Raw genomic sequence first — 72,089 nt, forward strand, 5'->3', positions numbered from 1 at the left:
CTTCATTATAGGTGAGGTCTCCCTTTTCATCTCTAATACTGTCAATTTGGTTTTCTTCTTTCCTTTTTCTTATTAGATTGACTAGTACTTTATCTATTTTATCTGTTTTTTCAAAATACCAGCTTCTAGTCTTATTTATTAATTCAATAGTTCTTTTACTTTCGATTTTATTAATTTCTCCCTTTATTTTTAGTATTTCTAATTTAGTTTTCATCTGGGGGTTTTTTATTTGCTCACTTTCTAATTTTTTGAGTTGCATGCCCAATTCATTAATCTCTGCCCTCCTTAATTTGTTAATATATGCACTCAAGGATATAAATTTCCCCCTGAGTACTGCTTTGGCTGCATCCCACAGAGTTTGGTGGGATGTCTCATCATTGTCATTCTCTTCAATGAAATTGTTGATTGTTTCTATGATTTCTTCTTTGACAATTTGGTTTTGGAGAATCATATTGTTTAATTTCCAAGTGGTTTTTGATTTGCCTGTCCAGGTGCCCTTACTGATTATTATTTTTATCGCATTATGATCCGAGAAGGTTACATTTATTATATCTGCTCTTTTGCATTTGTTTGCCATGATTCTATGCCCTATTACATGGTCAATCTTTGTAAATGTACCATGTGCAGCTGAAAAGAAGGTGTATTCCTTTTTGTCCCTCTTTATTTTTCTCTACATATCAATTAAATCTAATTTTTCTAGGACTTCATTCATCTCTCTTACCTCTTTCTTATTTATTTTTGGTTTGATTTATCTAGATCTGAAAGAGGAATATTTAGATCTCCCACTATTATGGTTTTACTATCTATTTCCTTCTTGAGCTCTGCCAGTTTCTCCTTTATGAATTTGGATGCTATACCACTTGGTGCATATATATTGAGCAGTGTTATTTCCTCATTGTTTATACTGCCTTTAATCAGGATGTAATGGCCTTCCCTGTCTTTTTTAATCATATCTATTTTTACTTTGGCTTTGTCAGAGATCATGATAGCCACTCCTGCCTTCTTTTTCTCATTTGATGCCCAAAAGATTTTGCTCATACCCTTAACCTTGAACTTGTGTGTGTCTACCCACCTCATATGTGTTTCTTGTAGACAACCTATGGTAGGATTTTGGTTTCTGATCCACTCTGCTATTTGCTTCCGTTTTATGAGCGAGTTCATCCCATTCACATTCAGAGTTACAATTGTTAGTTGTGTATTCACTGACATTTTTGTATCCTCCCCTAGACCCACTCCTTCTTATTGCACTATTTTCTTTTACACCAGTGGTTTGCTTTGAGCCGGTATCCCTTATCCCCTCCCTTGATTAGCACTCTATCTTCTGTACCACCTAATTGCCCCTCATTTTGACCAGGTGGTTTCCAAACTATTCCTAAACAGTATTACTTCTGTTTCTACCTCTATTAGTCTTCCTTATTTCTTCTCCTCTCCCAGGTTCCTGTATTTACCTTCATGAATATACAGTCAGCTAGATGGTACAGTGTTTAGAATACTGAACCTTGAGTCAGGAAGACCTCAGTTCAGATCCTGCCTCAGGCATTTACTAGCTATGTGACTCTAGCTAGTTATCATTAATATATAATCTTATTTTTACTGATGACATTTTTTACATCACATTCATTTATAAATATATTCCTTCTTTCCCTTCCCCAACAAACCATCCTTTGTGATAAAGTAGAAAGGAAGGAAGGAAGGAAGGAAGGAAGGAAGGAAGGAAGGAAGGAAGGAAGGAAGGAAGGAAGGAAGGAAGGAAGGAAGGAAGGAAGGAAGGAAAAAAGTGAGAAATTCTGCAGTTCAGCAAAATTAATACATCAACTATAAGTACAAGAAGTGCATCAAGCAGCATCCAATTTCCTTTTTTGTTATTTATACTTAAATTGTTTTAGTTATTGTGTATGTTGTTTTCATGGTCCTACATACTTTGCCCTTTATCAGTTCATATAATTTTCTCATACTTCTCTGAACTTTTCATATTCAGAATTTCTTATGGCACAGTTCTGTTCCAGTATATTCACATACCACAATTGGCCTCTGGGCAACGGACATTGAGTTTTGTTCCTAGGTCATTATTGCTATAAAAAGTGCCACCAAAAATATTTTGATGTATAAAAGAGCCTTGAACTCTTTTGTGGTAGATGCCTAGCAGTGGGTTTTCTGGATCAAAGTGTATGGAGACTTCAGTCACCTAAATTTGTGTGTGTGTGTGTGCGCGCGCACATGTGAGTGTGTGTGTATGTATTCTTGATATACGATGCCACTCCATCCATTTATATGTTCTATTCCTTTTAATAGCGAATGCCTTAAATATAGAATCTTTTTAAAAACATTTACTTTTTAATTAAGTTTAACTTTTTCAATTACATGTAGGAACAGTTTCTAACAATTGTTTTCTGACATTCTGCAATCCCAGTTCTCCCTGTTTCTCCCTTCTCTCCTCCCCAAGATGGTAAATAATCTGATAGAGGTTATATCAGTGTTGTCATGCAGTACATATTTCCCTATTCCCCATACCATGAAAGATGACATATATCACACATACAAGAAAAAACTCATGAAGGAAATAAAGTTAAAAATGGAATGCTCCCATCTGCATTCAGACTCTGACTTCTATGGCTGTGGATGGCATTTTTCATCATGAGTCCTTATGTATAGCATCTTAAAGTTTATGAAGTTCTGTACATGTAACTCTCATGATCTGTGATCATTATTCTGATTTTATAGCTGAGGAAACTTAGGCTAAAAGATTGATTTGTTTAGGGTCAGACAGTACTTGAGGCAGGATTTGAACTCACGTCTTCTTGACTCTCAAACTCAGGGCTTTTACCACTTAATTGCTTCCTATTCCTTTTTAATTAGTTCTCCCTTTTCTGAGCCAAATTTGAGTTATTAGTTTCTTCCTGCCAAGTCTCAGTGATACTTCTAAGGTCAGTTTTTTTTCTTGTATTAGAATCTTTGGTTCATCCTATTCCTTGCCAATACCTGGTACCATTTGAATATAGATATCTGAGTTCCTGGGTTTTAGAGGCGTTTCTGTCCTTGGATATAGAATGAATTTCAGTAATAATAATTATAATTTTAACTACCTTATGGCAGTGAGGTAGCGTAGATGAGCACTAGGCTTGGAATCAGGAGGGCGCATCTGCAGGGGTTCAGATCTGGCTTCAGATCAGCTGTGTGACCCTAGGCAAGTCACTTAACCCAGTTTGCCTCAGTTTCCTCATTTGTAAGATCAACTAGAGAAGGAAATGGCAAACCATTCTGTTATCTTTGCCAAGAAAACCCCAAAATGGGGTGATGAAGAATTGAACACGACTGAACAACAAGAGCTATTGGCTGTCCTGGCACAGTAGTCAGTTAGGGGATTCTCCATCATCTCTTACTGCAAGTGCCTGAGCCATGCATGACTCAGTGAGATGGGCTCAGCCTGAGCTTTCACCAAAATGGTCACCAGGAGAGGTGACTGCCCTTACTCTAAAGTAAAGGATCTCATTATATAAGAAAGGACTCCTACCACAATCCCATAGATAATCAGGAAACTACTCTACAGTGGCTTTAGAAGGGATTCATCTAAATTCACAGACAACCAAGAAAACTATTTCCTTCTGGTACATAGCCAGTTCTTCTGGGTTATACTATTTAATGTAGCCCAGAAAAAACATGTTTTTTTTTGGCTTGGTCTTTTCTTTTTCTAGTGAGTTCTACACCACTTCCTCATCTGCTTTTGGTCACCTCTCTTCTTCCTTGATTCTTTTTAGAATTCTCAGGTCTAGGTCTTCTAGGCTTAGAAACTTCTAGTAGAGAAATTTTCTATTTCCTAGATCATTGGCCCCATAATCTTAGAGGTGGAAAACTGCTTTTTGTGGTAGCAAAAAACTGGAAAACGAGGATATGCCCTTCAATTGGGGACTGGCTAAGCAAATTGTGGCATATGCTGGTGATGGAATACTACTGTGTTCAAAGGAATAATAAACTGGAGGAATTCCATGTGAACTGGAATGACCTCCAGGAATTGATGCAGAGTGAAAGGAGCAGAACCAGAAGAACATTGTACACAGAGACTGATACACTGTGGTAAAATTGAATGTAATGGACTTCTATACTAGCAGCAATGAAATGACCCAGGCCAATTCTGAGGGATTTATGGAAAAGAACCCTACCCACATTCAGAGAAAGAACTACAGAAGTGGAAACACAGAAGAAAAACAACTGCTTGAACACATTGGTTGATGCGGACATGGTTAGGGATGTAGACTCCAAACGACTACACCAATGTAACTATCAATAATATGTAAATAAGTCTTGATTGATGACATATGTTAAAACCAGTGGAAATGTGTGTTGGCTATGGGGGGAGGTGTTTGAGGAGTTGAAGGGGAAAGTAAGAACATGAATCATGTAAAAATGGAAAATTTTTCTAAAAAACAACATAGCCAGTTCTTCTGGGTTGTACTATTTAGTGTAGCCCAGGGGGAAAAATGGTTTTTTTGGCTCCGTCTTTTCTTTTTCCAGTGAGTTCTACACCACTTCCTCATCTCCTTTTAGCCACCTTCTCTCTTCTTCCTTGATTCTTTTTAGAACTCTCAGGTCTAGGTCTTCTAGGCTTAGAAGCTTCCAGTAGAGAAATTTTCTATTTCCTAGATCATTGGCCCCATGACCTTAGAGGTGGAAAACCAATTAGACTCACTGAAACACAATTTCTATCCCTTCCTCCAAAATATCTGAGCCACACTGGTCCCTAAGACACCATTGCTCCAGAGCTCTCTGAAATGCTCTCTGCTAGGGAATGAAGCCCTAGTGAGAAGAAGGTGTCACAATGAGCCAAGTCTTCAGAGAAGTTTCATGCAAGAACATCGTGAACTTCTCCCTTCTGCAGTGTTCTGAAGAACCCCTCCCAAAGCTACACAATCCAGATGATTCACCATATGAGAGAAGGGCAAGAACCTGGTTTGGTCTTCCATGTTGTAGCCCTCTCCACCATTGTTTCTTGGTCCCAATCCTTCCTCAGACCCTTAGTTCTGAGATTCTGATTTGCACCAATAGTTCTGTCCGCACATACCTCTTCAGTGTCCCATTTGGGCACAGTGGCTTCTTTCTGGGGTGGGGATAGGGGTGATGCCTGGATGCGATGATATTCAGTGCGAGCCCCACTCCAGAACACTGTGGAGCAAAGAGTTCCAATATGGTGCCCGGTCTTTCCCTTCACAGGCCACTGCAGGCCTTTCCCCGGATCTTTTTGCTGCTTAATGTCTCTCTTTCAAGACTACTCCCACCTGAGGCTTAGTGCTTCCAGGCCTAGGTGGTATCTCTTCTCTGTAGCCAAGATTGCTCCTCTTCTAAGGAAATTGCTCCCCTTCTGTACATGCTCCCTGGGAATTCCTGATCTAATGAAATTATGTATGTAAAATGCTTTGCAAACTTAAAAGAACTCCTCGAATGCCAGCTATTATTATACCATAGTGCCTTTCTCTAGCGAGAACTGTGCAAGCCAAGGAGACCAGTGGTGCTTGCTCTTTCCAAATGCAGTACTCACTTCTGCTTCCATCCCTTTGCTCAGACTGTTTCCTTAGCCTGGAAAGGCTCATCTTCTTCTTTCTACCTCTTCAAACTCTGCTCATCCTCTAGGATTCAAGTCCTGCCTCAAAGAATCATGGAACCCCTGGGTTGGAAGGATCCTTTGAGGTCATCTAGTCCAGACTTCACCTAAAGCACACTGGAATCTCTCCGACATTGTCCTTGACAAAGTACTTGAACACTTCCAGAAAAGGGGAGCTCGTTATCTTGTGAAGAAGTCCACTTCCCCACTGCTTAGCTTTAACTGTTAAAGTATTTCCTTACATCAAACCAAAATTCAATTCCTTATAATAAAATCCATCTCCTGGTTCTGGTTTTCCCACTGGAGCCATGTTAGGCAGTGCATTGGACAGAATGTTGAACTTGGAGTCAGGAAGACCTGGGATCAAATCTGGTCTTTGACACACTTATTTAGGGATGTGACCCTGAGGAAGTCATTTAATCTCGCTTGCCTCAGTCTCCTCCTCTATTAAATGGGCATAACAAGAGCACCTCTCAGGGTTGCTAGGAGGACATAATGAAAGATAATATTTGGAAAGTTCTTTGCAGACTTTACAGTGTTATGAATTCTAGCAATTAATAATACTAATAGCCCACATTTACATGGTGTGTTAAGGTTTATGAAGCAAATTCTTCACAATCCTATGACTGTAGGTAGAAAAATCTGTTCTCTCTTACACCTGACCATCATCCAAATTCTTGAAAATAATGACTGTTTCCCCTAAGTCTTTTCTCTGAGCCAAACAATTCTAGTTTCTTTAACTGTTTACCATATGACCTTTTAGCCTAGTCTCCCATCTTCCTTCCTGGTCCTCTGCCTTGGGACATGCCCCAATTTATCAACATTCCTTACAAAATGTGGTACTCAGAACTCATTTCACAATACTCCAGATGTGGTCCAGTCAAGACAGAGGACAGTGGCACTGACTAACCTGCTTAATTTTGGATGTCCTGTTTCCCTGAATATAGCTGAGCATGGCATCACAAAGCTGATAGGGTTTTAGCCTTGGAGCCAAGAAGTCCTTGGTTCAAGTCCTGCCCCAGACACATACTGGCTCTTTGACCCCTGGACAAATCCCTTAACCCCTCAGTGCTCAGGGAAACACATCAGATTACAGAGAATTGTAGAGAAGGGAGCCTGCTTGCCTTGGCCGAGGGAGCTTCTGCATCGGAGAATTCTCTATTCCAGTGAAATCACTGTTCCTTTTCCTAATCCCCTAAGATCATGCTTAGCATTTTTGGTTGCCATAGTGCATTATTGGCTTTGGAATCCATTTAAATCTCCAAGTCTTTTAAAATTTAACTGGCTATTCCACCAGGTTTTTCACATGAAACTCTCCTGTTATTGTAGCTTCTTCTCTGAATTTCTAGTTTTTCTATACAGTATTAGAATTGGATCTGATTAAAAAAAAAATCTTTGGGGCAGCTGGGTGTCTCAGTGGATTGAGAATCAGACCTAGAGATGGGATGTCCTAGGTTAAAATCTGGCCTTAGACACTTCCTCACTGTGTGACCCTGGGCAAGTCACTTAACTCCCATTGCCTAGCCCTTACCACTCTTCTGCCTTGGAACCAAGTACTGATTCCAAGATAGAAGGTAAGGGTTTAAAAAAAATCTTTCTTTCTTAGTATCAGTTCTTTTTTTTTTTAAACTGTTTACTTCTGTCTTAGAATTGATACTATTGGTTGCAAGGCAGAAGAATGATAAGGGGGTAGGCAACTGAGGTTAAGTGACTTGCCCAGGGCCACACAGCTAAGATGCATCTGAGGTCAAATTTGAATCCAGAACGTCTCATTTATAGGCTTGGCTCACTATTCACTGAGCTACCTTGTGGTCCCTCTTAGTATTTGTTTTAAGATGAAAGAGCAGGCTATCAATAATTACATGAAAAAATGTTCAAAATTCCTCTTGATAAGAAAAATGTAAATTAAAATAATGCTAAGGTACCACCTCACATCTATCAAATGCTAAGGTACCACCTCACATCTATCAAATGGGTCAATATGATGGTAAAAGAAAATGGTAAATGTTAGAGGGGATGTGGCAAAATTGGGACACTAATACATTGTTGGTGGAGTTGTGAACTGATCCAACCATTCTGGAAGCCCAAAGGGCTACAAATTTTGATCCAGTAGTACCACTATTAGGTCTGCATTCCAAAGAGATTTTTAAAAAAGGGGGTGGGGAAGAACCTACTTATACAAAAATATTTATAGCTGCTCTTTTTATGGTGTCAAAGAATTGGAAATTGAGGGGATGTCCTTTAATTGGGGAATAGCTGACTAAAGAGTGGTTACATGAAGGTGATGGAACACTATTGTGCTGTAAGGAATGATGAACAGGATGATGTGAGAAAGAGCTGGAAGGACTTTCATGAACTGATGCAGAGTGAAATGAGTAGAACCAGGACAGCAACTGTACCCAGGAACAGCAATGTTGGCGATCGAAAGTGACAGACTTTGCTACTCTCAGCAATGCAATGATCCAGGACAATTCTGAGGGACTGAGGACAAAGAATGCTATCCAGCTCCAGAGAAAGAACTGTGGGAGTCAGAATGCAGATCAAAGCCTATGATTTTCCACTTTAGTTTATTTTAGTTTTTATTTTGAGGTTTGGGTTTTATATAATTATCCTCTTACAAAAATGAACAATATGGAAATGTGTTTTGCATGATAACACTGTGTATAACAGAGATGGAATTGCTTGTTAGCTCCAGGAGGTGGGAGGGAAAGGAGGAAGATGGACGTTTGGATCGTATAACTTCAGAAAATGTATATTGAAATTTATTACGTGTAATTGGTAAAGTAAAATATCTTTATTTTTAAAAAAAGGCAGAAGAGCAGCAAGGGGTAGGTAATTGGGGCTAAGCGACTTGCCCAAGGCCACCCAGCGAGGCATCCACCCCAACCTCCTTAGGGGGTCTGAAGCTGCGGAGGACTCTTGGGATGCACCGAATCCCTTTTCCAAGGGGGAGGCTGGATGATCTCCATTCAGGAATCACTTAAGGGCCTGGTGTTCCAAAGCCTGGAGCCTGCTGCGTTCAGAACAGGCTGGCCAAGGAGGCCTCTAAACAGGGCAGACCCGGGGGTGGGGGAAGGCAGATACAGAAGGATGGAAAATGAAGGGGCACCAAGGGAGCACTAGAGGCTCGTGGGACTTGTTGGGGAGCGAAGGGAACTTCCAGGGCAGACCAAGCTAAAGGGGCTTAGTGGCTGCCCCAGGGGAGACACGTGGGCAGAGAGTAAGCCTGAGGCACCCTGGGAACTAAGGGGTGAAAGGCCCCTGCAGAGCCCGAAAGCTCTGGGAGTGCCGCCCGGCCTCAGTGTCCCCAGGGATTTCCTGCCTCTTCACGGGGGAAGTGGGTGCCGCCAGGTGTCAGGAGGAGAGGAGGGAGGCAGGGCCGCAGAAGTCCAGGTGGCCCTGGAAGCCGGGGCCGGGGGAGGGGGGAAGTCGGGGCGCGTGGTTGTGCCTGGGTCCTCGGGAGGGGAGCAGACAGGGCCTGATATGTTATGGCAGGTCCCCCGCTGCCTGGAGCCAGCCCGGAGCGAACACTGCTGATGGCTTTAATTGCTTTCAGATTCGATAGCCCAGCCCGTGACAGGCTCCGCGGTGCCACCCGCTGAGCAGCTGCAGAGGAGCCCACTGGCCTTCAGCCCCCTCCCTTCCTCACCTGCACCCTGAACCCCCTCTCCTGCCAGAGCCCCGAGCCCACTTCCCGTCCCCTCCCGGCCCAGGCACCTTCCTTCTGCCTTTCCCCTCGCTCTCTGCCCGGCTCCCCCTACACAGCTCGCTTCTTCCTTAAGAGTCCAGGCCCCCTGCCTCCCCTCGCCCAGCAAGCATGGCCCAAGCCCGGCATCGACGCGCCCCTCTCCCCGTCTCCGGGGACCCAGGCCCCTGCCCAGGCCCTCTCAGCACCCACCTGGGAGCTCTCATCACTCATCCTTCTTCAGGTTGTTCAGCCCTTGCTGACAGGCTGGGAGCCGAAGGCACCTCAGGATCATGGGGAGCTATGGCAGAAGTCTCCCAGTTCTATGGATGATGGCAGGAGTTGGGGGGTGGAAGAAGGGGGAGCTGCCCTGGCACTGGCTCTCCCCATCCCAAGCCTGAAGTCCCCACCTCCATGGAGAGGAGGTCCAAGTTTGCCTTTGAGACTCGGGGAAGGAAGCTCAGACCAATGGAATGACTTGCGGAGAATTGGGGAGTGCGGTGGGTATCCCGGATCTGGGCCCTGCTCAGAGCCTAGGGTTACAGGGGAGGCCCCAGAACCATGCAGATGCAGGGGAGGGCCAAAGAGGAAAGGCACCAGGAGGGGAGGATCCTGCGGGGGCAGCCCACTGGATGGAGACATCCCGGCCCCCAACAGAAGGAGGCCGTGACCCCAAATGGGAGGCTCTCTGGTTAAGTCTCCCACCTCTAATAAATGGGGAGAGGGGGAAGAAGGGGGAGGTTGGGTAGATTCTTCTGTTGCCATGTTTCTTCCACTAGAGAAGTAATATTGAATTCCCAAAGAAAACAGGGCTGGAGGGAGTGGGGGAACAGGGGTGGAGAGAAAGAGGAAAACTTTTCTCCACCCCCGCCGCCCCCCCAACCCCTCCATCTGTTCCTTCCTGGGTGACTCTGATAGGTTTAGACAAGGCCTCCTGAATGCAAAGATGTTTTGCCTGGAAAAATCTATTACAAGTTGCTATGAGAAAGACAGAAATGTTCTCCTTCTGTCTCCTTGCGCTGGTCTCTTGAGGTTCCTGCCCCAGGCCAGTGAAGGGGCAGGCCAAGGCCAGCCCCTCTGATGCCCCCCCCCCCCAATTCCTGCATTCTTCTGCCAGTCTGCTGGGTCACTGAAGCCAGCATGGCCTGGGCAGGCTTTGTTCTGCCCCCACCCCCCCACCCCGCCTGCCACGGAATGGGCAGAATTCTCTCGTGCTGCCACGGGACACGGAGGTGGCCCCCTTTTCCTCGCCTTCGCTCCCAGCTGGGAAGAACAGTCCCCTGAGGCCTGCCAGGGGTCCCCTTGGTGTTGGCTGCTGGTTCCCTGCCTCCACAGCACAGCTTCTAGGAAGGAAGGGTGAGCGGCTTCCCACAGGATACCTGGGCTAATCCCCAAATGGCCCGGCCACTTCTCAGCCGTGCCCGGATGTCCGGCCTCCCTAGGCAAAGGCTGGGGCTCTGGCTCCAGCAGCCCCAAAGGTCTTGGCCCCTGGGACCCTTAACACCTCGGGTCTCCCCTTCCTTCTCCCCAATTCCCTCCCCAGAGCCCCTCTGCCCTCGGGCACAATGGCAGCTCCTGTCCCATCCAAGCATGAGTATTAGTACGAATGGGCGAGTAGTTTAGAGAGGGGGAAACTAAGGCTGGGGGGGGCACACATGGCCCCTACAACTCGGGAATCAGAGGATCACAGATTTGGAGCCGGAAGGGCTCTTGGCCTGGCCCAGGCCCCTCATTTTACAGATGAGGAAACTGAGGCCCACAGACACGAGGTGTGAAAGTCGGCTTGTGTCAGGCCCGGGGCTTCCCACAGGACCCTGATGCTGCTTCTTTGACCTGGCCGATCCCGCAGAAAGGGGGAGAGGCGTTCCCGGGTACAGAAAGCACCCCGAGCTTAGCTTGGGGCTGCTCGCTGCAGGGTCACTCCTCCCAGCTGGAGCTTCCGCCAGGCCAGGCTGGTGATATTAATCGCTGCTGACATTTATGGAGTGCTCCAAGGAGCCTCGCAGTAAGCCTGGGAAGTGCCCCTGGTGAGAAAATGGAGATGGAGAAAGGCGGTGACTTGCCCAGGGTCCTACGGCCAGCCGGCTGGTGTCCCAGGTGGGATTCCAATCCAGGCTTCCTGACACCAAGCTGAGGCGGCTAGAAGGCCTGGAGGCCCCTTTCCAGATTCAAGGTTCTCAGACCCAGTCTCTGGATCAGGATGACTGCCTCGGGGAGCTTTGTCGGAGGGGCTGGGGATGTCCTGGGCAGAAATGGGCTCCCAGAGAGCGCTACAGGAACCTGGGAGAGCCTAGCGAGCCGTTCCTGCCTTCTGAACCACCCTACGGGCTGTCTGCCCAGAGCGAGTCAGGGGACGGAGCCTTGAGTTGGGCCGGAGAGAGGAAGAGAAGAACAGACTCTAGAAGTTCATTAAAAAACAAAACTTTTTATTTGGTCCATTGGAGCCTGAGTCTGAAAACCACCCATGGAGAATTCGTATCATACAGGGATTACAGTTCTGATTTACAATTGATAAAATAGCCTATGTTTCATAAGAGCTGGACAGTATTTACAGGGTTAAAAATATTCACAGCTCAAAGAGAATAAAAGGAAATAAAAAGAAGGGAAGATTATAGTGTTTTAGGTATTTTTTGACAGATTTTTTTTTTAAAAAAAGGGAACCACAGAAACAAAGGGCTGGATGAGCTTGGCTCCCCGCTGCCAGGGGAGGGGGGGCAGCAGGTCTGATGAGGCAGTGCAGAGGTGGGGTCCTGCAGGAGGGCCAAGGACTGGGGAGCCTCCTTCCCATTCCTCCCTCCTGCAGGGAGCCCGGGCTCAGACATTCACAAAACAGACACCAAAGAATTAAACATCCCCCGGCCGCCCCCACTCTGGTGGTGGGGGCATGGGGAATGCTGGGGGAAAGGGGTACATCAGTGGGGGGCAGGGATAGGGAAGGTGGTGGGGAAAGCAATCGCTGGGGCTCTACCAGCCACTTGGGCCCCAAGGCTGAGACTATCCCCACTCCCACCCCGGAGGCTGGATTTTTCACCCTGGGCTTCCGAAAAAAGAGCTGGGGCTTGGGAATATGAGAGGGGATTTGGTAACTTAATGATAGCAAAAGGCCCTCTGCAAAAGGGATGCTGGGGACAAGACTAACGTGTACTAGGCGAACTGCCTGGCACTGGGGGTGGCTGCTGGGAGCTGCTGGGTCTGGAGGATGTCATTTGACCTGGGGGATATCCAAATGCGAGTTGTGAGCTACGCTACACTGTGACATGCTTCTATTGAGTACTTTTCTGAAACCTGAATTATTATTCCGAAGTCTTTGCTGAGCCAGGCTGCCCAAATGGACGGCAAGCTGGCTGGTCTCAGCTGGAGCCAGAGCCAAGTGGGAACAATGACTCCAACTGGCCCTCCCCTTCCCCCTGCTGCTGGGGGTACGACTCGCAGAGAGGGCCCTGGGTTTAAAAACGTAGCACCTAAGGAGTCACGGAGGGGAGGAATCCTGGGTTTCCTAAGTGCCTGTTTTACTTAGTACAAAACTTCAAACCTTGGGGCACCTGGGGGGGGGGGGGGGAACACCCTACCTGGTTTTGTGGTTCCAAAAGGGAGACAGGTTCTAGGGCCCTCCACACCTTCCAGGAGCCCGAGTGAGGGTTGGGGCTAAGATGGCCGATAGTCTGGGGTGGCAGGTTGTTCTGAGCTGGAGACAAGCCTAGCCCAAGTGGCTGTAGCCTTGGGCAGCGGGGGAGAGCCTGGGAGGGGTTGGAACTTAACTGGGAACAGATATCTGTCACATCAAGAGCCTCTGCGGCCAGAGAAGTGAGCCTACTGGCCCCCTCCCCAGGTGAGGCAGACCTCCTACTCTATCCCACCCCTTTCGCCAGGGGTTCAGAACAACCTGGTCAACCCTGACACCCTGGCCTCACAGGCAGAAGGGTTCGTCTAAAGGTTTGAGAAGGAATTCCATGAAAAATGAAGATTCCCGTTTGGCAACACGGCCACTTGGGGATCTTACGGATATTTTCCCTCCCACCCCTATCCTAGGCCTAGCTGGACATAGAATAAATGACCACGAAGGGGCCTAAGTGAAATTCCCTGCCACGGCAGCCTCTTCCCACCCCAGGGCAGCCCTGGGTTCGATCTCTGTCTCTCCATCCTCAGGGTCATGGCTTCTATCCTAGCACTGCTCTCTCCAGGAGTTGCATAGTATCATTAGTGGGGGTGGGAAGGGAAGGGCTCATGAGGAGAGGCAAGAAAGGACCTTCTGTTTGAATCCAGGCCTTTGGACTCCCCACTTTTATTTCCATCTCCTTTAGACATCACTTCATTCTGTTTTACAACATCCTTCTGGGCCTCACCTGTCTTCCTGCTCAGCTGCTGACAAACCCTCCCCACAGAGCAGGTAAAAAGCCAGGGGGTACCCAGCTGCCTTCAGGACTTTAGTCCCTTCAACTGGGGTAGTAGGTCCCCATTACCCGGGGGGTGAGGTTAGGAAATGGGGAGAGAGAGATGGCTGCTGTATCCCTGAAAGGAGATGAATCAGGGAAGGGGAAGGAAGAGATGAGCTTAGACCTGAAAGCTCTGAGCCAGGGACCTCTGATGGAAGCCTTCCTTCCAAAAACACTGAAATACTTCCAATCCTGCCCCCAGGAGTATTTTGGTTTTGTGGTTGAGATCCTGGCTAAAATTTTCCAGGGGAAGGCCCCCAAATTCCCGTGACAGAAGAAACCAGAAAAGGGGCTCAGAGGGATATCTCCTCCAACCCACCCTTGAACCCCAGCCCTCATAGCCTTTTTTCTCCACTCAGCTAGATCTCTAGCAGCTTCCCAGGGGACTGGCCACAGTGGAGACAACCAGTGTCTTCTTTAGAGGTATTTAGTTTTGCAAGAAGCGGATGCCATGGCTGGGTCCTGGACCATGCGGGCTCACCACCATGTCCCACCTCTGGGCAGCCACCATTCAGCTCTCCACTCGGTAAAAAGGAGGATGTCATAATCAGGAGGTTGGTAATGCCCACTTCAGGCTACAGGTCTGTGTCCCTTGGGTGGGGATCCTGAGATTTCTAAGGTTCAAGCATTGTTAAGTCCCTGCCCCCTACATCCTCCAAGTCTCCCTTATAAAGTGCATGCAACTAGGGGGAGGGGAAGTGATAGCAATCCCAAACCTGGTCTGATCTCTCTCGATCAGCCCTAGGGCAGACCCAAGACAGACAGCCAGGGCCTGGGCCTTCTCTTCACTTCAGGTGTGCTGGCTCCAAGGCAGAGACTCCAGAAGAACCCTTAGAGTAATCAAGAAGAAGGTGTGACTGTGGGTGAGGGAATGGGAGCCGACAGAGGTCGGGAGATCAATGGGTTCTGCTGCAGTGAGGAGCAGAAGGGGCTGGGAACCCAAACAGAAGGCATGAAGCAAGGAGATGGGCGGGGGGAGTGGGGTGCCCTGGAAGGGCAGAACGTGGGTCATAGGGGCCGGGGTCCATGGAGCCCAGCCACCTCAGCTGTGAGATGAGGATTGTGGGTCCCTTTGGTGGACATCCAATCGTTGAGGAAGGCCTGGGCAGCCTTTCGATGAGCCAGGCGGTGTGTGATGGAGAAGCCCGCATTTCCCTCCAGCTGAGATAGGATCACCAGCACCTGCCTGAAGGAGAAGGACCAGGGCGGTGATGGACCATTCAGAGGAAAGAGAGCCCTGCCTCGTCCACGCCGCATTGGCACCGGGGGCTGGCACTGCCCACGGCTTGCTTTGAAGACAAGGAGGGTCCTAGGACGTGCCTGGCTGGGGCCCTCTGTGGTCCCTCTAACCTTTGCCCCGTGAGGTCTCCTGTTGGGGGAAGGGGTTGGGGTTTAAGCCTGGGATGGGGAGCGCGCAGGGCCTCACCTGTGCAGGGGGGGCACGCTGTCCTGGGTCTTGAGGCTGCCTCGAGTAGAGACTACATTGAAGCTGTCGGTACAGTCACACTGCACGTGCAGATAGGACTTGGGATGCCGGTTCTCTACGACCACGATCAGGCCTGCCCAGCCGTGTGTCAGGTAGTAGCAGGTCATGCCCTCCCGGCCCTAGGGCAAAGGTGCGTGGCATGGCTCCGCAGGGCCATTCCTCCTCTCCTCCTGCACCCCGTGCCCGCCCCCGTGCCCGCCCCCCGACAGAGCTTATTAAGTGCTTTTCTGAAGGGGAGGCAGGGGCGGCCACCGTTCCTCGTATTCCCAGGGGGAGCGCGAGGAGCGTGGGGGCCGTGAAAGCCCGTGCCTGGGCAGCTCTGGCTCAGCAAGGAGCACCCGAAGTCCTCAGCTGCTCGCCCAGTGCCCTCTGCTGGCCTTCTGGAGAGCCGCATGCAGGGAGAGCAGAGGCGGAGAGGAAGGACCAGGAAAGGATGGAGCCGCTGGCCCGGCCCAAGAAAGGGAGGGAGGTGCCACCGGTGACCCAGCGTAGAGGGAGCAGAGCCTGGATCTGAAGCCAGCTCCCTCCTCTCCCCAGTGCAGGCCCAGACCTACCTCATGCCTCTCACCCTTGTTCTCGGTCAGGAGGATGATGGCGTCGGCCAGAGTGGTGGGCTGGGCTTCGATCTGTTCCACCATGACCAGTCTCGAGCTGTAGATAGCCAATATGTGCCCAGGAGGCTCTGGGGCAGAGCGCCCTACTCCTCCTGTGGGGCTGGAAACTGGGCAGGGCAAAGGAGCGACGGGAAAGGCCTGAGTGAGGGGGGCATTGCAGCCTCCCCAGAGCCTGCGCACCCTCCCATCTCCTGCTGCGCACGGAGCCGGTTCTCTCGGTCGAGGGCTCCGTGGCTGCGTTCCCCTGCACTATGGGGGACAATGTCCCCTGCTCTGCTGCAGAAAAGGGGAAGCTAAGGGGCTGGCATCTCTGCGAGGAGAGCAGGGTCTCTCCCAAAGGACTTCTTCCCACCTCAGCCCATCTCAGAAGGGACTGTGAGCCTAGTCCTTCCTACACAGCAGGAGTCACCTCACTTCCCTTTCCCTGAAACGTCTCGGGCATCCTGGATAACCCCTTACAAACTAGAAGCACAGGTTAAGACCTAGAAAGGAGCCCTGAAGCCACCTGCATTTCCTCAAGGAAGACTGTCCATGTGGAGGCCCTACCCCGGGTCCTCGGCTTTGATCGCTCTAGCCGCTTCTAAGCACATATATACAAGGATGGCTGGCAATGTGGCAGGTTCCAAATGCTGTTATTTGGGCCACTGGACGTCCCACATCCAACATCCCATGATGGTCTGAGCAGGTTCCTGCTGCAGGGTGAGATGGGCCTCCACCATCCTCCCACAGCATAGCCACAGGGCCCCCCCCCCCCCCAGGAGATGCTCATTACATCGTCACGGCTTCAGCTCACCCTTACAGAGCATTTTATGGTTTGCAGATCGAGAGAGGTAGTAAAGGTGTTTATAGTCCTGTTTTACAGACTCAGGAGGATGTGACTTGCCCAAGGGCATAAAGCTGATGAGAAGCATAGATAGATTCAAACCCGGGGGACTGACTCAAAAATCACAGAATTTTCAAACAGAAAGGACCATAAGAGATCAACTAGCCTAACTATTTTATTTCTGAAGAGAGGAAACAGAGTCCCAATGAATGAAATAATTTGACCAAGGTCACTCAGTCCCTCTCTCCAGCTGCCTGACCTCTGAGCTTGCTCAGGTCACTGCAGAAAATGCTGCCCTTGATGGCCAGTCCTTACCCTGAGCTGTTGTGGTGGGGCTCCAGTGGTTGAAGGCACAGCACACGACTGCATACTCCCCCGGCTCCAGCATCACGTCGCAGTTCACAAACTTCTTCACCGCTCGCTTACTGTGGGCCAGGAGTCGGCCCAGGCTCAGCTTATTCCCACTGCTGAAGGTCGCTCGGAACACCATGATGCAAAGGTCCAGGAGATGGCTGTCAACGGTGTCTGACCGTCTGGAGTGGGGTAGGGAGGGTCAGGATCCCTGGCCAGGATCCCAAACCCCATCTGCCCTGGGGAGAATGCCATTCTAGAGGGTTTAGGGAGAGGCAAACCGAGGCTGACTAAATGGTTATAACGTAAGGATGGGTGCAGGGATGCCACCCACACTGAGGAAGAAATCTTGCAGGCAAATCCACCCAGAGTGTCTCACCAAGCAGGGATTGTGCCTCAGAGGCATGTTCCAGGAGCCCAGAGCAGAGCTCTTTCTTCTTTCCACTGGCTACTCTCAATACTCTCGCCTATCCTGAAGTCTTCTGAGTTACCCTAAGTCTTATCAAATCAAAGGTGCCCAAGGCGTGGAGTCTTTCTACTTTCCTATATTCTTACTCTACTCTTAAGCCCTTAGTCTCAGGAGCATAATACCATCCCTAGGGAGGGATAGGTAGAGTGAACAGAAGCAGGAGTACAGAATACTCCAGAGCAGTTCTGTGGGGACCCTCCAACTCCCCCTACATGGCTTGGCACCTACCTGCTCCCCTCCTGGAAGAGAGCAAACTCCAGGGTGGCTCGTTCTAGCACAGTCAGGGAGGTCACCATGATGGGCCCGCTTGCCTTATTGGGGAAGGCACCCTGCACCCGCACTTCATGCCAGTCTGAGTGGATTTTGCAAATATCAACAGAATCAAAGTACCTGCAGAAGGGAGGGCGAGAACAGGGAAAGACAAAAACCTCCTGGAAGTTAATCTGTTGACTATACAACTCACACTGTACAAGCCTTGAGACTAAAACCACAAAGATCCTTGACCCTTCCTCCATAAGGGATGCCTTCAGTTCACTTCTCTGGGTTCCATGCTCCCCATCTCAGCTCAGGCTCTTGACAGTGCCATCCACAGAGATCCCTTATTCCTGGGAAGCAGGAGCCCCGATTCTACTTAGATCTGCTCTTTCTTTTCTATTCCGGCTGCTCTATCTAATCCATGCCTTTATCACTTCACACCAGGATAACAACAACCTCATAGCTAGTGAACAGGCCTACGCTCAATCCTCTGTACATTGCCAATTTAATTTCTTATATGTAGCTTCAGTTCCTGCACCCCCTGGGTCCCCCTTCTAGTTCTGTAAGGAATCAAATCAATACTGCTCTTGCTACTAGAAAGGGTATGTCAATCTACTCCCCAAAGGCACTGCTCACCATTTTGGTGACTTTCCAAATGAAAAAACCCTCATAGGATAGCACTTTCATATAGTGTTGTCTCTTCCTATCAGAAATGAAGGATCTTGAGGGCTGAGCTGCCTTGTTTTTATATTTATATACCTGGTACTTAGTCCATGGTAAACACATACTAAATGCTTCTTCATTCATTCACTCACTTGTTCATTTAACTCAAGCCTTCACGACTTTCCTAGAGCAAACTCCTCAGCCTAGCTTCAAGACCCTTTGTGACTTAGCCCTACCTACCTGTCCTAGCTCATGTTTCTATAGGTTTACAAAGCACTTTCCCCTCTATAACCCTATGAATTAAGTAGTATAACCTGCGGATGAAGAAACTGAGGCACAAGGAAGTTAAATGATTACTAGTTAAAGAATAAGAATTTTTCCCTCTAGAATTTCAAAGTTGGCAGGAACCTTCTCTCTGCCCACCCCCATCTCTCATTTCCTGCCCTCTTTTTTTTAAAACCTCTTACTTTTTGTCTTAGTAACAACTCTAAGACAGATGGGTAAGGCTAGGCAAATGGGATTAAGTGATTTGCCTGTAGTCACAAAGCCAGGAAGTGTCTGAAACCAAATTTGAAGCAAACGCTTCCAACTTCAGGCCTGGTACTCTATCCACTGTACCACCTATCCACTCCCTATCCAGCATCTTAAATATGCCAGGCTAATTTCTGTTCAGTGCTTTTGCTCCCACTCCCCAAATAGGTTTCTCAGCTTTCTCATGGCACCCCTTTCCTCCTTCCTGTCTTCCCCAAAGCACCTAATCCTGAAGCTAGTCCTAGAACTCTCGTTCTCAACCCAATTTAATAAGTATGGACTCTCCACACAAAAAGGGAAACCAGCCCTTGGCCTTGAGGAGCTTACACACATTATAATGGGGCCTCTCACCCACACACAGAGAAGTACAAGAAAGTCATGGGGAGGAGGGCAATTACACTGACAACTGGGAGGCTAGGCTGGCAAGGTGTTAGGATGTCTCAAGAGCTGATCCTTGAATGGAATCCAGAGATCCCAAGAGGTGGAGAAAGGAGAACTTCCCTGGCACGGGGGCTACAAGATGCAATGTTAAGCAAGCAGACCACTGTGGCTGGGACCTGGATTATGTGGACAAGAATCACATGAAGTAAGTGTGGAAAGAATGAGAGCATGCATGAACTACCACGTGAGGAGTTTGTGCCTCCCCCCAGACCACGAACTGGGCTAGGCCAAACTGATAACTCCCCTCCTCCTCTGTCTGCCCACCATTGTCAGGCCCAGGCTCCTGGACAGAACCCATGCGGCCCAATCAATCTGGGTCATTGCTCTTGCCTCTTGCAGAGGCCGCCACTCACCACCAGGGGGCACAAAGCCCCCATGTATGAGCCTCCTGTGGGCTCAGGGCACGGGGCACCCCCCCATTCTTTCTCTCCATGTGCCCATCCAGTGGCCTGCAGCTCCGAGGCCCGCATTTGCCTACTCTAGGGGAAACAGAGCTTCTCCCCAACAGACTGACCACTTTCCTTCCCCTCACCCTGGGGGTGTGGAGCTTCCACATTCTACACTGCCGAGGTTGCCTGAGTCTCAGAGTTCCCTCAAGCTGGAATCCAGGGTCTCAGCCCCCCTTAACACTCCAGCTGTGTGGGTGTGACAGGTCCAACTCAATCCTCTGAACTTTGGCCAGAGAACCACTTCCACATGGTTGTGAGGCCTTGAACCCTCTCCTACCACACAGTGCCCATGCTCTCTCCTTTGTGCCAGACCCTAAAAGCTGGGGCTTCCCCCTCTAGACAGAGGCTCGTGCCCATGACAAAGAGGGGTGGTACTCAGGCCTTCCTAGTTCTCTTGGAGGAAGGCCTCCCTCTGAGCAACTCAACATTCATATTTGCACTAGAATGCTGGGCAAGGATAAACTCTCAGAGGCAATGGCTTGGCCGGCAGAATTCACAGAACTCCCCCCAAACCTTGGACCTCTGGCTAGGCCCTGCTGCTCTGACTGCGAGATGCTCCTTGAAGAAAAACAAGATCCCCCAGTTTCCAGTCCTAATCCACCTAAGGGCAATCCATTTTCAGCTCAGCTTTGGAAAAGGGCACATCCATTCCCCAGTATCCTACAGCACAGACAACCCTGCACAAAGGGTTCTGTATTCTCCAGGCCTCCACTCCTAGAAGAATGAGCCTAACAAGATTGGCAGAAGGGAAAAGGCAGAATTTGGGCAAAGGGGAAGTCTGATAGCCAGAGCCATCCAGAACCTCAATGTGATGCTACATAAGAGCTCACCTGCTGCTGCTGACTGTTCAGGCCCATTTCAAATTCAAGGCAGTCTTTTGGGGCCATGTAGGCCCTTACTCCTAACCTGCTCCAAAGAACTGGACAACTAGGCTTCCCTAGGGTTTTGTTTCAATTTGGCCAACCTGATGAAAAATGTATTATTATTTTTGAACCGTTACCTTCCATTTTAGAATCAATACTGTGTATTGGTTCCAAGACATTAGAGAAGTAAAGACTAGGAACTGGGGGGTGGTATTTGTCCAGAATCACACAGCTAGGAAGTGTCTAAGGTCAAATTTGAACCCAGGACCTCCTGTCTCTAGGCCTGGCTCTCAATCCACTGAGCCACCCCGCTGTCCCTAATAAAAATACTTACTATTAAGCACCAATTATTCAGTCAACACTAATCCCCTGCCCCCAAATCGTAGGTGATGCACAAGTAAGGGAGATTTGCTTGGCTACTGTCTAGTATCAATTCCCAAGCTCTATAACACCCCCAGTGCCATCTAAGCTCAGTTCCTCCATCCCAGAAACTCACTTACCTCATGAAGTCATTGTACTCCATCCAGAAGACCCCCTCACTGCTGCCATGGGGCATCAGTTCATGGCGCAAGTGCCCAGGCCAGTGAGGCCACTCATCTGACCAGTTGCCATTCCAGGAGAATCGTCCCCAAGGGTTCCGAAGTCGGAGGAGCCTATAGCAGTCAGTGTGACAGATGAGTACTGCTGGGTTGTTTGTTACCCACCCGAGAAACTTGGCCCCTGGCAGCAGGCCTTGAAAAGCTATCGTCAGTTATTCAAGTCCTGGCCTCTAGAGACAGGCTATTTCCAAGAAAGCATTTGTACCCTCTGGTCTTCAGGACAGTTGGATTGTGAGCTCCCCTCTCACTCCCTGCTCCTTTGAGGCATAATTTGGGATGCCTTCAGTACCCCAAAAGCTCTAGCCCCTTCAGGCACTCTCTGGAGCCTTAAGCTCCAAGGTTTTGTCATGTTTCCTCATGAGGCAGAGTAAGGGTCCCCTTATGTGCTCACCTGAAGCCCTGGACATCCCGGACATCCAGAATGGAGTAGGCATGGCGGGGACGTAGGCCCATGCTCTCGTAGGCTGCGTCGTCCACCTTCATGTTGCCTCCTCCGCAAGAAGCACCCATAAGGAACCTATAAGCAGGGACATAGCACAGCCCATGCTGACGGGGCAGTGCCAGGTTCAGCCAGGGCAGGGCAGCTGAGAGTGCTGAGTCCCCTGCCTCACAGCTACCTTTCGGGGAATAGATGGAACTATAGAGCCTTGGACCAAGTGCTCTCTTGTCCCCTAAGTGGGAATTGCTCCACCTTTCCTGAACCCTCACAAGGCACCAAAATGGCTTTCTGATGCTGTACCGCTTCACAAGACGTATCCATTTGCACAGTAATCTCAAGACTGAGAAAGTATTCTGCGGTCTATGGGTGGCATTTAGGGCACAAGTTCCAAAAAATGCAATCTAGATATTTGATACACACTCCTCTATTCTATGAGACAAACAGGCCATGGGAATAGCTGGCATTTTCCCATCCTTCTTAGATGATTTTCCAAGTTTCACTGTTAACCTCCAAAGAGTTTCCAGATTAGAGCCTGCTAGCCCCCTGACTCACGGGTAGAAGAATTCTCAGGAATCCTTTCATCCAGCCTCCAACTAGTGGACCACCACAGGTGTTCCCCAAAGATTCCCAGAGAGGCATCATTGCTCAGCTCCCTTATTCTCAATCCAGAAGAAAGCACTGGTTATATTGTAGCTATAAAGCTAGTTGTGTGCCTAGGACATTCCCCAAGGGTAGACAATTCCAAGTTCAAGCCTGGTTAGGAAGGGCATAAAGTAAGAAAGAAAAGAAATAAAGGGCAGGAGTGGTGGTACTTAAGCAGAAGACGTCCTACCAGACGTCCCTCTCTGACTCTATGTGGACTGGTCCAAATGCCCGTCCCTGAAAGCCTTCAATACTTCAACAAAGGCTAGTTATTTCCTTCTCATTTTACAGCCAAAGAAAGGAAAATGCTGAAGAAACTATGTAATTTGTTTTAGATCACACAGCAAACATTACAGGGAGGATTAGAAATCCAGTTTTCAATTCTTTTCTAGGCAGCAGGAAGGGCTGTATTCTCCCAGGACTTCTCTAGCAAGATGGCAGAGATTACTCCCCTCAACATGTTGCAGATGGCAGAACTGAGGCGTTGAGGGATAGGAGAACTAGTCCCCTACCTATCACTGGGAGGAAAGGGAACTAAATCTAACTCAAGTGTCTCAACTCCCTGACAAATTAGGCAGCGACCTCCACCGGGTACCTACTAAAATAGGTGGATGCCTGCCCAAAGGCAGTCTCTCTTGTTATGGGAATGTACGATTCTGTTCTTCCCTTTCTGCTTTCTGCAAACTCATCATGTGGGAGCTTTCTGCATTTTATCTTGAGATTTCACAGCCTGGAGTGGATATAAAGACGATAAAATCTTCACTATTCCTTGGAAGAGAAGCTGCTTGGAGGAGGGGAGAAATCCTATTACTTCCTGTTGATACTATCATATGACAGGCATCAGCCTATGTCCTGGCAAAATCCTGGGCCCGTAGTCCCCAGTGAGACATCTGACTTCTGTCTATTGGGGGGGGGGGGGAAGACACACACACCATTGATGGTTTTAAAGCAGTGCCAGTTTCCCTGCCTCCCACCCCAACTCTAGGGGTTTGACCCAGCTCACACTCAGGTGGGAGGAGGATCCTCTAGTTGGGGAAGCCCTCATTTTGACTCCTGGGTCTGGACTGCTGGTTCTTTATAAAACCTCCCCTTGATCTGTTTCTTCACTATAGTTAGAAATGTATTCTTAATGTGGCAAGAGCACAAATCAAGCAAAGTAACTAAAAAAAACCATTTGGTCCAAGGGGTATCTTGCCAAGGCTCCTAAAATGCCCTCCAAGTCTGGATTTCCTGGTCCGGGAAGTGGTCACTCTCACTTCTCTTGTCCCATCTGAGTAGGGAGGGCCCACTATCCTCGTGTCCCCTTTCCTCTCCTCCCCACTTTTCTGACTGCCGAGACCCAGCCCCTCCCACCTCTTCTTACCCAGCCTCCTTAGAACTCAGCATTTTGGCCCAGATGAGGTCAGTGTCAATGGGCTCCTCCCGGGGGTTAGTGGAGCTGACCTGCAGCATCAGACTCTCGCAGGGGGCACCAGTGAGTGTGGCCAGGCCTTCGATGGCACGCCCAGCCTGGAGGGCAAAGTACGAACCATGCAGCTTGGCCAGAGCCTTCTCCATGAGAGCAACCCACAGCTGTTTCCGCTGGGCCTGAATAGAAAGGTAAATGTGAAGACACCTTAATGGCATAGCAGAGGCTAATGTGTTGGCTCCCCTCAATCAGACATGCTCTCCTAATTGCAAAGAATCCACCCCCAATGGGCAGTCAGACTCCCATACTTAACTCAAAGAGTTTCATTCATCTGCTCTTTCTGTTACCTCCTGCCTAGGGAGTGACAGGGCCCTCTTGGTGGCCCTTTGAGCTTCTTCCTGCTTAGTGTCTGGACCTCAGAAACTCTTTCTGCTTGCAGGAGTTCAGTGGACTGGCAGGAATAGGGAAGGAAGGGGCACTGACCTGAGAGAAGAGAAGGTACCCACACTCGTCACAGGGCAGCATGTCATCAACCAGCACTGTGGTCCATGTGCCATCCTTGCACAGCCGGACCTGGTATGCCCCTTCTGGACAGAGAGTACGGGTGATCATCACCCGTTCCACCAGCTCCGGGCGCTCAGCCAACACTGCCAGGGCACTGAGGAACCTGTCAAAAGGGGATGGCTCAAGCCAGACCACCCCTGAGCCACTCACTCCCCTGTCCCCTCAGAGCAGATAAGGAATTCTGACTCTTCCAGTCTCAGGCACATACCACTTCCCCACCTTGAACCAGTTCTATCTTCAAGGGCAGGAGCAGGTTCTGTCCAGTGTCTGAGCTGCTGGTAGACCATAGAAGGGAATAATGCTAGCAAGGGGAGGTCTGGGCTCTCTGGACTAAACCACAGGATCTCCCATTTCACTCTTGGGTTCAAGAGTTCTTAATATTTTTGTGTAATGAACCCTCTGGTTGTCTTGTGAAACCAATAGACCCCTACTCTGAATAAAGTTTTTTTGTTTGTTTTTACACCCTTACCTTCCATCTTAGAATCAATATTGTATATTGGTTCCAAGGTAGAAGAGCAGTAAGGACTAGGCAATAGGGTTTAAGTGACTTGCCCAGAGTCATGCAGCTAGGAAGTGTCTGAGGCCAAATTTGAACCCAGGACCTCCTGTCTCTAGGCCTGACTCTCAATCCACTGAGCCACTTGGCTGCCCCCAGAATAAGGTTTTTTAAAAGACATTTGTAACTGAAGGATGTGCTAAATTTCAATTAGAGGCTAGTGGAAAAGAGACAGAATTGTTTCCCAATCAAATTCAGGGACCTCCTGAAATCTATTTATTCACAGATCCCCTGAGTTCATGGACCATAGGTTTTAAGAATCTCTTCTTCAGATTCAGGAGCCAATTGAAATCCAGAAACTATGGGAGCACACATAGCCATTCCAAACCAAGTCAGTGTCTATGGGTCTTTTTCAAGCAAATCTTTAGGGGTGAGAGGATGACAGGCTCTAGGAAAGAGTGCCTCCCAGTTTATAGACCAGAATCATAACATGCCAGGAGCAGAAGGGATCCTGAAGGCCATCCAATTCCTCTCCTTTTAAAGGCTGGAAAACCAAGACCTAAAGTAGTCAAATAACTTGCTTAAGGTTCCAGAGCCTGGACCAGAAGCCAGGTCTCCCAAATGCTCTTTATTCCATGCTACTTCAAGACTAAGAAGTTGGCTCCTCTGTAGAGGAGCATGTTGTTGGGTGAGCTGAACTTACTGGGGAGCCTGCCTTAACCTTCTTTGATATAATTAGAAAAAGTGGATTCCTCACTCTGGAGTGCTAGTAGGAAGATCACTACTAAAGATGGGAGATCCCAGCTTTCCAGCCACAACTATCTTAATTTCTTGGATTCTTTAACATTTTATAATTCACCTCACAGGATCACAGGCCCTGACAAACCTTGAGGCTAATGTAGCAAGAAAGATTTGTTTTGCCTCAAGTAGTGGGAAAAGATACCACTAACATCCTCTCCAATATTTAAGACTATCTGGGAACACGGTCCCTTACCAGCAGTTTCCTAGGAGTCCTTGCAGAATGTCGGAGGGCCGGGGTGTCCGGAACACTGACCAACCAACTGTCTGTTCTTTGAAAATGCTACAGTTGATTTCATGAGGTCGTAACCACTGTTTTACCCTCTGTTGGACACTGTCTCCTTCAGGGAAGCCCACAGACTCAGGACCAGGGGGGAAGCTGTCATCCACAAAGTTAACTTTGTTCTGAGAAGAGAAAAAACAAAACAAAATCACAACTATACTCAGGGGCTGGCTGTTTTGGGAACCAGAACCCTAAATAAGACCTGACATATACTGGGAAACAAAGCAGCCCCTGCTAAACAGAACCTTGAATACATTTCTTCTATCATCTAGGAATTATCTATGCCCTGGGATTCTAGGGAGTGTAGTGTAGCAGGGAAGAAGCAGGCATTGTAGCTCAGAGCTGATGGATGTCCTGAGGAGGGTGCTAGGCCTCACCACCTGATAATCACTCAGTAAAAACTTTTTGAATCAAAAAAATGGCCGTGGGATGGTTTTAAAATGATCACTTGCATTTATATAGCTTTACACTTTCCATAGTAGAGTCATATCCAAAATTCTATTTAAGCACAACAATGCAATTATTTCTATTTTTCAGATGGGGAACTAAGATGTGGAAGTGTTAAAATGACTTGCCTGAAGTTACACATAAAGTTAATAATGGGTCTTTAGTATTCTTCCCCTTCCATCAGCCTGAAGAAATGGGTATTATACTACTTGCTAAGTTATCATCTCAGGTAAGGGAGTAATCCTGGAGACATTCCAGAAGGCCCTGCCCTAAAGTATAATTTTCCTTACATATGGAGATTACATCTCCATTCCATAGAGTGAATGTTGGTAGAGAAACACTGAGATGTTTTGCCATCTTCCTTGACATTTCTTCCAGATATTTTCTTCTCTCAATCTACTAAACCACTCCTCTCCTTAACCCTGCCTGCACCCCTGCCCACAGGCCTTATATTTCCCTGAAAAGACTGAGGTCATCCAATGAAAGCTCATTTTCCTCCTTAACTTTACACTTTCAAATCACTTCTACATCAACTCTCACTCTCCCCTTTTACTCCAAGTTTAGAGGAGTTCTCTTTGCAAATACCCAACTCCTCCACCAGTGTCCTTGTTTTGATACCCCTCCACTTCCTCCCTAAGCTGATAAGCTCACAAACAGACAACTTCAATCAACCATCTACTCTTTCATTAAGTTTCTTTTTCTTTTTTAAAAAACCCTGACTTTCTGTCCTACTAATAAATCTAAGACAGAAGGGCAAAGGCTAGGTAAATGGGGTTAAGTGACTTGCCTAGGGTCACATAGTGAGGAAGTGTCTGAGACCAGATATGAACCCAGGTCTTCCCAACTCCAGACCTGATGCTCTATCCACTGATCCACCTTAGCTGCCCCTCTCATTAATTAAGTTTCAGTCTCTCACTTATCTGGTGGCTCCTTCCCCACTGCTTACACACAAGCTCCAATCTCCCATATTCTTAAAAAAAAAAAAATTCACTTGTTCTTACCATCTCTTTAAGTTACTGTCCTAGAAACCTTTCCTTCTTTTCACAATGCAAGAAATTGAAAAGGCAGCAGCAGTGGTGCTGAAGAGGAAGGTGCCTTATAACATCTTTATCTAGGACAGACCTTCTAGAAGCAACTGTATACACTCATTAACCTCATTTTCTTACTTTCCACAAACTTCAGTTCCTTGTAACCTGGCTTCCTACATCAAGAAATTAAAATTGCTCCCTCCAAGATTAAAAACCTATTGATGTTTTCTGAGTCCTCCTCTTGACCTTTCTTGACCTTCCTGAAGCATCTGAAATTATTGACTACCTCTTTTTCTTGGATACTCTTCTCTTCCTAGTTTTTTATGACACTACTCTCTGGGTTCTTCTCCTATCTAAATGAACACTCCCTTTGGTCTCTTTGTTGGAATACCATCTATATTCCAACCTTCTAACTATGGATGTACCCTAACATTCTGCTTTAAGACATCTCTATATTTCCTGTTAGTTATCTCATTAGCTTCCAAAGGATCAATTATCTCTACCTATCTATCTGCCTATCTAAACAGTACAAGTCTTTCTTGAACCTTAGTCCTATATCACCAAATGCCTGATGGATACCTCCAATTGATCTTCCATAGGCATTGCAACATGTCCAAAACTAAACTCATTTTCTGCTTTCCCCTCTTTCTAATTTCCCTGTATTTGGTGAAAGCCTTCTCTTCATCAAGATATTCAAACTCAAAATCATCAACAATTCTCTCTCTTCACTACCCATATCCAATCAATTCCCACATCACGTCAATTTTGGCTCTATAAAATCTCTCATATCTATCTCTTTCTTTCCACTGATATCCACCACCCTAGTTCAGGACCTCATCACCTCTCACCTAGACTATTAGAATAGCTTCTCCTAAACTAGTCTCCCTACACCAGTTTCTCCTTTATCCAATTTATTCCTAGAGAACAGGTCACACTACATGTGAATTGCATTTAAGCAAGATAGAGTTGCCTAGTCACCGGTCTCACTCTCCCCCAGTCAAAGAAAATTGGTGATGGTTTGGGATACAGTTAATGACCTTGGCATCTTCGATGTCTGACCAAGTTCTAAGTGCTCCACAGAGCCTGCTTTAGTCACTTTCATGGCTGTTGGAACAAAGTGTTCCCATCTACCCATTGTGTTGGGGAAAGTCTTCATATGCTTGGGACAGACATTCCCCTAAATCACTGATGGTTTTGAGACCTATTGGCTACCTTCAGTCTAGTTTAGCCTGTCTCTGGAGGTAGTTTTACTGGGATGTGGCTGCTACAATGCTATAGCTTCTTGAAGCCACAAGTGAGAGTTGGTTGAACAGTAGACAGCAAAGATAAATGAGCAGCCCTGAAAAGGGCTTGGCAAGCCTTCACAACAGAGGTACTAGTTTGAATACCCCATATATAGCCCTCTCCCAAAAGGAATATAAGCTCTTTGAGGACAGTCTGTTTTAGCTGTCCTGGCAAAACCTATCCTGAGTTTGAGAAACTACTCCAGGAGTGTTTAAAGACTACAGAAATAACTGATATTTGTCTGACCCCTAAGATTTTCAAAGTACTTTAAATACACAATCTCATCTGACCCCCTAAAAGCCCTAGGAGATAGGCTTTATAGATATTATTAGCCCTCCACTTTAGAGTTGAGGAAACAGAGGCTCAGAGAATTAAGTCATTTGCCTGAGTTAATACAACTAATAAGTGTTGGGGGCAGAATGCAAACACGAATCTACCTGTCCAGCATTCCATCCACTAACTAAGCCATATGGCCTGCCTTTCAGTGCTATAGATTCTACTCCCCATCCTGTGTGCTAAGGGCCAAGTGGAAAGCCTGGGCCACAGAATGGATGTCAGAAAGAGAAGTAGGGATAGGGACAGGACCTGTGGTTTCACTGACACAGGGAGTGCCTAACAAAGAAATTCCCAGGGCAGGTCAGCAACTTTTCTGCAACCTGTTTGTTTGTTTTTAAACCCTTACCTTCAGTCTTTGTAGCAATTCTAAGATATAAGAGCTGCAAAGGCTAGGCAATCAGAGTTAAGTGCCGTGCCCAGGGTCATGCAGCTAGGGTATATTTGAGGCCAGATTTGAACCCAGGTCCCCAACTCCAAGCCTGGTGCTTTATCCACTGTGCTCCCTAGCTGCTCTAGCCAATAGTATTCAAAGGGTTGCCTAGAGTACTGTGAGGTTAAGTGGCTTGTTTGGGTCACACAGCCAGTAATTGCCTAAGGTCTGACTTGAACTGTGGATTTCTTAGGTCCAAAGCCAGCCCTCTATCCTTTATACTACACAATCATAAGATGGAAAGTTAGAATTTGGACACAAGGGATTGGATAAAGATGAGTTCTCTTTGCAGCTGTAAATGTGTGACTCAAGGGGCGATCAGTGCAAAGAAAGGAGCCTGAAATCAAATGGCAGGGAGAAAAAGGAAGAGAATATTCCTGGGTGAAATCCAAATGAAAATTTCCAAATCTGTCACTATAGGAATTGTTCTTAGACTAACCAAAGTCTAGTGGGGACACATCCTACTTTATTACACTGAGCTAGGGGACTCCAACAATAAGCTGACAAGGAAGAAGGGATCCCTGGCCTCATCCCATTCTACTCATTTGTCCCCTAAGCTGGCTTTCAAGAAGGCTTCAGGCTCAAAGAACTCAGGGATAAGGGTCATAGATTCAAAATCCTTAGAAGGTCCTTTTTAAGTAATTTCATATTCCTAGGCTTCCTAGGAAGGCCATACTTAAAAGAGATTAAAATGATTCTTGTTTTGTATAGATTTGCAGAGGGACTTAAATACCTTCCTTTGGTCTTTGGCTCTAGCATCTACCATCCTGACTCTGGGACAGTCTTCCCATTGCTGCCTCATGTTCTTCAAAGAGACCTTTCTGAGATTACAGGGGTTGGCTGCTCCCTAGTGAGAGCTGATTCATAAAGTTAGAATAATACTCTCAGCATTGCTGAGTTTTCCCACATCCAGGGGAGGGGTGGGTGAAAGTTGCAGCATGGATGATGACTACTCCACAGGGAGAGGCAGACAAGAATATAGAATTCTGGGCTTCAAGAGTCTTTGCCTTCCCTGGAGAATCAGGCCTAAACTCGAATCTTCCCTTAGTTAACCTAAGCACCTGAAGGCATGGAATGAAGAAAGGGATAAAGTAAAATTTTCAGAGGTCATCTAGTCTTTTCCTCGAATTTACAGTAAAAGCCCACTCAAAATTTCCCTTCAAGCAAACAGTCTGCCTTGATCATTTCCTGGAAATGCCCCAACTTTCCTTGGGAAATATATACTAATGTCTCTCTTAGAGCCTCTTCATGACATTTCTAAGGTCTAACTCTAATCCCTATACTACTACAATTTTAACCATGTCCTCTTGTTCTGTCCTCAGGAGAGGAAAAAAAAGAGTTTGCTTATAAAACTAGACACATTCAAACATTTACTTAAGATCATTGAATCTTAAGAATTGTCAGATGATGTCAGAGGTCACCTAAACCAAATAGGGAAGCCCCTCTAAAAAGTCTCTTGAAAGCTAGACACAAGGGATCATCTAGCCAGAGACAGGGAACTCACTGTTCTTCTGAGGCAGGCCATTCTATTTTTGGATATCACTCCAAGTTCTTCCTTATATCAAGCAGAAAAAAAGTTTCTTGTTCCTACTATGGCTCTAGTTTTGTTCTAGGGGAGAAAGAAGAACGAGTCATCCTTCTGCCAAATAAGCAAACTACTTTGCAGGGCTATCCCCATTCCCAGAATGCACTTGCTCCCCATCTCTTTTTGGGAATCTCTCACTATGTAGAAGGACCAGGACAAGAACTGCCTCTTGGCTTTTTCCATTCTCCTCAAATCACTTTGTATTTACTTTTAAGCATATATATTACCCCAGTAAAAGTGAAGTTCCCTGAGGGTAAGAACTATTTTGTTTGTTCAGGTAATTCTAGTGAAGAGCACAGCACCTTGGTAAAAAAAATTTTTCTTCCCAATTAATATGCACTTCTCCCTGCCCAGTTAAACTGAATTTTAATCCATAAGAAAGGTGTGATAAAACTGTGAGCTATTATGATAACTTTTCAGATATTTGAAGATAGTGAACATAAATTTTTACCAAGTTCCCACCCAGAATACCTGACCATCTGCCTGCCTCAGAGCCTCCCTATCTGGACCAGTCTCTTCCACACGGACTCTCCAGAATCCATGCCCCCAGGGCCTAGAGAAGTAATCTATTCACCTCTGGAGTTCCCACCTGGCAGACCCCTGCAAAAATTTAGTTAGCTTTTCAGCCCATTGTATCTCATGGTTAGCTTTGGACATCAACCCCACATTTTATCTTTATATTCCATTCAGCTATCCAGAACTAATCCAGGATGCTCCGCCATCTGCCCATCACCATGTAGGTACCATCTTGTCACTCCTCACCCTTCTACTTCATGCTCTGAGAATAGTGGGCTTTGGTGGCTAGAGTGATAGGCCTGGAGCCCGAGCTCAAATCCAGCCTCAGGCACTTAATAGCTGTGTGACCCTGGACAAATCACTTGATCCTGTTGGCCTCAGTTCTTCATTGATAAAAAAATGAGCTAGGGAAGGAAATGGCAAACCATTCTAGTATTTTTGCAAAGAAAACACCAAATGGGGTCATGAAGAGTTGGACATGACTTAAAAATGACTGAAAAACAACTGGGGATATTAATTAAATCAATAGTGCCATCGTTTTTATCATATAAACTCACCATTTCTGTGACTCCCTAAGATCAAAACTCCATTCCCTGGCCACTGCTCCTCCATATATGTTGGTAAGTATTTAATAAGGGCTTTTTCATTTGCTCATTCACTGTTTAAATCTTCTCTTCACCAGGTCAAATATTCCCAATAACTTAAAAGTATGTCCAAATGGAGAAACTTCAGTTATAATCCCTTCCAATTCAACTTAGCAACTATGTGTTCCATGCTTAGTATATGGAGGGCACTATGCTAGACCCTGGGGATAAGAGACAAAAATAGAATGGTTTCCACTCTCAAGGAATTTACATTCTACTAGGAGTATAGAACACATTAAAATAAAGGCAGTTGGTGGCACAGTGGTTAGACCACTGGAGCCGAAGTCAGAAAAACCCTAATTCAAATCCACTCTTAAGACACTTACCAGCTATGTGTTCCAGAGCAAGTCACTTAACCCCATTTGCCTCAGTTTCCTCATCTATAAAATAGGGATAATATAATAGCACCTGCTTCCCAGGGTTGTTGTGAGGATAAAATGAAATAATTGGAAAGTGTTTTGCAAATCTTAAAAGTGTTATCTATTTAAGTATTAGGTATATATAAATTCTAGCTACGGAGTAAGATATAGCTTAGAGCTACTGCTTCTTTCCTCTTGCCCTTGAGGGTCTGCCTATGGGGTCCATTTACAGCTAAAGAAACCACAGTAGTTTGGAAACCAGATTTTTTTTGGCTTAGGGGACAGTTACATTGCTTGATTTTTCTTAAAATTCACTGTCCCTTATTGCCAATACACTAGAAGGAACTTGGCACTGAAAAGCAAACCTTCAAATCTGTTTTCAACATTAATTTTTTTAATACTGAAAGGAAATATCTCTCCCCCTCTCTCAGGCTTTTCAGAGTTTTTTTGGGGTCTGCAGGAACTAAAGAGTTTCTCAATTCAAACAGTGACACATACATACATACATACATACATATATGTATATGTGCGAGCACAACACACATGCCTCTACCCCTCCCAAACATACCTAACTATTATCCAAATCTCATCTCTCCTAAGAAACCTTTACAATTTCTTGGGGGATTGGAGAAAGAAAGACTCTTCTTTATACAAAGTAGACTTAAGGGACCATTTCCTTTTTTTGGTTTTTAGTGTTAGTTTTAAGGGTTAGTGCCAGGCACTCTGTCTCTCACACTTGGGCCCTCGTGGATCATATGGGTGCATTCTGAGAAAGTTCTTGTCTCCAGAAGGCCCCAAATGGCTGATGCCTCGGTACAAAGGCATCAGCCCTTGTTCTGAAGTCTCCTCAAAAGAGTGCTGTCAATAAAGACTCCTTACTGGATTCTTCACTTTTCTGTTCCTGTACAAAGGAGTGAACAGTCTGCCATTAAACATTTATTAAGCACTGACCATGTGTGAGGTAGAGTGCTTACTTAGTGTGGTGATACAAAGACAAGTCTGAGCCAGAGATGCTAAAATTGTATCAGTTTGAGGCAAAACAATGCTCAGAATGAAAATGGGCAATAAAGCCCTCAGGACTAGAGCATATTTCTTCAAGTTACACATTCTCAGAGCCACTGGACATGCTTCTGCTGTAACCCAGGAAGGGGTGGACTTGGCTGACTACTAGATGCTTTCAATTCCAAGGCTATTTTTATTAACATTATACTCTGGGTGGGAGCAGCTGGGTAGCTCAGTGGACTCTGAGCCCGGCCTAGAGATGGGAGGTCCTGGGTTCAAACTTGACTTCAGACACTTCCTAGCTGTGTGACCCTGGGCAAGTCACTTAACCCCCATTGCCTAGCCTTTACCACTCTCCTGCCTTAGAACCAATTCTCAGTATTGATTCTAAGACAGAAGGTAAGGGTTTAAAAAAACAAACATACATTATTCCCTGGTGGGGAGATGAGACCCAACCAAAAATAAAGAACCTCAGTACATCACAACCATAGACTTGGTCACCCTATAAGTCAAGTATGCTCTCTCATATGTAATGATTAAGAAAATAATGGTCATCAGAATGCTGAAAAACTTCAAACAAAATCCTTAAAACAAGTGTATACATTTACAGCTCAAAGGGAACTTAGAGATCATTTAATCCAACTCCAAATTTAGAGATGATGATGATGATACAGAGAGGTTAATTCCTAGAGGTAAGAATGGTGACAGGATGTGATCACAGATGTCTCCAAACCAGCACTTACTCTTTAAGACCATGCTGCTTAACCACACTCCAACCTTGAAATAGCATGCTGCTGCAACCACAGAGAGTTAGAGGAGATCTATTTTATACCAAAAAGGGACTAGACTGATTGCATACCAAAATATACTATATTTCACTTTCTTTTTTTGTTGTTTGAGATCTCTTCCACAAAAACACTAATATGGAAAATGTTTTACATGATTTCACATGTAAAAATCTATATCCGATTTCTTACTCTCTCAGAGAGGAGGGAAGAGTGGGAAGGAGCAAGGGAGAGAGGTTGAGAAGGGAGAGAATTTGGAACTCAAAATTTTAAAAAAATGAACACTAAAATTGTTTTTAAATGTAATGGGGGGAAAATGGGGAAAAAATTTTTTTTAAGGATCTGGTGCAAGAGATCATGGCCACTCGACCTTAAACTAATGCTTTAGCACAGTGGTCTCCAAACTTTTGATTGCATACTCTTATTGATAAAAAGATTTTTTAGTACAAATTCCCAATGTATACATTGTTGTGTTTAAATAAGCCCTTACTTTCCATCTTAGAATCAATACTATGTATTGGTTCTAAGGTAGAAGAACAGTATGGATTAGACAACAGGGTTTTAAGTGGCTTATCCAGGGTCACACAGCTAGGACATGTCTGAGGCCAGATTTGAACCCACGTCATCCTGACTCCAAGTCTGGCTCTCTATCCACTGAGTCACCTAGCTGCCCCATCCCATGAATATTTTTTATAAACTGTATACATTTACTACTACTCTAGTAATTATGTGCATTATAAGATTAAACAACAACAACAACAAAAACAATTAGAAAGGGATGGGATAAATATTATTTAATATTTGATCCTGGAGTCAAAAGTAGTAGAGACAGAAGTGGATTTCAAGAGAATCACTTGAGGAAAGTGAGGTATCAAGGATAATACCATGAAAACCTGAGTGCCTGGAAAGTCATTTGTGCCTTCCACAGAATTAGAAAAGTATGAAAGAAAAATTTGAAAGAAATATAAGAGATGGAAGTCCTGGGTTCAAACCTGACCTCAGATACTTCCTAGCTGTGTGACCCTGGGCAAGTCACTTAACCCCCATTGTCTAGCCCTTACTGCTCTTCTGCCTTAGAACCAATACACAGTATTGATAAGACGAAAGGCAAGGCCCTAAAAAATAAATAAATAAAAGAAATGTAATAAAAATCCACTTAAAAATAACCCTAGACAATATAAAATACCTGGGAATCCATTTGCCAAGACAAAGACAGGAATTTATATGAACACAATTACAAAACATTTTTCACACAAATAAAGTCAGATCTACACAATTAGAAAAAGATTAATTGCTCATGGGTAGGCCAAATTAATATAATAAAAATCACAATTCCATCTAAATTAATTTACATATTCAGTGCCATACCAATCAAACTATCAAATAATTATTTTTATAACTAGAAAAAATAATAAGAAAATTCATCTGTAAGAAAAAAAGGTCAAGAGTATCAAAGGAACTAATGAAAAGAAATGTGAAGGAAGGAGAGTCCTAGCAGTACCAGATCTCAAACTGTACTATAAAGCAGTTATCATCAAAACAAGTTGCTATTGACTAAGAAATAGAATAGTGGTTCAATAGAATAGATTAGATCTACAATATACAGGGGTAAATGACCTTAGCAACCTAGTGTTTGATAACCCCAAAGACTCCAGCTTTTGGGGAAAGTAGAATAGTTTATCTGGCAGATCCATGGATAAGGGAAGAATTTATGCCCTAACAAGACAGAGAAAATTTTAAGATGTAAAGTAAATAATTTTGATTATATTAAACTAAACAGCTTCTGTACAAACAAAACCAATGTAACCAAGATAGGAGGGAAACAGCTGGGAAAAATTCTGATAATGGTCTAATCTCTCAAATTTATAGAGAACTAAGTCAAACTTTTATAAGAAAAAATGTTCTAAATCATTCTTGATTAGAGAAATGCAAATTAAAATTACTCTGAAATTCCACCTCACACTTATCAGATTGGCCAATATGACAAGAAAGGAAAATGACAAATGTTGGTGGGGATGTGGCAAAACTGGAACACTGATGCATTGTTGATAGAGTTGTGAACTGATTCTGGAGTGTAATTTGAAACTATGTCCAAAGGGCTATAAAACTGTCCAGACCCTTTGATACTGAAGTTACACTCCTGGGTCTGTATCCCAAAGAGATCATTAAAAAAGGGGGAAGGACCTACCTGTACAAAAATATGTATAGCAGCTCTTTTTGTGATGACAAAGAGCTGGAAACCAAGAGCATGTCTATCAATTATATATATATATATATATATACACATACACACATACACGCACACACGCATATGAGGAGGAAGGAGGGAAGAGAAAGATGGAGACAATTTGGATCTTATAATTCTGGAACATGTATGTTGAAAATTTATTACATATAATTGGGAAAATACAATCTCTCTGAATAAAAAAAAGAAATGTAATTAGAGCTGCAATGTATACTGTAACATATCCATGTTTTCTTATCCTCTACAATTCAGTTTCCCAATCAAAATCAAAAGTAGGAAGTTGAAGCTCTTTGGTCACTGCTCTGAAGCCAAAGTCTATTGCCTTCTGAAAAGTTATGAGCAAGGTAATCTGGGAGACTGAAGAAAGGCGTGTTGTGGGGGGGGGGGGGGAAGGGAGAGATTTTCTTAATGGCATCTGAACAGCTGCTGTTATGGTCAGAACATAACTGTCCTGAGGGGCCAACTACTGATGCTTAAGTGGGGAGCCTAAGAACTTGAATTGTGGAGGGAAGGGACAAAGTGAGGAAGTGCTGGAGGATAAAAGAATAGGTGTGGGAGTCTTGGAGATCAACCCCACAATTAGTTATCCTAGAGAGGGTAGAATGTGACCCATCTTTCTAGCTTGTGATTAGTTGATCAAGAACCTTTACTAGTTGGGCCACCCTCGCTAAGTGGAGGGATGACCCCAGGGGTAACTTTGAGGTCTTTGAGTCAGAACACTTCTGTTCCATTTCAAATACTGTCACCATCTCTTCCAGAGCCAGTCACCTTCCCTCAGCAGGTTTCAGGTTACTTACATATAAAACAGGCTTCTGAAACATGAGTCACCTGTGGGCTCATAGGGGTATGATGATGAATGAATAGCTTCCTGCTAGGATACTGGGAGTGAACAAGGGTGGAGGATTCTGTTTCACAAGAGACCATCTCCAAGAGACAAGTTTCAATGGAGCCATGCTTCTGAAGCTCCTTGGGCGAGTCTGTGTTTGTCCTATGTAGGCCAAATATTGGCAGGGAGTTCTTCCCTACCCTGCAAGGGAACACTTCATGCAGGCTCTAGGAGACACTTCTGCAGAAGTGCCTCTTGAACACGAAGATGTTATTTTTCGGCACATCTAGAGCACTCAGTAACTGGCAAGGGCTTTAGCCCTCTTATTGATAATTCCTCACAACCCTCTTGTGCCCCACCACCTATGTATTGCAAATAGAAAAAATATGAGCCACAAGGAAGAGACTAAGTTATCAGGAAAGCCTGGACCACTGGCCAAGGAACCCTGGAGCTGGGCAAATTAAAGAAGGAGCAAGAGTGAAGATCATTTCTCTCTCCACTTTAAATAAAACTCAAGATTCTTGGGCAAGTCTGATGAAGGTCTTCCATGTTCTCCTCATAATGCTACTTCAATAAGTGAATGAATCTGTGTGGCTCCCAAACCTCAAGATTGTTAATAGAATTTAAAGCTACACAAGCTAGAGATGATCTGGTTCAATCTTCCATAATTTAGATGTGAGGAAAAGGAGACCCAGAAAAGTAAAGTGATTTGTTTTTAGGTTACAAGAGGCAGTAGTAGTATATTAAGTAGTAAAACAGGGCTTGAACCCAGGTTCTGTAGCTCCAACAATGCTAGTCTTTTCACTATCCTTTGTTGCCCGGATATTTGGTAAGCCCTTTTCTGGCACCAAATATCTGTCCCTAACAAAGCCCTTTCTCTCTTCCTCCCTTACTTGAACTATGCTCTACCTGGACAAACCCTCAATAAAGGTTTGACATTTATCATCCATAGGAGAGGCATAAGGAAATTGTTTAACACAGACCTTGCCTAGTAGTTATAAGAATATTAGAAAATGAGTATTGTTTTATTAGTTTAGAGATAAGAAGTGAGGAAACTGGCTTGAAAAAGAATTGGAGTTTGAAGCAGTTGGGAGAGTATGTTAATTACAAATGCTGACAGTTTAACCATCTTTCTTGACAGTTACTCCCTCTCTGGGTGTGGCCCAGGGAGTTGGTCACTGACAGTTGGCAGAGTCACACATAGGGACTCTCCCTCAGGGCTGGAGAAGGTAACATCTTTGCCTTTTTCTCTCTGTGTCTGAGTGAAAGACCTGAAGAAGCTTAGTGTTTTCTTTTCTAACTTGGGAAACACTAAGGATTATTATTACTGTTTATAGATTGATCAAACTCTGAGAAGACCAAAGAAACCCTGGTCTTTGGTTTGGACTCTGAGACTGTTAAGGCTCAGAGTCCTAACTTGATTCTTGTTGAGACTCAACCAGCTAGCCTTTGTTATTTTTATAACTTAAAGGCGAAGTTAAGAATTCTAAGGATAGTAGTGGTAGTTTTATTTAGAATAGTATAAATTTGGGTTAGTTAGATTAGGGAGGAATAGTGTAGCCTGTGAAACTGTGATAATGAGATTAAATCTACTTTGCCCATTCTCAAGTCTAATCACCAAAAGTATAAACAACTCCACTTAACTCTCAAGTGGGGAGGTCTATGACCCACATGTGCAAGAATGGGTGACGAATCAGAATTGACTGACTGCCCCCTAGGCAGTTCTAAGAAAAATGTCTGTTGTGATTGGACACGTAAACTGGAAGGGAGGCACAGAAAGTGATGAAAGAAATGACCTCCGGGGCTTGACCCTTTTTGGCTCTGGGCTGCTCTCTTCTTATGGTGGGTGACTAGGACCTGGAGGAGCTTCAACTACTGGCTGAGACCTTAGACTAAGTGAGACTGCTGTTAATCTCTTCCCTTGGAATTACATGTGGTGAATGTAAAAACTAAATCTTCCTGAACTTCTCTAAAGAAATTGCTATTTCAAAAGAGACCCTGTGACTGAAGCTTCTGCTTCATTCATCTCCAGCCCTTTGGCCTTGGCTCCAAGGCTGAGCCTCCTTCCACTGAGGATTAATTAGATCTGCCTGGGTGGAAAAGGAGGCCGGAGAAAATTACTTAGGTGTTAGATCACTTATCCTATCCTATCCTATCCTCTCTCTGATTTTCTTATTTTCTCTTCCTCTTCTCATTTGTAAATAAACTTCCATAAAAGTCATTTTGACTTGAGGTTATTCTTTAATTGGGGATTGATAATTATTCAATTTTCCCTGGCGACCAAACCTTTTAATATTCACCCGACCAAAACCCCTTTTTACCCCTTGCAAAACACAGGAAAAGCAGTTCCTTGTGGAACCAGAGAGTTTTATTTGGGTGGAATTAGAATCCCTTAGAATCAGAAATCCTTTTATCCTTATATATTTTAAATAAATAGTTTATTTTTCTATAACAACAGTCTCTTTAGTGTTCCTTGCGCTTGGCCCTGAAGGGAAGTTCATCTATCAGTTCCACTTCACTTTATCACTGAAGATACTTTTGATTAAATCTATCAAAGTATCCAAAACAGTTTTAAACCTATATTGTCACAGTTTTTGCCCTTTAATTTTGTACTTGCCAAAAATTGTTTTTACATAGTTTGCCTATTCTCTGAGTAGCATGCAATCAAGTTTCCAAGTCCACTACTCAATTGAAATAACTTTTCCCAAGGTTACCAATGTTCTCTCTCTCTCTCAAATCCTTACCTTCTGTCTTAGAATCTATATTAAGGAACAGTTCCAAGGCAGAGGAGGTGAAAGGACAAGGCAACTGGGGTTACGTGACTTGCCCAAGATCATCTGCTAGGAAATGTCTAAGGCTAGATTTGACCTAAGACTTCCCATCTCCAGGCCTGCCTCTCTATCTACTGAGCCACCTAGCTGACCCCCAATGTTAAGTGTCAAATCCAATGACTTCTCGTCCTCATTCTTATTGAACTTTCTGTAGCATTTGACATTGCTGACTATACCTTCCTCCTAAATAACCTATTCTTTAAGTTTTTGTCATATCTGTTCTGCACTGGTTCTTCTCCTACTTACCCAACTACTCCTATTCCATCTTCTTTGTGGGATCATTGTGTCCCGCCTCCTAAACTGAGGTTTTCCCCCAAGTCTCTGACCTAGGAATTCTCTCTCTGCATCTTCTTACTTGGTGACCTTATCAGCTTTCATGGATTCAACTATCATCTCAATGCAGACAACTCCCAAACCAGATATCTAGCCCTAAGGTCACCCCTGAACACTAGTTGTCCTTCACACGTTTCCTTACTAGTTGCCTTATGGATACCTCCACCTAAATGTCACACAGACATCTCAAACTTAGCAGGTATAGAACTATACTCTTTACAATTCTATCCAAACCCTTCCATCCCTTCAAATATCTCTATTACTACTAATGGTGCCACCATGAGATTCTATTCATTCCAGTCTTGGAGTTCTCTCTGATTCTTCTTTCAATCTCACAGCCCATATTCAATAAGTTGTCAAATCTTAATGATCCATAACATTGCTCACTTATATTCTCCTTCTCTCCATTCATCCAAGTACAGACTCTCATTACCTCTTGCTTGGACTACTGTGATAGCCTATTGACTGACCTCCCTAGTTTTTTCTATCTCTGCTTAATCCTTCACACAGCTGCCAAATCCATATTCTTAAATTTCAAATGTGAACATGTCATTTTATCTACACAAAAATATTCAGTGGTACCTTATTATCTCTCCCATCTATCTTAGCCTGGCATGTAAAGCCCTTTATAATCTGGTGCCCATTTACCATTCCAGTCTTATGTCATATTCTTCTTTATGGGGCAGCTAGGTGGTACAGTGGATAGAGTACTGGGCCTAGATCAGGAAGACCAGAGTTCAAATCTGACCTAAATCACTTACTAGTTGTGTGATCCTGGGCAAATCACCTCTGTTTGCCTCATCTATAAAATGGGTTAAGAAACAGCACCTACTTTACAGGGCTGTTATGAGGGTCAAATGGGATAATAACTGTCCTAGCACACAGTGTGTGCTATATAAATGTTAGCTATCATCATCATTATCTTCATTTTTATCATTATTATTAGTAATTTACTCTCTATTCTAGTCAAATATTCCTGCTAAGTGTTTCCTAATTTATATAACAGCCTATCTCTTTTCTTCATGCCTTTTGCAGAAATGGTTCCCCCCGTTTGGAAAGTGCTCCTTCCTCTCTTCTCGCCTCTTAAATCTCTAGCTTCCTTCAAAGCACAAATCAGGTGCCACCACCTAGATACAGTCTTTATATATTTTTTTCTATTATCTGGAGCATTTTATTGGCATTCATATAGCATAAGACCACAAATAGGGGGTCCCTCATTTCCCCCTCTGACACAAGCTGTTACTGCAAGTTCTAGATTCTGAGGCTCTTCTCCAGTTTGATCTTTGGAAGCTGCAAGATTGGGGAGAGCAGTGCTTCAGTGATGGGCTGCTGAGCAGCATGATCTCTGCTAGTTCTTCTACCCTTACTTTTCTGAATGACTTTGAGTGAGTCACTTCACTTCTTTGGTGCTCAGTTCCCTCATCTAGGACATAGATGTCCCCCAGGCAAAATGCAGTCACATCCTCTCACTTCCAATTCTTAAGAACCCAATCTCTCTTCAACCTTCCTTATTAGCATAATCTCCTCTTTCGAAATTAATCTGTATTTACTCATTATAGGCACAGGATCCTCTGCACTGGAAGAAACTAGGTGGCTCAGTGGATACCATGCTAGACGTAGGGTCAAGAAGTCCTCAGTTCAAATCTAGCCTCAGATGCTTACTAGCTGTAACCTGGGTAAGTCATTTAACCTCTGTTTGCCTTAATTAATTGGAAAAGGAAATGGCAAACCACTCCAGTATCTTTGACAAGAAACATGTATGGATAGTGTTGGCTGCTAAGGTCCACAGGACCATGAAGAGTCTGAAATGTCTGAACAACAACAGTATTGCCAGCAGAAAATAAGTTCCTTGAAAGGAGAGACTGTTTCATTTTTGTCTTTTTATGCCCAACCTAGCACAATAACTGGAATACAGTAGGCATCTAATAAATGTTTAATGGACTGAATAAGTAGCCCACCAGGGGCTTCTGAGACAATTGGCACTTCTATCCCTTCCCATATGCTTCTTCTGTCCCCTTTCCCACTTTCCTCTCCTTCTCTCTCAGACTCTTTTGTTACTCATGTTTTTGTGTCTGTCTCCCTCCTTTGTCTCTGTTCCCTTTTTTTTTACTGCCTAGGATGTACTTATCACACTAATTCCCATGAGTCCCGCTTAGCCTCAAAGCTCTCAAAGCTCTCAAAGCTAGAGGTTGATGAGCTAATGCATTGCTGGTGTTCTAGAAGTATAATGTTATAATCATAATCATTCTAATAATCCAATATGCTTCCAATAAGAAGTCAATAGCAACTGATGAGACACAAGAAGTTGAAAAATCTTTTAGGCATCTCCTTCCCACTGGCTAGCCATTACAAACCATTCTCTATCCTCCTTGTTCCACTGCTCAAGGCAAATGTCATTTCTCCACTTCAGAATGGAATGGCTGAAGGGATTTATTACTTACTGTCTTTCCAATACCCAAAGCAAGTATACATGCCACCAGTGGCAACTGCCTTGGAGCAGAGGAAATGTTGCCTCAGCAAAAGTCAAGACTCATAATGGCAGATCCTCTTTCAACAGGTTCTTTTCAGGGTAGAGGCAAATCATCCCAGAGGTGATGGGCCCTTTATATATCCAGCACTTCACGCTTGCATTATGGTTGAGCAATGAACCTCAGTATTCAAATGATCTTGCCACAGTTGGGTCATCAATATTCTGCATCTTGACAAGTTCTGGTTTCCCCACACTCAAAAAAAGCAAAACCTCAATCTACTTTCTTCTGAGAAGAACAAAATCTCAGATGTCAAAGAAACAATTTCAGAGTAAGAAGTGACCTCACTAGGCAATCTAATTCAATCTATAAATAAACATGGATCCTCTGTTTAAAATATCTGATAAGTGGCCATCTGAAGACCTCTAATGAGAAGGAACCCACAATCCCCCAAAGCAGCCCTTTCCATTTTATATCAAGTTTAATGGTTGGGAAATTTTATGCCATTTCAAGCCTAAATTTGCCTCTTAGTAATTTCCAACTAATACTCCTGGTTCTGCCTTTTAGGGCCAAACAGAACACATTTAATACCTTTTCTACATCACAGCCCATCCTCCAGACACTTGAAGAAAGTTATCCTATTCCTGGCTAAGTTTTCTCTTTTCTAGGCAAATCATCTTTAACTTCTTTAGTGAATTCATATATGGCAAGATCTCAATGCTTCTTAACCATCATGGTCACCTTCTTCTGGACATTCTCCAGTTTCCCAATATCCTTTCTCAAATTGTGTACAGAGAACTTAGCACAACATTCCAGATATAGTCTGACCAGAGATAACAGAACTATTACCTCCCTAGTGTTATAAAAGAAAAGGGTAATCTTGATACTACCACTATTAGGCTGGTTATTAATAGGAGTAATTTTTTCCCTTGATTTTTACAGATGTAGGTGTAACTAAGATTATTTCATGTGGTCCACAACATTTTGGTTCTAACACTGATCTTTTTGTGAAATTTCTGATATAGACTTTATCTCCAGGCTGATAATCATGTAGGCTAAAGTCAAGTGGAACTCTTTGCTGTATTAAAGATAACTTTTGCAATTCATCTAATCTCTCTTTCAATAAGGTGACATACTCATAGATTTTGCACTCTATTCCTAGATGTGATAGGTAATTAGTGTCTCTTGGAGCTTTTCCTACCCACGGTTGCTATCTGTACAATAGTTCAAACGGTGACAAGTGTGTTTCACTATTGGGCTCTTTCATACTTGTTCCACCCATTTGGTCTCTTCCCATGTATTTTGACCGCCTCTAGTAAGTCTGTCCTTCATTTGATTAATTTTCTCATGTTTTCTGGTGAACTCAAGTTTATTTCTGCATGATCTCTTCGCCAGTCCATTAAATTCCTATTGGTTCTTGTTTCTTCAATGAATCTAGCTTTTTCACTTGGCATGAAAAATTCACCAAGTAGAAATTCCACGTCAGCGTATGAGGGGTTAAAAAGACTGAATGTGCGTTTTAATTCTTTTGTTGCTTTGTAAGGGGACAGAAAGAACTTGGGGAACCTCCTCTTTAAGACTTCTAGATCTTGTGTCGTGAAAGCTTTGTATGTTTTCATGTTAACAGCTTCCCCCATCAGCCCTAAATTGTGTTTGTCAATTATTGGAAACAAGGACACGGTGGCAGGTATCATTGCTCCACTCTCTGTCTGTGTAACTTGATGTATTTCAAATTCAGTCTGTGTACCAGCGTCTATCATATTTGCTTTGGGAGTCTGTTTTGTCTTTGGCTTGTATGTGCTTTTAATGATCTCTAGCTGCATGATGGTATGGTCATCTAGAGCCTGACCTAGTTTGATCTTGTTATTTATTTCAGTCATCAGTCTCATTTGTTCTTTCATCAGTGTGATCACATCCCCATTGTTATTCTTGCCTTTGCCAAAAATTAGGTTGATTAGTTTTCTTAATGCCATCAATCCTTGGATTACTGTTACTAGAGCCACTACTATTGCTGGTAAGTATGATAAAAACTCTGCCATTGTTATTGTCAAGTACTTGTAAGTGTCATAGATGGTCAAAATTTTCATAAAGTAATCCGGAATTATATAGAACCATAACCTTATCACTCCTTGGGTAAAGGAGTACATGAACATTGAGATGATGGTTAAAATGAATGTTGCTCTAGCTAGTCCCATTTTCCTTTTGTTGTTTCAATTCTCTTTCTCCTTTTTGCTAGGTTCTTTAGTCTGGCTAAGCCAAAAACTGTTATAAAAGAAAAGGGTAATCTTGATACTACCACTATTAGGCTGGTTATTAGTAGGAGTAATCTGAGATATTAATCTGAGGGAGCTTCGGTTTGGTTCCCTGATGGCTGGTGCAGGGACACCCAAGTCCTGCCACCCAGCTGGATGTTATAATAACTGCCCTTCTTTATAACAGTGCCCAGGCAGGATCCCTAAAGGTCAATGGATGGGTAACCCTTTAAGGTCCCACCTGGGGTTGATTGATTATTGGTATTGGGCTCTATCAGCCTTGGATAACATTCATCTGACTGCGTTGCTCCCTCCCCAGAGTGGTGATGGAATAACTACTCCAGGAAGGTACTTAATAACTTTTATCTATGTTGTTTAACAAAGGAAAGGAATGATCAGGAAAGGGTTGGGGAATAGGTGACCCAATCACTAAATCTATGACAATAATCCCTCAGGACTGTAGGCTGTTCAGTAATGCTGGCTTGTTCTTTACCTCCTCTGGCTCAGCCTGGCCACAGCCAAACCAGAGTAAGCAACTGATTGGATGACAGAAATGTTGATGATTTCTCTCAGCTTCTTACTGCTCGTTGTTTGCCAGTTCTACAGCCTTCAGGAAATGCCACCCTTTACCACCCTCTTTCTTCTCCTACCCACTTCCCAGATCCCCCCTGGGCCCTGGGATACCTAAATATCTAGAGATGGTTTAGGTGCCTAAACATCTAGGGATTCAGAGAGAATCAGAGGATCCACGGGTCAATCAATGTTCAAGAACAAATGTCCAAGGCAAGAGTTTAGGCAAGGCTCAGCCGAAGCAAAAGCCAAGGTCCCAAAAGACAAAGGGTCTAAAGGGTCTCTGTCAGGGGGCTCCCAGGGTATTTATATCCTTTCTGGCCAACTGCCTTTCCTCCTGTCCTCCTGGCCTCTGGGAACATTCCAATGTCCAACTGTCTTCACCTGTCAATCAAGGTGTGACTCTCAACTCCCAGAGTTTGATTATGACACTAGTGATGGCCACTATCCCCTCCTCAATATAGCCTAAGATTGCATTCACTTTTATGGATGCTTTATTACACTGTTTCTTATATCAAGCTTATAGTCAACTAATAACCCAGATTTTTTTAGATGGACTGTTTTCTAGCCAAGCTTTCCCATCCTATACTTGTGAAGTTCCTTTTTTTTTCCCTTTTGAGCCTATGTGTAAGACTTTATATTTACTTCTCTTCATTTAAAATAGCTGACATTTATAAAATGCAAAGTAATTTACATATTTTATTTGATCTTTACAACAACCTTGTGTGATATGTGTTTACTATTATTTCCGTTTTATAAGAGGAAACTGAGTCTGGCTCACTCGAGGTCAGGACTGGTGTTCTTGAATCCTCTAAGTCAGGGGTTGGCAACCTTTTTGGCCGTGAGAACCATAAACGCCACATTTTTTAAAATGTAATTTCGTGAGAGCCATACAGTGCTCGCAGTGCGCGCTCCTGTAGCGCTTGAAAAAAAAAATGGACTTTATGGCTCCTGCAGAAAGAGCCATATCTGTCTCTCAAAAGAGCCAGATATGGCTCGAGAGCCATACATTGCCGACCCCTGGTCTAAGTTAATCACCTTTTATTCTATCAAATTTATGTCAATGTTCTAGTCTATAAAGATTTTTGGATTCTGACTCTGCCATCCAATAAGACAATTTTCATTCTCAACTTAGTATTACTCTATGAATTTTGTAAGCATGTTGTTATCCATTTACCCAAATCAGTGATAAATATTTTCAACGTCAGGGGCCAACCATAGATCTCTGGGATACTTTACTACATACATCATTTTCAAGATGACATTGGCTCAATAATAATTAGTCTTTGGGTCCAGTCATTCAGCCAGTTCCAAATCAATCTAAATGTACTAGTTTACCCACATCTCTCCAGCTTTTCCCCGAAGACTGTCAAATTCTTTTCTAAAGTCTAATGTAACAACCTTGTTTTGAAAAAAGAAAAGAAAATGAGATGTTTGATACATGATCAATGAAGTTATGGTGACTACCTAATCACTGTTTCCTTTTCCACAAGTTCATTAACCAACCCCCCTTAATAGTACATAAAAGAATTTTGTCAGATATTAAAGTCAGGTTCAATAACCTATAGTTTGCAGCTCCTTCCTTTTTTGAAAACTGGTATTTGCCTTCCTTCAGTCCTTCTCAGTATCATTAAGAAACAGTCTGAAGGCCAGCAATCCCATCCTCCAGTTTTTTTCAATCCCTTGAGATGTAGTTCATTTGGGTCTTAATCTCTATATACTTATTTTGGGTATCAACTTCCTATTAGCTATCTTTGTTTTAATCTTTCCAGTCCAGAGATCAATCTCCTTAGCATAGAATACACAAGGAAAGTAAGAACTGAACAAACCAGCTTTTTCTCTGTTATCATGGTCTTATCTACATGGAACCAGAATCCTTTTCTTTGATTTTTTCCCCCCAACATAGCTTAAAACAAACCAAAGCAAAAACAAACTCCACTTTTTGTCAAAGCTGAACCCACTCCAGATCTCATTGCAAGGCAGCACGCCACGAGTACCCAAGATGAACAAGAGCTAAATAAGACCGATTTTGAGTCAGGAGGAGAGTAAAACTGTCCATACTTGCATGTCTCATAATTTAGGTTATTGCCCCAGACTTCCTCCTTAGCACAACAAAGTCACAGGGAAACAAATAGGGTTCTAATTGCTTTCCTGCCTGGCCTCCTAACTGGTTTTTATCTTGTCCAAAGACCTTCAGTTATACCAGGAGCCCATGCTCTCTCCTGGGCTTGTCTCAGACTGTATCCTTATTCCTCAAAGTTCTTTTTCTTGGCAATGATTTTGTACCAAAGGGGTGGCAATGTGACTAAATGGCAATTAATTTATTAAGTATCATGAGAAAAAGACAAAAACAAAACAAAACTAAAAAAACCGTTTGATGTCTGAATGGTGGTGAAAAAAGAATAACCGGGTTTAGAGGATCATTCTGACTCCAACAGCTGTTGGTGTTAAATCCCTCAGTTCTCTCTGAAACAAGCCATACCGGATATAGTCCCTGTCATATGATGGACTTTTTAGGGAATGATGTTGAGGTTGCAGACGAGTAAAACTGCACCTGTCAAATATTGAAACGGGCCAGTCACAGGAGCAGGGCAGATTTTTAAACTTGACTCCCCAGTGGCTTGGGCAGTCGGGTCATTTCTTCTCCAGGATGCTTTTGGGAGAGACCATGAGAGGACTCACAGGGGACTTCACCTGGAGAGTAGGCCGGCCATCACATTGGGTTTTGGCAGACATGCTCAGGGCCTAGGGGATAGCTAGTTAAGCCCAGTGGAAATTAAGCAGCCAGGTTCATGAAAAATCAGACACTGGACTTCATGAAAAACATGCTCTGCATCTCTCTTTTATCTCTTTTGGTTTAGTTTCCATGGAAATGTGAGTCAGGCTGTGGGGAGGGATTCTGAGCATGGGCACTGCCAGCAGATGCTTCTGTTCTCTTAGACTCATCCCTGTAAGAGGAGGTGGCAGTGGGGGACCAGGAGGGGGAGGACTGAATCCAATGAAGACTTTGCAGTCAAATAACTCCGCTGCAGCTGCATGACTGGAAAATGAATGATTGGCAGAGCTTGGAAATTGTTACAAGGGCTGACTTTTGGGGGAATTTGAACACCCCCACTCTGAAAGCTTAGGGTTGGCTGGCTAAAATGACCTTGAGGCTACTACATCCTAAACGTCCTTTGATTTCATGATTCTGTCTCTGATTCTGTGTGACTGAAGACAGGGGAAGATTAGGGGGCTAAATCAGCTTTCCCTTACTATCCCCGGGGTGAGGGAGAAAATTACACGCCTGATGTGAGCTGTGGGCACCTGAAGGGAAAAGCCCCAGAGAAACTCGAAGCTTCCTGTTCATACAGGGAAATTAACTATGGCCGGACAGCGAAGAAGTAAACACGGTGCCCATGTCTGTTGTTATGACACGAGGAAGCTCTCTCAGCTTCCCTGACACGCAGTCACTCTGCCTTTTGGAAAGCGGCACCTGACCAAGCTCGGGGCCTCAGCCACCTCTGTGTCTCTGTCAAAGCCCTGGGCCAAAGAAAGAACAGACAGGCACCCAGGGAAGCGACGCCATACGAAGGCAAAGCCCCAGCCTCTGGCCTCCAACAGCAGAGAAAGGGGCAGAGGCACTGAAGAGAAGCAGCAAGGCTGAGGAAGTCGAGAGGAAAGCGAGGGAAGGCTGAAGGCCAGAAGAAACTAGAGGAAAAGAAGAGTTGGAAGATGGAAAGGGGAAGGGACCGAGGAAAGAAGAAACAGGAGGGCAGGAAGGACAAAGGAGGAAACAAGCAGGACGATGGAGGAAGGAGACAGGCCAATGGGAAGGACGGAGAGAAAGAGCAGAGGCCACCAGCTGTGAGAAACCTCCAGGAAGACAGACTGGCGAGGAGGCCAGGCCAGACCAGGGCCTCTCTCTGAGGAGGAGGGGAGAGCAGAGAGGCTCTGTCCCGGCCCTGCCCTGCATACTTGCCTCCCGGCAGAAGCTCACGATGTTCTCCCACAGGGCCTTGGCCTCGCCTTCATCGGTCTGCCTCCGCTTCTCCACGTGCATGCTCTCCCTGCGCGTCAGCGGCCTGGCTCCTTTGCGCTGGGCCACGCAGCCCTGCGGAGTGTGGCAGGCGGCACAGTTCTTGGCCTTCAGCTCATTAAGCAGGGTGCAGGCCGGGCAGGCCCACTCGGACAGCGCGGCGGGCGGCGAGGGGAAGAGACGGGCGGCCTTGCGGGCCGAGGGGGCCCGGCCGCAGCAGCAGTCCCCGGGCTTGTCGGCGCTGCAGTCTGGGCAGCGGGTGGCGGGCTCCCCCGGGGCGGCCCCACCGCCGTGCTCCTGGAAGCCGTGCAGCTTGGATGAGCCGCACACTTTGCACTTCTGGGCCACGGTGGGGTTCTTGAGGGTGCATCTGGCGCACGACCAGGTGGTGAAGTCAGGGCTGGAGGGGCTGGCGGGGGTGAAGCGGACGGTGTCCCCAGTGAGGTCAATGACGTCGCTGCCTTGGGGGGCGCCGCAGTTCTCACACCTCGAGGTGCCGCACGGATTAGCCAGGGAGCAGGAGCTGCACCTCCACAGAGGGGAGCTGGCTTCTGCCTCCTCCTCCAGCACGCTCAGCCGCTTGCTGGCTAGGATTTCTTGGAAGCGGGCGGCGGCAGGTGCTCGGCCCTGCCCCTGGGGGGAGCCCTTGGGTCCGGGGGGGGTCGTTGTGGGCTGGGAAGCCTCAGGCACCGGCGGCTGTAGCTGGGGAGGTACCTCCCGGCGGCTTCTAGGGACTGGGTTGTTCTGCAGGGTGGGGGAAAAAGGACTGAACGATGGCATTTTGGGGAGCTCTTGCTCCGGAGCGGAGGGATCTGGGGTAGCTGAGGTGGAGTCAACCTCGGGAAGATCTGGGGGCAAGCTGGGTTGTGGAGTGGAAGGAGCCACGTGGAAGCCGGCAGGGGTGATGACCTCAGGGACCACCAGGGCCTCCGGGGGGATCTTGGGCAGCGAGAGCTTTCGAGGGCCCCCACAGGCAGAGCAGGAGTTGGCGACGGGAGTGTTGTGGAGGGTGCATCGCTGGCAGGCCCACCCGCTCTCTGGCTCCGCTTCCTTGGGGCTCTTGGTTCCCGATTCCCCGGCCTCCACCTTCAGCGCCGCCTCCTCTTTGCAGCTCCCTTTGGGCTCCACTAAGATGGTGGGGGGCTTAGGGAGTACCCCATTGATGATGGGCAGAGGGGATGTCCCTGGCAGAGGGTCTGGAGTAAAGCCACACACCTCGCAGGCCTCTTTGCCAAGAAAGTTTCTGAAGGTGCAGCGGGCACAGGGCCATTTCTGCTCTTCCACGCTGAGCCGCAGGATGTGGTTGAGGTCGGGCTTCTGTCGGGGGGCCTCGCAGATGGAGCACTGGCGTTGGCCGGCGGGGTTCAGGAATGTGCACCGGGTACAGGACCACTCCCGGACTGCGGCCATAGAACCAGGCGAGTGGGTGTGGCTGCAAAAGAAGGGACAAGCGTCATCATGGGCTCCCAAGTGTCTGCTGGGAATGGATCGCGAGCAAGCATTCTGAGGGAAGGGGGTTCAGATTGCCCACCTGACCTACACCGTCACCAACTCAATTCATGCTTCAGGGGCAGGAAAACGGAAACCAGATTCACAGCGGGAGGATAAAAGGGACCAAGAAGATGAAGAGACTACAGCCCTGGGGGAAGTTTGCCTGGGTGCTGCTAGGCACCACAGGAAACTCTAAGATCAATAAGTAGAAAGTGGGGAACCAAAAGTAGAATACGCTGTTTCAAGGAGCCTGAAATTTCCCTGGTCACTGGAGGTCTTTGAGAATCAGTTAATTTGCAAGCATTTATTAAATGAATACCATGCATCATGATTGTTGAAAAGATGAACAATCATTATGGGGGGATGATATAAGAGGAGGGAGTGGAGATTACTGACTAAATGATTTCTACTACTTTCAACTTTGTGATTAAATTGTTTGATTCTACTAAGAACTATTTCAACTATTCACTTTCCTCTGCCTCCGACACTTACTAGCTGTCTGATCCTGAAGCAAGTCCATAGCCTCTTTGTGCCTTAGTTTCCTCATCTGTAAAATGAGGAAGTTAATCGTGACAGCCTCTATGGTCCCTGCCAGCTATAAACTTATAATTCTTCCACTCTGGAAGTCAAAGAATTAGTTTCTACACTCCCATATGATGCAGTAGAGGCCTCTCTGGTGGTTATTATTTGCTCCTTCTCTCTGTCCTCTTATTCACCTCACCCATGGGTCCTAGGACGTTTTTCTAGAGGTGATAGAGATAGGTAGAAAGGAAGGTCCTGTGACTGACTCACAGATCAGTGTTGAATCAATACGCAGAAAAATAGTGAGTTTGTAGGAAGAAACAAAGAGATATGGAGACATGAAAAAAGGAATATAATTAGAGAAATTCAAAGTGAGGAACAGAAAATGGAGGAAAAAAGGAGAAAGAGGAGCCAGAGGAAGAGATAAATATGTCCCAGCAGCCACCCTGCTAGGGGAGAAGCCGAGGGCAATATGTTCCCATTCTTACAGTTTCTTGCTTTATGCTCCACAGAAGACCAAGAGGTGCCTAACTTGGCCTTTCCCAGATCTTTCTTACTCAAATCCTTGGTCTAAGGGACAGCTCCAAGGTTGCTACATGGGTGACCTGGATGACTACACTGTCACATTCAATCCCAAAGTCAAGAGATCATCTCAACAATTTTATTACTTATAAACTGATTTCCTCAAAGCAAGTCAATGATGTAGGCCAAATCAAAGTAATTTTCTTCATTTTACAAATAAGGAAAATGAGCCTCAATGAGATGAAAAACAAGTAAGTAGCAGAATCAGAGGTCAAACCTCTGTCAGAGTTCTAACTCTACATTCTATACTTTTTTGTATTTAATCATGCTTCTTTTCTGGGATTTTGTTGGTTCCTCAGTTAGCCTATTTTTTCCTCCTTTGGTTTTCTTTGTGTGGAAGCCCCTTTCTTTCCCCAATCTTCCCACTGGCACAGCAGAATGGAAGGAGCATTGTATTTGGAGCCAAAGGACGTGGGTTCAAATCCAGACTCAACTACTTACTGCCTGTGTGACAGTAGGCAAGTCGCTTAATGTTTTGGGGCCTTACACTCCATCTGTAAAATGAGAATATTGGACTAGATTAATTCCGAGGTCCTCGTCAATGATATGTCTTATGAAAGCCCCCTTGAGGAGGGGCTATGTCTGACTACATATTTTACACAGCATTTGGCTGACAAGTGATGTTCGATAAATGTTTAACCATAAAAAATAATAAAACAACAGCAATAATAATGACCTCCTGGGTGGTTCTGCGTTTCTTGGCAGGGTAATATTCCTGCTGAGCCAAGAAAACAAAGCCTGAGTGTAACTGCATTGTCCCCAAAGAACTCAGCTCTCAATACAATTCTTTCCCCTCTCTGTGCCTCAGTTTTCTCGTCTGTAAAATAAGTAAGTTGAACTAGATAATTTCTAAAGTCCTTTCTAGCTCTGGTCTTCCATGGTCACGGCCAGCTCTGACATTCTTTGGTCAAAGGTCATGACCAACTCTAAAAATCTAGATTCTAAGGTATTCTGCTCCATAGCCACATTTCTTTCTTTTTTTTTTTTTAAACCCTGATCTTCTGTCTTAGAATGGATAACTAAGTATTAGATCCAAGGCAGAAGAGGGGTAAAGGGTAGGCAATTGGGGTTGTGACACCGAGGGTCACACAGCTAGAAAGTATCTGAAGCCAGATTTGAATTAAGGACCTCCTCTCCCCAGGCCTGTCACTATACAATGAACTACCTAGCTGCCTCTTCAATATCCACTTTTTCAAAATGCAGAATCCTGTAGTCATGGAGCACACAACAAAAAAAATAATGCACAGGACCACCTGCAAATGAGGCACATTATAGGTCAGGAGTGTCAGATATATTTCAGGCAGCCTTTCATTCAGAAAGAGGTTGTGTGCCATATGTAAAAAGGATGATGGAATATTCAACCTACAGACTGGATATTATGAGGCCACCAACAACTGAATGGGAGTAGGGAGAGGACTTAATGAAGTGGCCTGGCTATTTGGACAAAGATAAAAATATCCAGTGTGGGACAGTACTGGTTACATCATGATAAGCAAAAAGATTCAAATATGAAATGTTAAATGTAATTGTATCATATCTTCTTTCCAAACCTGGGAGGGAGAGACAGTGGAGTTTTTATGGTTCCATTTTGACCCATACCATAGTGTGAACAGTTCAATAATTTAGGGATTCAGAATTTCATGGTTATAGGTCTTGCCTGAACTTGTGGAGATCGTAAGCTATCTATAATATTATAGATATTCTTTGACAATTGTTGTGGCAGAAAAATCTCATCATGCTGGTGAAACTTTTGGTAATAAATTCAAATGACAGACACACCTTTATTGCTAGACTTATACTAAAAGCTTTTCCAGAACTTGTGTTCCACTGGCATAGCATTCAAGAACCCATGGTCTTCTTTATACCATGATAAAGCAATGGTGTAGGACTTTAATGGTGGGAAGTAACAAACATGGAGTTTTAATTCTTCTAAAGTAATATGTTTTTCTTTAGAGAGAGAGGTGGGGAGATATAAATGAGGTTACATCCCTGTGAAAATATAAAATAAAAATGCTTTAAGACTCAGTTTCTTATATGAGCCCATTTCCTGAAGCATATTTCAAGAGTGTTTCTCAACTGGGTGAACTTGGAAAAACTGATTAGTTTCCCCCTTCATGACAGAATGAAGGATAGTAAAATTCACCCTCTATTCTCTGCAAGAACACAAAATCTGCTGCTTAGCAACCCCATAGGGAGGCTACTCACTTCGAGTACTTCTGGTTTGTGGAACCAAGGAATTTTCTTTATTTCTTGGCACTTGACACAAATATTCAAAGTAAAGAAAATCTCCTGGCCAGTGACCAGTGTTATTACTGTGATTAATCTTTATATACCATGGGACTTGAAGTATTGGTCATGCACACAATCAGCAATATACACAGTCTACTGCAAAAATTCTCATTTAAATCACTCCTCCAGGTTAAAAATGAATGAGCCCTGATGAAGCTGTTGGGGTGGGAGAATTACCACTGTCCAAGAAGTAGAAAAGGTTCTCTCAAGAAAACTAGCCACATTCAGAAGAAGAACTGTGGGAGGAGAAACACAGAGGAAAAACAACTGCTTGAACACATGGGCTGTTGGGGATATTATAGGAAATGTAGACACTAAATGATAACTCTAGTCCAACTATCAATAATATGAAATTAGGTCTTGATCAATGATACATGTAAAACCCAGTGGAATTGTGCGTCGGCTAAGGGGGGTTAGGGGAGTTTGGGGGAGAGGGAAAGAACATGAAATATGTAACTAGGGGAAAATATTCTAAATAAAAATTNAGAAGAAAAACAACTGCTTGAACACATGGGCTGATGGGGATATCATTGGGGATGTAGATATTAAATGATAACTCTAGTCCAACTATCAATAATAAGAAATTAGGTCTTGATCAATGATACATGTAAAACCCAGTGGAATTGTGCGTCGGCTAAGGGGGGTTAGGGGAGTTTGGGGGAGAGGGAAAGAACATGAAATATGTAACTAGGGGAAAATATTCTAAATAAAAATTAAAAAAAAAATAAAGAAAAGAAAGTTTCTCTCATTGTCTACCTCACCCACGAGAGAGGAGACTGAAGGAGAACACGAAGAGAAAAGTTTGGCAAGGAGTACAAGGTCAGTGGAGCTGAGGATATGGAGAAATGGGCTGAAAAAGCTATGGGGAAAGGGTAGGGGGACAATTATAGTCATAAGGTCAAGGAGTGGCTACAAGGGGGCAGACAGACATGGAAGTTCAGAAAAATATGAGGCAGGAACTCTTAGAGATATTAGATCCATTGAAAAATAAAAAATGAGAATTACTATATGACAAATGATACTTGCCTAGTTCTCACCTAGTAGTGGTTAGCAGCATGAATCTCAGAGTTGGAAAGGACTCAAGAAGAGTACAATTTGTGCCCTTACTAGACTCTTAAAAAATGGTTATCCAGTCTCTCAAGGTCCTTGGAACACTTTGACTAGTTTAGGACAGAGAGGAAGACCATAATAAAACTTTGCATTTGTTTAGCATTTTATACTTTTCAAAGCATTTTGATAGATATTACCTCAAATCTTACAACAAAAAGCACCTCTGTTCAGTGACTTTTTAATATTAAGAAGGCCTAAAATGGAGCTATGTATGCTCACCAAAAGTGTTTACTTCTGTTATGGATGATGTTTTATGAAAATCGAAATGGAAAAGAAATTCCCTTTGAAGCACCTTCAGATTTTCTTGTTTGCAAATGATATTCCTCTGATGGTATCGAGCTCCAGACCATGAAAGGATCCCCACAGTTAGATATAAGATTAGTCAATAATCCACACAAAACAAATTTCAGTTTGAAAGGAGGAACTGGGATAAGCACTTTGTGGTTAATGTTCTCTCTTGACCTTATAGGTCAGCTATTTTCCAGGGCCCAAGAAGTCAGTGATTCACCAATATTTTCCTAATTCCACAGGTCTTTGAAGTAATGCCCAAGAGGTTATAAAGACATCTTGATTATGAGGCAGTGAGAAGGTTGGGAACACAGAAATACAGCTGCTGAAGAAACACAATGCAGGCTTGGGGGTGGGAGCCATGAAACTTTGTATAATAGCTTCAATTCAACTCTAGAAGGACAGGGGTCTACAATTCAAACTATCCCCAAAACACATTATCTTCTTTTAATAAGCCTACTTGTTCAGGCCCTAGGCACTGGTGAAAAAAGTCAATTAGAAAGGGATGGAAGGGACACTAATGCAGTGTTGGTGGAGTTGTGAACTGAATCAACCAGTTTAGGAGGGCAATTTGGAACTATGCTCAAAGGGCTATAAAACTGCATACCCTTTGATCCAGTAATATTGCTACTATGTCTATATTCCAAAGAGATCCAAAAAAAGGGAAAGGACCTATTTACGCAAAAATATTTATAGCAGCCCTTTTTGTGATGGCAAAGAATTGGAAAGTGAGGTGGTATCTATCAATTGGGGAATGGCTAAACAAATTGTGGCATATGATTGTGATGGAACAATACTATTAAGCTATAAGAAATGATGAGCAACATGAATTCAGAAAAGCCTGGAAAGACCATATGAACTGATATAGAGTGAAGTAAGGATTGTACAGTTAACAACAATATTGTACAATGATCAACTGAGAAAGACTTCACTACTCTCAGCAACACAACTAGCCAGAATAATTGTGAAGGACTTATGACAGTGGTTCCCAAACTTTTTTGGCCTGCCGCCCCCTTTCCAGAAAAAAATTACTTAGCGCCCCTGGAAATTAATTTTTTAAAAATTTTAATAGCAATTAATAGGAAAGATAAATGCACCTGTGGCCATCACCACTTCCCTGGATTGTTGCAGCACCCACCAGGGGGTGGTGGTGCCCACTTTGGGAATCACTGACTTATGGCAAAGAATGTTATCCAGCTCCAGGGAAAGAATTGTTGGAGCCTGAATGCAGATCAAAGCATACTGTTTTTCACTTTTTTTGTGTTTTGGCTTTATATGAGTATTCTCTCACAACAATGACTAAAAGTTTTGCATAATCATATATGTATAACCCCAGCTCAAAGTGTTTACCATCTCAGGGAAGGGGGAGAAAAGGAAGGAAGGGGGAGAAAAGGAAGTTAGGGTGACAATTTCAATCTTATAATTTTGGAAAACGTATGCTGAAAATTGTTATTACATGTAATGGGGAAAATAAAATAGTAAAAAAGAAGGGATAGAGAAGGGGAGAAAACACGAAAGAACAAGACTTCTCTGCTTATACTGATCCAATAGCAGATGGGGACGAGAGTAAAATTTCCAGAAAATTAACATTAAATTTCTCCTGACACAATATTTCTTCTTTGTGGTCTTAGAAGTCCTGGGAGATCCAGGCTAGTATTTGTATACTGTAACCAAAGAGGCTTTTGAGTACACAAAGAAAGACAGACTCTCAATGGGGGCCATGTCCTAGAGTAAACAAAATAATATCATGATGTGACAACAAACAACTCAACCTAGCCAAGCCCACATTCTCTCATAGATACTCTTGGCTGAGAGCTGTCCTGGGCATTCTGATTTAGACTTCAAAAAGATTTCAGAAGGCAACTTTATTTTGGCTAAAACAATTTCCAGGATGGAGAAATGACAAGTTAACATGTACATTTTGACATGAATACCATCTAACACCAGAGCTCATAGCTTTGCCATGCATTAGGGAAACTGTACAAAAGTAGGAGGTGGGGAAGACTAGAAAAAATAGTACAAAAGTAGAAATAAATTTAAGAACTGCAAAGTATACCTTGGCTCAATCAGAAGAGACTGCCTCTGTGTAAGAGAATGGGATGTGGTACCAAGAGCAAAGGAAAAGAGGGGCAGACATTTCACCTCCCAAGGGCAAAGACAATACTATTAAGATCATCTCTGCTGCCAATAGGGACTCATCACAAGCATACTATAATATTTAATTAAAATCCTTAACCTGGCTCCAGAGGGTCCCAAATGCCTGAGAGAAGAGGGGAGCTATGGGCAGAGTTGTGGGGGACATATGCTATATTCTCTGAAGAAATGCTGATGCTGTGCCCTTTGGTCCAAATGCTGGGAATTTTGCTTGCCCTTGTTACAGAGAAAACAAAAGGTAAAGTTAATTTTTCTCTCTTAAGTAAAAAGCATGCTTCCCTTTACTCACTTACCATCTTAACTCACTAAGACCTAAAGGTTGAGTTCTCCTCTGAGACTGGAGCTTCACACCAAACCTGCATGACTTCTCTAAAGATAAGGACAATTTATGGGGAGATCAGGTGTTCAATACACTCTTTGCCAAGGAAGCTCTGGATAGATTCTCATGAGATGTCAGCTTTATATCCCAAGTGAAGAAAGGGTGAACTATGAAAGAACTGCAGGAGGGTGGAGGGAATCCAAAATCAGGGGATTCCTACTTTTAATGTCAAAATGTGGTTGCCTAGAGCAAGGCATCATCACTGGATTCTCTGTGTTATGTTTCTGTGGTAAAATCCAGGTAAGAGGGGAAGGAAGGGGAGAAAAAGGCCTTCCATACTTCAAAACATCCCTTAAATCTGTTGTAGTCAATCTCTCTGGTGGAAAAATCAATTGCTCTTCTTAACAAGGTATGAAGACTGAATTATCTAACACAATATATTCCAGCCAAATCCTTCTGATTCACAAAGGAAGAAAACTTCTCTCTTAAAAACAAAACAAAAAACAACCTTATTTGCTTCTCCTTCAAGAAACATTTTTATTTCCCATAGCTCTGGGCCAAGCCTTTGTGATAATCCCTTTTTTTTGCTGAAGCCTAAGAGATAACAGGAAGAGCAGCCGCTCTGGTGTCTGTCTTTCCCCTGAGCCCCCAGTTTCCACATGCTGGCTTTGCAAACCATTCCTGGATCTCACTCAGTATAACCACCATTATCCCAGAGGAAGGATGGGAAAACCTAGATTAGGTAGAGGCAAAAATGTGTGTGGGGCCAGAATGAAGTGGGCAGCTGTGAAAGACTTCCCAGACCCAAACTTCATGCTCCCCAATTGGACTGAGATGCACATCCTGAAACTCATGTTCTGTGAGGTGGGTGTGCAAGTGTCTCTGTTTCTATCTCTATCTCAAAAAAAACCCCTAACTTTTTGTCTTTGATTTGAGACTAAATATTGATTCCAAAGCAGAAGAGCAAATAAGGGCTAGGCAACTGGGGTTAAGTGACTTGCCCAGGGTCACACAGCTAGGAAGTCTCTAAGACCAGATCTGAATCCAGGACCTCCTGTCTCTAGGCCTGACTCTAACCAAAGAGGCACTGAGCTGTCTCTCCATATCTCTTTTCTAGGCTGTGGATGTTTGTAGGATTGATAAAGTTATGGATGGGTATCAGCATCCCTCCTCCTCTGGTTCTGAGTCATTCCCTTCTATACTATACATTTCTGGAACATGGATTGGTGACTCAATAAATAAGCAAGAAGGTTAAGAAGAGACAGAAGAAGGGGGGGAAAAATCAAGAAATCATCTTTACATCAGGAAGATTCAAGAAGGCTTTAAAAAGACTTAAAATATTGCCCGACACTGCACTACAAAGCAGAGTAAGTTTTCTCTAGTAATACAAATCAATAACCCTCTTGACTACTTTCACAAGAAAGAGATAGATAGCTACAGCTCATGGGAAATATGCAACATCTGGCTTTGGCTATCTACATTCAAGGTGTTCTACTTCCTCACCACCAAATTACCCTAACAAGAAGATTCATACCTTTATAACAAACTTCCCTGTTATTATATTGTAGCAAAAGCTTTTATTGTAAGATGCTATAATGTGCTGTTCTATTTACTTCAACAAGTTACTTCTGAACCATGTCTAAGGAAATAACAGCATTATTAGCCTGGAAATGAACTAGAAGTACATCTAGTCCAGGTGAACGACTCTCCATGGGTTTTACCAGGATGATTTTCCTAAATGTCAGCAAATATTTCCAGTAGTATTATAGACAAAACAAAACAAAAAGCAACTATCCTGAAAAATCCTTTTCCTGGTATAGCTTATGGACATGGGAAATCTCCTGGGCAATGGCGTGAGCAGTCTCATTCTGATTCCTGGTAGAAGTCTCAAACTCTTAAATATACCACAAGACAAAAAAATTCAGCCACAGCACTGGATTCTACACTGAAGGAAAATTTAATTTTCCCACAGTGACCTTACCTCCTTTAACTTAGAATTAAAAATGAATTTCCTTTTCTACCACCCAATATTATAAAATGCTATGTGCCCTAATGGCATTTAATAAATAGTAATCAATGGGTGCTCTGAAAAGTTAGAAGAAAGAAAAAGTAGCCATTATGAGGTAAAGCAAAGCTTTGGACTAATTGTGGTTTTAAATGATCATTATTACCCAACTAAACTGATCAATAAGGATAAGTGAAAACTGGTTAAGGCTCTTAAATATGTTGGGAAAATTAACTGAAGAACATTGATAAAATATCTTAAAAGGAGGACATTCAAAAAACATGCAAACTTGTTAAGTGAATGAAATGTGAAAATAGGGAATACTGACCTATGATGGGAATACAGAATATTACAAAGTGGCCAAAGTAGGTTCCCTTAGCTACCATGTAACATGGTATTCACTATTAAGTTATCAGCTTAACTGCACTAATACTACTATATACAACTCATATCGACGCCTGATTGCTGCGTATAGTGTTGCTCTGTGGTGTTGTGTTTTTGTGAAATTTTTGTAGAAGTTTTAATTTATTTCAAGCTCTAATGCCACCCAAACATTCTGTGCCTTCTAAGGCTTCTGGTAATGAAACCAAGTACCAACACCACTACTTCATGGATTTTCGCTTATCATGGGGATCTTTGGAATGTAACTCCTACAATAGGTGAAGGATCACTGTATATTTATGTATACAGTTATATGCTAACAAAATTGAGAACACAAAAGAAATAGAATACGTTAAACATTATAATATGCCCAAACTATGGGGAGAACACAGAGAGATTCTGAACCAATCTCAGAAAAGGAAATAGATTTAGCTGTAAAGGAATTAACAAAGGAAAAAAAAAAACTGGTACTAAGAATTCTGGTCCAGGATAATTCTATCAAACTTATTTTTTTTAAATATATTTTACTTTCCCTCAAATTACATGTAAAAACAATTTTTAACATTTGATTTTTAAAAAATTTGCATCCCAAATTCTCACCTTTCTATCATTCCTTCCCTCGTAAGCAATCTGATATAGATTATACATGTGCAATCATGTAAAATATTTTTCTGTAGCAGTCATTTTGTGGAAGAAAACTCAAAACAAAAAAATGAAGAAAGAGAAATGTGGAGTTGATAAAATTTTGGGTCAGGATTCAGACTCCAGCAGTTTTTACTCTGGAGGCAGATGGTATTTTTCATCAGGAATCCTTTGGGATTCTCTTGGATCACTGTATTGCTGAGAACAGCTAAGTCATTCGCAATTATTCATTGTATAATACTGCTGTAACTATGTACAATGTTCTTCTGGTTCTGCTTACTTCACGTTGCATCAGTTTGTGTAAATCTTTCCAGGTTTTTCTGAAATCATTCTGCTCATCATTTCTTATAGCACAATAATATACTACAACTTACATAGATATCCCCTCACTTTCCAATTCTTTGCCACCACAAAAAGAGCTGCTATAAATATTGTTTTATATATAGGTCCTTCTCCTTTTGGTCTGTTATCTCTTTGGGATATAGACCTAGTAATGATATTGCTGGACCAGAGGGTATATTTGGTTTTATAGCCTTTTGTGCCTAGTTCCCAATTGCTCTCTGGAATGGTTTAATCAGTTCACAATTCTCCCAAACAATGCATCAATGTCTCAAATTGCCTACATCCCCTCCAACTTTTGACATTTTCCTTTTCTGTCAAAATAATCCATCTGATAGATGTGAGATGCTACTTCAAGAGTTTTAATTTGCATTTCTCTAGTTAATGGTGATTTAGAGCATTTTCTTCACATGACTATAGATAGCCTTGATTACTTTGTCTGAAAACTGTAAACATCCTTTGACCATTTATTGATTGGGGGAATGATCTGTATTCTTATATATTTGACTTATTTTCCTATGTCTTTGAGAAATGAGGTTTTTATTAAGAGAAATTTGTTGTAAATTTTTTTCCATCATTATGACTACTATGTATTACCCACCATCCTATTTTCCTCCTGTTTATTCAACTCTTTCCTTTCAACCTGTGTTCTCAAAAATGTTATGCTTGTGATCTCGCTTTCCCCAATTTGCCCCTCCTTCTATCAGCATCCCCACTTTCTTATCCTCTTCCCCTCCTACTTTCCTGTAGGGTAATATAGAGTTCTATATCCAACTAAGTATGTATGTTCTTCCCTCTTTGAGCCAATGCAGACAATAAGGTTCAAGCACTCCCCTCCCCACTTCCTGTGTCTCCCCTTCCAAAAACAAAAGGTCTTCCAAACCTCCTTTTTGTGAGATAATTTATCCAATTCTACCTTTCCCTTAACCCATATCCCAATGCATTCCTCTTTCACCTCCCCCCTTTTTTAGATATCATCCCATCATAATCAACTCTCACCCCTGCCCTCTTTGTATAATCATTCTAACTGCCCTAATGAAAATAAAGTTCTTCAGAATTACAAGTATAATTTTCCCATCTAGGGATGTAAACAGTTGAACCTTAGTGAATCCCTTATGATCACTCGTTCCTGTTTGCCTTTTTATGCTTCTCTTGAGTCTTGAAATTGAGTCACATTTTCTCCTCAGCTCCAAGTCATTTTATCAGGAATGTTTGTGAGTCCTCCATTTCACTGATTACTCATTTATTTTCCCCGAGATTATGCTTAGGTATTCTGGGCAGGTTGTAGTCCTAGCTCCTTTGTCTTCCAGAATATATGCCAAGCTCTTCAAACTTTTAATGTGGAAGCTGATAAATCTTATATTATCCTTAATGTGGCTCCAGAACATTTGAATTACTTCTTTCTGGCTTTTCACAATATTTTCTCATTGATTCGGAAAGCTGGAATTTGACTATAATATTCCAGAGTGTTTTCATTTTGGGTTCTCTTGAGGAAAAGACATGGATTATTTCAGGTTCTATTCTGCTCTCTGGTTCTAGGATGTCACGGCAGTATTTTCCTTGATAATTTCTTGAACGATGATATCTAGGTCCCTTTTTTGGATCATGGCTTTCAGGTAGTCGAATAATTCTTAAATTATCTCTCCTTGATAAATTTTCTAGGTCAGTTGTTTTTTCAATGAGATATTTCACATTTTCTATTTTTTCATTCTTTTGACTTTGTTGTTTCTTGATTTTATGGAGTTATTAGCTTCTACTTGCCCAATTTTAATTTTCAAGGAATTCTTTTCATTATTTTTAAAGATCTTTTATTGTATTTTCCCCAAATACAGTAGAAACAATTTAAAACATTTTTCCTGACATTGTGATTCAAATTTTCTCTGTGCCTCCCTCCCCATTATCTCCCTGAGATAGCAAGCAATTTGATAGAGGGTTATGAACGTGCTATCCTGCAACACATATTTCCATGTTCATCATGTGAAAGACACAAATCTCACATGTAAGAATCCATGAAGTGAAAACTGGTATGCTTCAATCTTCATCCATACTCTATTAGGTCCTTTTGAGGTGGACAGCATTTTTTATCATGAGTTTCTTGGAGTTGTCTTGGATCTTTGCATTGCTGACAACAGTTAAGTTATTCAAAGTTGATCATCAAACAATATTTCTGTTACTGTGCACAGTTTTCTCCTGACTCTGCTTCTTTACTTTATCATTTTATATACGTCTTTCCAGGTTTTTCTGAAATTATCCTGTTTATAATTTCTTATGGCATAACAGTATTCCATTACAATCATATACCACAACTTGTCCAGCCATTTCCCAGTTGATAGGCATCGCCCAAGTTTCTAAATCTTTGCTACCACAAAAAAAAAAAAAAAAAAAAAAAAAAAAAAAAAAAAAAAAAGCTGTTCTAAATATTTTTGTACACAAATAGATTCTTTCCCCTTTCTTTAGTCTCTTTGGGTCTCTTTGGGATATAGACCTACTAGTGAGATTGCTGGGTCAAAAAGTATCTACAGTTTTATAGTCCTTTTAAGTATGGTTCCAAATTGCTTTCCAGAATAATTGTATCAGTTCACACCTCCACCAAGACTGTATTAGTGAGTAAATTTTCCCATATTTCCAGCATTTAACATTTTTCTTTTTTGTCAAATTAGACAATCTGATAGGAGTGAAGTAGTATCTCAGTTGTTTTAATTTTGCATTTCTCTAATCAATAGTAATTTAGAGTATTTTTACATGACTATGCATAGTTTTAATTTGTTCATCTGAGAACTGCCTGTTCATATCCTTTGGCCATTTATTAATTGGGGAATGACTTGGATTCTTATAAATTTGACTTAATTCTCTATATAATTGAGAAATGAGGCCTTTGTCAAAGACACATGTTATAAACCACACCCCCCCACCCCAGTTTTATTTCCATTCTAATCTTGGTTGCATTGATTTTGTGTGCACAAAAATCTTTTAATTTCATGGAACTGAAATTATCCATTTTACATCTTGTAATGTTCTCTTTGTCTTATTTGGTCATAAATTCTTCCCTTTCCACAAATCTTACAGGCAAATAATTCCATGCTCCCCCAATTTGTCCATATTTCCCTTTGTCTCTAAATCATGAATTCATGTTAACTTTATCTTGGTTAATGACGTGATATATTGGTCTATGCCTAATTTCTGTTATATTTTCTTCTACTCTTTATAGCAGTTTTTCTCAGATAATGAGTTCTGCTCCCAAAAGCTGTGACTTTTGGATTTATTAAACACAAGGTTACTACCATCATTTACTACTATGTGTTGAGTAACTAACCTGTCCAACTAATTCATTACTGGATTTCTTAGCCAGTACCAAATTATTTTAATGATTACTGCTTTATAATACCATTTGAGATCTGGTATAGATATCCTTCATTTTTTTCCATTAATTCCACTGATATTTTTGACCTTTTGTTCTTCCAGATTAATTTTCTATTAATTTTCTTAGTTCTATGAAATAATTTTTAGATAGTTTGACTGGTATGACACTGAATAAGCATATTAATTTGGGTAGAATTGTCCTTTTTTATATTAGTTTGACCTACTAGTGAACAATTAATATTATTTTAATTCTTCAGATCTGACTTTATTTGTGTGAAAAGTATTTCATAACTGTGTTCATATAGTTCTTGGGTTTGTCTTGTCAGATACACTCCTAGGTATTTCATATAGCCCCAAAGTTATTTTATTTATTGATTTTTAGATTTTTGTTTAGAATATTTTTCCATGGTTACATGATTGAAGATTCCCTGCTCTCCCCACCCCAAGAGCTGACAAGCAATTCCACTGGGTTATACGTGTATCATTGTTCAAAACCTATTTCCATGTTATTCATATTTGCAAAAGAGTGATCTTTTAACATCAGAACCCCAATCACATCCCCATTGAACCATGTGATCAATCATATGTTTTTCTTCTGCATTTCTGTTCCCACAGTTCTTCTTTCTCTGGATGTAGATAGCATTCTTTTTCGTAAGTTCCTCTTGATTTTCCTGGATCATTGCATTGCTGCTAGTAGAGAAGTCCATTACATTTTATTGTGCCACAGTGTATCCATCTCTGTGTATAAGGTTCTCCTGGTTCTGCTCCTTTCACTCTGCATCATTTCATGTAGGTCTTTCCAGTTCCTTCTGAAATCATCCTGTTCATTATTCCTTTCAACACAACAGTATTCCATCACCACCAGATATCATAATTTGTTCAGCCATTCCCCAATTGAGGGACACCTCCCTCATTTCCTAATTTTTTTTTTGTCATCACAAAGAACGCAGCTATGAATATTTTTGTACAAGTCTTTTTTCCTTATCTCTTTGTGGTACAAACCCAGTAGTGGTATGGCTGGATCAAAGGACATGCATTCTTTTAAAACCCTTTGCACATAATTCCAAATTGCCCTCCAGAATGGTTGGATCAATTAACAACTTCACCAGCTGTGTATTAATGTCCCAATTTTGCCACATCCCCTCCAACATTCATCACTTTCCTTTGCTGCTATATTGGCCAGTTTGCAAGGTGTGAGGTGGTACCTCAATGTTGTTTTAATTTGCATTTCTCTAACCAGGAGGAGGGATTTAGAATACTCCAAAAGTTATTTTAAATAGGATTCTCTTTCTGTTTCTTGCTATTTGACTTTGTTGGTAGTATATAGAAATGCTGATGATTTCTGTGGGTTTGTTGTTTTACATCCTGTAGCATTACTAAAGTTGTTAATTTTTTTTTTTAGTTGATTCTCTAGGATTCTCTAAGTATACCATCTTTGTCTGCTCCTTGCTTCTTCTAATCCCTTCAATTCCTTTTTCTTATCTTACTGCTAATAGCTAGCATTCCTAGTACAATACTGAATAACAGTTGTAATTATAGGCATCCTAGTTTCACCCTTGATCTTACTGGAAAAGCTTCTAGCTTATCTCCATTAGAGATAATGCTTGCTGATAGTTTTATGTAGATGCTATTTATCATTTTAAGGAAAACTCCATTTATTCCAATGTAGTGTTTTTAATAGGAATGGGTGTTGTATTTTGTCAAAAATGTTTTCTCGATCTATTGATGTAATCATTTGGTTTCTATTGGTTTTGTTATTGAAATGGCCAATTATGCTGATAGTTTCCCAAATACAAAACCAGTCTTAGCTTTTTTGATTGGATTTATCTAGTTCTGAGAGGGGAAGATTGAATCCCTCCCCCCCATTACAGTTTTACTGTCTATTTCCTCCAGCAATTCTTATAACTTCTCCATTAAGAATTTGGATACTATGCCATTTGGTGTGTAAATATTTATTACTGATATTACTCATTGTCTATTGTACCTTTTATCAAGATGTAATTTCCTTCCTTATCTCTTTTCATAAGATCAGTTTTTACTTTTGCTTTATCTGAGATCATGTTTGCTACCCTCACTTTTTTTTTAAACCTCAACTAAAGCAAATAGAGTCTGCTCCAGCCCCTTACCTTTATACTATGTGTTTCCCTACTTTAAAATTTCTTGTGACTGCATTTTAAAAACCACTCTGTTATCCCCTTCCCTTATATGGCTGAGTTCAACCCATTCACAGTTATAATTGCTAAATATGTGTTTTCCCTAACATATTTTTCTATTTATACTTCTTTCCCTCTTTTAGCCTTTCCCTGTCCATAAAAGTTTTGCTCCTGAGCACTGCCTCCCCCAATTCACTCTTCCTTTTGTCTGTTGCACTCTTCTCTTATTCCCCCCCTTCCCCTCCCACTTCCTATGGCATATGATATGGCCCCCTACGGCATATGATATGTGGCTATAGCCAATTGAATGTGGATGCTATTGTTGCTATGAGCCAAATTCAGTGAGAGGAGGGTTCAAGCACTGTCCACTATCCCCCCATCTTCTCTGACACTATATTAATTCTTATATGTGAGATAATTTATCTTATCCATCTCTTCTCTTCTCCCAGTGTGTTACTCTTTTCATTCCTTTATTTTATTTTAAATATTATCCCATCATCTTCAACCTAAACCATGTCTTCTATGTATACTCTTTCCCACTGCCCTAATAGTGATAAAGTTCTTGGTATCTTAATTACCTTAAGTATCTTAAGCAGTTTAAGTACTTAATATATCAAGTTTCAGAGATATCTTAAATATCTTATCACCTTCCCTTGTAGGAATATGATCAGTTTAGCCCCAGTGAATCTCTTAAATTTCTTTTGTCCTTTTACCTTTTTATTTTTCACTTAGGTGTCAAATTAAATAACGCATTTTCTTTTCAGCTCTGGTTTTTTTTGTCAGGACTGCCTGAAAATCCTCAATTTCATTAAATATTTACCTCCCCCGCCCAGTCCCCTGAAGATTATTCTTAGTTCTGCTGGGCAGATAATTTATTGGTTGTAATCCTAAACCTTTTCCTTCCAGAATATATCTCAAGCCCTCAGGACCTTTAATGTAGAACGTGCTAGGCCCTGTGTAATCCTAACTACAGCTCCACAATATACAAATTCCTTCTGACTCCTTATAGCATATTCTCCTTGGGTGTTTTATGATAGTACTGTTTTTATTTTGGAATCTCCTTTAGGAAGTAATTGGTTGATTCTTTCAACTTCTATTTTACCTGATTGCTCAAGAATATCAAGGCAGTTTCCCTGATGATTTCTTGTCATGCAATGTTCAGGCTTTTATTTTTTTTATCATAGATTTCAAGTAGTCCAGTGATTTTTAGATTATCTCTCCTTGATCTATTTTCCAGGTCTGTTGTTTTTCTAGGGCAATATTCCAGATTTTCTTCTGTTTTTTTTTTCATTCTTTTGAATTTGTTTTATTGTTTCCTGATGTCTTACAGTTATTAAATTCCATTTGCTCAGTTCTAATTTTTAGGATGTTATTTTCTTAACTGAGCTCTTGCATTTCTTTTTCCATTTGGCTAATTTTAGTTTTTAAGAAGTTTATCTTCAATGGATTTTTGTACATCCTTTTTCATTTGGCCAACTCTAGTTTCTTTAGAGTTATTTTCTTCAGTGATCTCTCCCCACCCCCACGCCCAAGCTGTTAACTCTCATTTCTTTTCCCAATTTTTCTACATCTCTTGTTATTTGATTTTCAACATGTTCTTTGTGAGCCTGACACCCTTTCAAACTTTCCTTTGAAGCTTCACATGTTTCCATTTGACATTGTTGTTCTCCTCTAAGTTTACTTTTTGGTCTTTTTATCACTAAAGTAACTTTCTAAGGTAAATTTTTTCTTTATCTTTTGCTCATTTTTTCCAGCTTTTTCCATGACCATGCCTATGTTGAAGTTCAGCTCTGTTCTTGAGGAGGAAAAGTATTATCCCAAACTTGTATTGTACTCTACTGTGGTGCTTAGAGGGGGGTGGCCTGGCTGCCTTTGAGTCTTACAATATTCGCTTTGTCGGGACAGCCTAGCTGACTTGCTGTGGAGAGGCTTGTAGTTGTTTTGCCCAGATGCCACCTGTGTTGGATTCAACTGGATTCTTCTTCCCTTGCTGCTGGTTCCCCTGGATGCCAAATGTGCTGACTGCTTCTTCCACTGCAGGTACTAGGTACATTGGATTGATTCTCCTTCTTCTCATTACTTGGGTGCCATATGTGCTGAACTACTATTCCTGCTGCCAGTTTCCCCAGGTTCCAGGGGTGCCAGATTGCTCTCCTTTCTTATCCTTGTTGGGTCTGTCCTGCTATCCATCTACATTACCTTGGGCTGGAACAGTGATTACTTTTCTTTTGTTAATTCTGCTTCTCCAGAATTGTTTTTGGGAGATTTGGGGAGGGGGGGGGGGAGATAATGGTACATGCTGTTTAGAGTTGGATTTCTACGAGCTCAGGGTTTTAGGTTCTGAAAATGTTTGTCTGAATTCTTTTAGTCAGTGATAAGTTGCTCTGTCTTTTTGTGGGTTCTGATACTCCAGAATTCCTTTTAAGCTATTATATTGAAGTTGTTTGGAGGGAAATTTGGGAGAGATCATACAGGTCCTTGTCTTTTTTCCACCATTTTAGCTCCACCCCCTCTATCAAACTTTAATAATAATCACACTTTACAAAATATTCTCAAAAACTGAAAAGCACACTACTAGAATCCTTTTATGAGTCAAATATAGTCCTGATATCCAAATCAAATAAAGATAAAACACAGAAGGAAAACTATAAACTAATATCATTAATGAATATTGAGTCAAAAATTTAAATACAACACTGTCAAACAAATACAAGAAATTATTCATCATGACCAAATGGGATTTATAATAGGATGTGAGGATAGTTAGGAAAACAATCCACATAAAGAATCATATTAAAATCTAAAGTATCCTAAACCACATGATTACCTCAAACAGATGCAGGAAAAAATCTTTAACAAAATATAGGCTCTTTTATGCTAAAAGCCCTACAAATTATAGGCAGAACATAAAAAACTATCTATCTAAAATAAAAACCAAGTATTATAAGGAATAGGGATACACTAGAACCTTTTACAATAAAAAGAGGAAAGAAAGAAAAATATCTATTCTCTTTACTGTATGATATAGTTTTAGAAATGATAGAAAGAAAATTTTAAAATAAAGGTAAGTTAATAATGAAATAAGATCACCCCTATGATATCATATCCTACATGATGTACTTCAAAGTATTCATTTGTAAAATCCTTAGGAATCAGCAAAAACACTAATGGTAGTGATGCAGCTAGAAAGTGCAGTGAGTAGAAGGCTGGAACTGGACTCACGGAGACTTGAGTTCAAATCAGACCACAGACACTTAATAGCTATATGACCCTGGGCAAATCACTTAACCTCAGTTTTGCCCAATTTTCTCAACTGTAAAATGGGCAAATTAATAGTGCCTATCTCCCAGGGTTGTTGTGATGATCAAATGAGATCATATTTATTAAAAGTGTTTAGCACAATATCTGGTACATATTAGGTGCTACATAAATGCTCATACTCTTCCTCCTAATTGAAAAAAATCAATAGCTCCAGCAAAGTTGCAAGACATAAACTCTCAAAAATGAACAGTATGTCTACATAGTAATAACAAAAACACAAGAAGCAGTAATAGAAAGGAAAATCTCATTCCAAATGGATCAACCTACTAAAGTACACAAAATACTCATATATATTCAGTTACAAAGTGCTTCTTAAAGAAACAAAGGACAAGTTAAATAGCTGAAGGAACATTCACTGCTCATGGCCAACCCACAATACCATAATAATGACAATATTACCTAAGATAATTTTCATTTTTAATGCTATATCGATCAAATTACTGAAGGGATTCTTTATAGAGCTCTATAAAATAATAAGAATCATTTAATAAAACAAAAGATCTAGAATATCAAGGGAAATAATGAAAAGAAGTAGAAGTGAAAAGAGAACAGCATTTCTAGACCTCAAACTATATCATAAAGCAGTTATATTATAAATTATACATTAAAAAACTATATTATAAAATCATCAAAACCATCTGGTATTGGTTAAAAGAGACAGCTCAATGGAACAGATTAGACAAGGGAGAATCAGTAATGAAGGAATTCAATAACTCTTTAGAAGCTGACAAAACAGAAAGCATAAATTACGCAGGGAAAAACTCCTTTATTTGATAAAAAAGAATTACTAGGGAAACTAGAAAGCAGTCTAGTAGAAATTAGGCTTAGTCCAACACCTTACACCATATTCTAAAATACATTCAAATGGATGATGACCTAAATATTAAAGATCATACTACTTTAAAAAATCAGAAGATAAGCATATCATATATACCACATAGCTATGGATAGGAAATGTATTCTTTTTTGTTTTTAACTTTCTTTTATTCATTTTCCAGTTTCGTGCAGAATTGTCCTGCCATTTTGCAATTCAGATTCTCTCTGAATACTGAATGCTCCCTACCCTCCTAGATGCAACAAATGGTCTGATATAAGTTATACCAATGGATTCATGCAAAAGCTATTTCCATATTCCCCATGCTGTGACAAAAGACACATATCACGCATAAAAAAATCATGAAGGAAAGAAAGTGAAAGAAGACATGCTTTGACCTGCAATCAAGTTCCAACAGTTAGAAGGTGCATTATTAAACAAATAAGAGATAGAGACAATTATAAAAATATAAAAC

At 42.8% G+C, this 72,089-nt stretch overlaps 1 protein-coding gene across 1 annotated transcript; it reads right to left on the reverse strand.

The window, feature by feature from the left end:
- Positions 1–11,683: 11,683 nt before the first annotated feature.
- CAPN15 (calpain 15) lies at positions 11,684–51,276 on the reverse strand. Its single transcript, XM_044657585.1, has 11 exons — positions 49,788–51,276; positions 25,799–26,007; positions 24,228–24,411; positions 23,700–23,923; positions 21,647–21,772; positions 21,157–21,309; positions 17,683–17,844; positions 16,950–17,167; positions 15,752–15,918; positions 15,138–15,316; positions 11,684–14,897 (listed from the first exon to the last, which is right to left on the reverse strand). Exons 1-11 carry the CDS (start codon positions 51,252–51,254, stop codon positions 14,720–14,722), a joined length of 3,267 nt encoding a protein of 1,088 aa, XP_044513520.1. The 5' UTR covers positions 51,255–51,276; the 3' UTR covers positions 11,684–14,719.
- Between the last annotated feature and the right edge of the window lie 20,813 nt (positions 51,277–72,089).

This window comes from Gracilinanus agilis, chromosome 1 (genome assembly GCF_016433145.1).
Source record: "Gracilinanus agilis isolate LMUSP501 chromosome 1, AgileGrace, whole genome shotgun sequence".
Classification (NCBI taxonomy): Eukaryota; Metazoa; Chordata; class Mammalia; order Didelphimorphia; family Didelphidae; genus Gracilinanus; species Gracilinanus agilis.

What these genes read in the sequence shown, in the direction of transcription:
- CAPN15 (XM_044657585.1), bottom strand. Translation starts at nt 51,254, where the DNA reads ATGGCCGCAGTCCGGGAGTGGTCCTGTACCCGGTGCACATTCCTGAAC. An exon ending in GAGTACAATGACTTCATGAG is followed by an intron (nt 17,845 to 21,156) that starts GTAAGTGAGTTT and finishes TCCCTTCTGCAG; the next exon opens with GTACTTTGATTCTGTTGATA. An exon ending in CCCCACCACAACAGCTCAGG is followed by an intron (nt 15,919 to 16,949) that starts GTAAGGACTGGC and finishes TGCCCTGCCCAG; the next exon opens with TTTCCAGCCCCACAGGAGGA.